Genomic DNA, 72,089 nt, shown 5'->3' with positions numbered 1-72,089 from the left:
TGCCCCTAGCCCTAGAGGTGCTCGCAGTCAAGACATGGAGACCAAGCTGATATGTAAATTTTAACTGACTTCTGTACCAAGAAACACAGCATTTTTCCATTACTAGAGGCTGCAGAAACAATGGCAGGCACAGACAAGTAGTTTATTGAGGAAATAGCATGGACCAGGTGTGAAAACCATGTGGTGTATGAATGGTGGAATGGGCCATTGTATAGCTCTTGCCCAGTCATTTTAGGTATCATATTAAAACAATTTTTGTACCCCTCTTTCACCTGAATGCATTAAAAATGAATATACTTGCTTACTGGAAGTACTAAAGTGGAAGATGGGATCAGATTTTTAATCACTCTACTTCTGAATCACATTCAACCTGGTATAATTTATAGTCACTAGTACTGAATTACTGGACCTGAATTTACCCTGACATTGAAATGACATTATGCGTTTTACTCTTTAAGCCTTCAGAGGAAATGTTTCCTGTGCACAACACCTTGTGCACACTAGACATCAATATGTTAATTGAATAAATTTTGTGAATGTATAAAAGTGTGATACTATGTGTGCATTTCATTTGTGTGTGTATGTTCATTCATTCAACATGTCTGCATTAATACACCTTAAGTATTTATTCCATGAAGATACAAAATTGAATACCATAGAGCCAGAAACTGTCCTCATTAGTCTAACTGAAAAGTTCAATTGTTGGCATTGGCCTTTGAAGGGCGATTCAGGATGCAATGAGAAAATAGAATGGGATGCCCTAATCTGGATATGGCAATAAGAAAAACCCTTCCATGGTAAGGAAATTAGAGAAGATACCTTGAGGAGGAGTAGGAATTGAGACTAGGCAGGGAAAGGGGACATAGATGTAGAAAATGATATTACAAGCATGGGGACAAGCTGAGCATAGACCCCAAGTTTGACAGGTGCATTGAAGAAGACAGAGGCTCTGGAATCCAATGAGGAGGGAGAAGTGAGAATAGATAGGCATGAGTCAGACTGTATGGTTTTTGTAGTTCATTTTACGGGGAGTATGAACAATTTTATGCTACTTTTATGCTAAAAAAACTAGACAATGTAGATAAAATAGAAAACTTCCTAAGAATGTACAAACAACCTACACTGATGCTCAAAGAAATAGAAGACTCAACAAACCAATCACAAGTAAAGAGATTGAAACAGTCATTTAACAGTTCCCCAAAATGAAAAGCCCTTGACCAGACAGTTTCACAGGTGAGTACTACCAAGCATTCAAAGAAGATTTAATACCAGTGTGACTCAAGTTCTTCCAAAAAATCGAACAAGAAGGAATGCTACAAAACTCATTCTATGAAACCAATATCACCCTAACACTAAAGCCAAATAAAGCTATTACAAAAAAATAAAGTTATAGGCCCATTTCTCTAATGAATATAGATGCAAAAATCCTCAATAAAATACTTGTTAATCAAATTGAACAACACATTAAAAGAATTATCCTTCTTTATCAAGTGGAGTATATACAAGGCACGTAAGGCTGGTTCAACACAAGAAAATCAATCAGCGTAATACACCACATTAATAAGTCAAAGAAGAAAAATCACATGATCTTATCAATTGACACAGAAAAGGCATCTGACAAAATACAGTATCCTTTCTTGAGAAAAATACGCAAAGAAATAGGAATTGAAGGAAACTTCTCACATGATAAAAGCCATATAAGAAAAACCCACAGCTAACATTGTATTCAATGGTGAAAGACTGAAAACTTTCTGATTGACATCAGGGAAAGGACAAGGATGCTCACTAACCACATTGTTCTTCAATGTAGTGGTAGAGTTTCTAGCTAAAGCAATTAGACAAGAAAAATAAATAAAAGGCATGCAAATTGGAAAAGAAGAATTAAAATTTTCACTATTCGCAGATGATGATTATATTTCTAGAAAGTCCTGAAAAATCTACAACAAAGCTGCAAGAGCTAATAAATTATTTCAGTAGAGTGTCAGTATTCAAGATCAATAAGCAAAATTCAGTAGTCTTACTTTACATGAAAAATGCACAATCTGAGGAGGAAGTCAAGAAAAACACTTCATGTACAATAGCAACAAAAGAATCAAATATTTAGGAATAAACTTAACCTAGGATGCAAAACACTTGTATTCAGAAAACTATAATGCATTGCAAAAAGGAATTTAAAACACCTAAATAATTGGAATAACATTTCTTGCTCATGGATTGGAAGACTAAATATCATTAAGAAGTCAATTCTACCCAAATTGATATACAGATTCAATGCAATACAAATAAAAATTCCACCAGTATTTTTTTTTAGCAAATGGAAAACACAGTTATCAAGTCTATATGGAAGTGTAAGAGTCCCCAAAAGGCCAAAAACATTTTCAAAAGGAAAAGTGAAGTTGGAGGACTCTCACTTACAGACTTTAAATCATATAATTAGCTACAGTGGTAAAAACAACATGGTATTGTCATAAACATAGACACATAGACCAATGGAACCAAATTGATGGTTCAGAAACAGACACTCACATCTATGGCCAAGTGATTTTTGACAATCCTGTCAAGCCCTCCCAGTTGGGGAAGAAAAGCTTATTCAAAAAATTTTGTTGGGAGAAATGGATATCCATAGCCAAAAGAAAGAAAGAAGACCCCTATCTCACATATTATACAAAAATAAACTCAAAGTCGACCAAAGACCTGAATATAAAAGGAAGTACAATAAAGCCTCTAGAGGAATATGTAGGAAAACATCTTCAAGACCTGGCGGTTGGTGAAGGATTCATAAACCTTACACCAAAAGCACGAGCAAAAAAGAAAACATGGATAAATGGGACCTCCTCAAACTTAAACATTTCTATGATTCAAAGGGCTTCATCAAGAAGGTGAAAAGGCATCAAGACAATGGGAGAAAATATTTGGAAACCAATTATCTGATAAGGGTTTGATTTCCATGCTATATAAAGAGATCATACAACACAACAATAAAAAAGCAAGCAATAAATTTAAAAATGGACCAAAGATTTAAATAGACATTTCTCCAAAGAGGAAATACAAATGGCCAAAAAGCACAGGAATAAATGTTTCATATCACTAGCTATTAGGGAAACGCAAATTAAAACAACAATAAGATATCATTTAACACCACATAGAACGGCCATTATTAAAAAAAAATAAACAGACAACAATATGTGCTGGAGAGGATGTGGAGAAACAGGAACACTCCTTCACTGTTGGTGGGAGTGTAAAATGGTGCAGCCTTCATGGAATACAGTTTGGAGGTTCCTGAGGAAGCTAAATATAGAACTGTCACATGATCCAGCAATTCCTCTACAAGGAATATATCCAGATGAACTAAAAACTAGGCCATAAACAGACATCTGCACACCAATGTTCATAACGAAGTTGTTCACAATTGCCAAAGATGGAAACAACTCAAGTGTCCCTTCATGATTGAATGTATAAACAAATTGGTCTATACAAAGGAATATTATGCTGCAGTAAGAAGAAATGAAATTGGGACATATGTGATAACATGGATGAGTCTTGAAGACATTATACTAAGTGAAGTAAGCCAGACACAAAAGGACAAATATTGCATGGTCTCATTAATATAAACTAAAAACAAATAATAAACACATGGAATTGTATATGTTATTAGGAGATAAGAGGATTTTTGAGAATAAAGATGCTTAATGTATGTAGAAGTTTTTTTCTTTATTTTCTTTTAAATGTTACATTAAAAAAATAACAGGCCCCTTTATACCTCCCACCACCCTCACCCCACTCCTCCCACAACAACAACCTCTTGCATCATCATGGCACATTCACTGCACCTGGTGAATACATTTTGGAGCACTGCAGTCCCGCATGTACAGTGGTCTACATAGTAATCTACACTCTTCTCCAGTCCACCCAGTGGGTCATGGCAGGAAACACAATGTCCGGCAGCTGTCCTGCATCATCACCCAGGACAACTCCAAATCCTGAAAATGCACCCACTTCATATCTTTTCTTCCTTCTCCCTAACATCAGCAGCTATCGTGACCACTTTCTTCACATCACTACTACAATTTCTTCCCTTACTAATCACAATAGTTCCCCAGCAGAACACCAGTAAGTCAACTCTAATCTATATCCTATTCCTCCATCCTGTAGACCCTGGGATGGTTCTGTCCAGTCCACCTCTACATCAAGAAGGGACTAACATTCCACATGGATGATGGATGCACTTCTCCTGCTTGCAGTTGTAGGCACTCTTGGCTCCCTGGTGTGGTGGTTGACCTTCTTCACCTCCCTGTTAGCTGGCCAGGATAAAAGCAATAAACCAGAGGGTAGGAGTTGCAAGCCTGCTGAGGCTCAGGGCCTGGCTATCACATGGACAGTCCAGAGATTCAGGCCTCCTGAGTATACCTGAAACCCAAAGCCAACTACAGGTCTGGTAAAAGTAACAGAAGAGGCATGTGTATAAAGATCACATCTGAGTCTAACTCCATCTCACTCAGGAATGCAAACTCAAAGCAGGGCCAACTGACATGGCACTGAACTGCAGAGCTATCTGCCATGAACATAGGGTCTCTGCAGCCCTCAGGAGAACCAGTACCTGGGTTTCTATCTACTTTGGCTGTCTCTGGGACCCTGCTGAGATGTGCATAAACGTTACTCCATTGATGGCCTCCCAACTGTTTTTGGAGACTCATAGCCATACAAACTCATTTGTCCTTTCCATTTCCCCCTTTTGTCCAAGACAAAAAGCAGTTTTAAACACTTGATATTACTTGTAGGCTGAGATATTCTGCTGGTCTGAGTTGGCCCTTTTATTCAAGGTCTTTTTCTAATTACATCATCAAATGGTGCTTGGTAGTAATGCCTTGGCACCAGGGAGGTTCATCCCCAGAAGTCATGTTCCATGCTGGGGGGAAGGTAATGCATTTACATGCTAAGTTTGGCTTAGTGACCACATTTGAGCAACATGGAGGTCCTCAGGAGGTAACTCTTCAGCACCTTGCAGCTCTACGCCTAGTTCATATTTCAGGCATACAAGCTCATAATCGTAGCCATCAGTATCAAGGGCTCATTGCTGGGCCGCCCATCTTTATTGGTTTTTGACATTGCACTTGGGGTATTGTTGCTGTTCATTTGGGAATGTGATAGAGCTCCCCTGGATTGGAACTCAGCACTCCCTCAGTTGTCATTTTTAACTGAAACCACTATGAAAATACCCAAACATTTTCATGTACCCTGTGTACACACCGTGGAGAACTCCCTCCCAATCACGTGCCCCCTTTCAATAACACACCACACCAGTATTCCTCCCCTGCCATAGTTGAACCCTTCTGTACTCCAAAACTTCTTTAGAAAGGAAACCTAATATATTGCCAGATTCCATAAATAGCAAAATGGTGTATAATGATGGGTTTAAAGGTTAGATACAGAATATATACTAATTTAGAAAAATTTAAAAAAGGAAAAATAAATTGGAGTATCAAAAACTGAAAAACTGAAAGTTTTGTTTTAATATTTTGCCTTTCATCACTGCTGTAGGTGTTGCCCTGCATATACCGTGGCAAGGCAATTTCTTCCATTTCTTCCTCAGTGTCTACATACTTTCTTTTTTTTTCTCTTCCAACTATTAACTTTATCTTCACATAAGTTTTAGATCACAATAATTCACATATACAATATATGGTACTCCCACATATCCAACATCAAACCCTTTGTCTGTTCACAAACATTGATCTTTCTACATGTTCATATTCTATTTGCTGCAGTTCATGTACAGATATTGAAACAATAGCTTTCAAACATGATTCCATTTGAGTTTCCATTATGGTTTATATTTTAGACTATACAATTTTCTAAATTTTTAGTTATCTTATGTTTTACATTATCATTTATATTTTAGCCTATAGACTTTAATACATTTTTGGTGTAATTTAACATGTCCTATATCCATCATTGCATGATCTTATGGAATACTTCCATTGACCCACAGTTACACTGATTCCATCTATTCAACACCTTTTTCCCCATCCTCTCAGGGCCCACTGTGACATTCAATCTTCATTACATGAAGGACCATATTCAGAGATACTTGCAACAATGTTGAGAGCTTGATGTACTCGACTGCCCTAACCCACTGGGAGCCACCAATTCTCTCAAGAGGTAAAATTCCCTCTATTTGAGAACATCAGTTCTCCCCAGGATGTGGGTATACTTTCACCCTCATTGTATGGGTATCCACCCAATACTATAACCCATTATGACAGTCTCCCTAGAAGCTTTCCATGTGTCAGACTCCCCCCCTTAAGCATCTTAAAACAGGTAACCTTCCATACTATATTTTCTAGAGTTTTCTCTAATTTATAATTTCAACCACATACCTGACAGTTTCCTATGTTCAAATGTTCTGCCCACCGTCCCCCCAAAAATTTGGCCATCTGATCCATCCTTTCATCTCCAGCCCCCCTCATGCTCACAAAGCCCTGCCTCGAGGTATCTTTATGCCCCCATTTTATCCCTCCTCTGTACAAATACTTATATTCAGCTTATCATAGCTTTCACCCATGCAGGTGTCAGCTTGCACCCTTTCTCTACTCCCCAACTTCCTTTAAGCATATCATCCAGTCACTCTGAAGCTGTTTCTATCTCTCTGAAACAGCTTGGTTTACTTATTTCTTATCAGAGAGGTCATGTAGTATTTGTCCTTCAATGCCTGGGTTACTTCACTCAATATAAAGTTCTCAAGATTCATCCATGTTATCAAATGTGTTTGTAGTGTATTTGTTCTTATAGCTGAGTAGTATTCCATTGTATGTATACACATTTTATTTATCCATTCATCTCTTGATGGCATTTGGATTGATTCCAACTTTTGCCAACAGTGTATAGTGCTGCTATGAACATTGGTGTGTGTATATCAGCTTGTGTCCTTGTTTTCAGATCTTCTGGGTATATACCCAGCAGTGGAATTCCTGGTTCATATGGTAAATCTGCACCTAGTTTTTTGAGAAACTACCAAACTGTCCTCCAGAATGACTGGGTCCTTCTGCATTCCAACCAGCAGTGGATGAGAGTTCTCATTCCTCCACATTCTCTCCAGCACCTGTAGATCTCTGATTTTTTGATAGCTGCCAGAATTATGGGAGTAATATGGTATCTCATTGTGTTTTGACTTACATTTCCCTAGTAGCTAGTGATTTTGAGCATTTTTTCATGTGCCTTTTAGCTATTTGTAAAACTTCTTTTGAGAAGCATCTGTTCAAATCTTTTTCCCATTTTTTAAATGGGTTGCTTGTCTTTTTATTTTCAAGATATAGGAATTCTTTATAAATGCAGGATATTTCTCCCATAAGATATATGGTTACCAAATATTTTCTCCCAATGTGTAGACTCTCTTTTCACTTTCTTGACAAAATCCTTTGAGGTGCAGAAGGCTTTAATTTTGAGGAAGCCCATTTATCTATTTGTTCTTTGGCTGCTCATGCTTTGGGTGTGAAGTTCATGAAGCCGTTTCCTATTACAAGGTCCTGTAGATGCTTCCCTACATTGCTTTCCAAAGTCTTTATGGTCTTGGCTCTTATATTTAGGTCTTTCATCCATCTTGAGTTGATTTTTGTAAAAGGTGTGAATTGGTAATCCTCTTTCATTCTTTTAAATATGGATATCCAGTTCTCCAGGCACCATTTGTTGAAGAGGCCATTCTCTCACAGTTGAGAGGTTTGGTGGCCTTGTTGAATACCATATGGCTGTTTATTTGAGGATCTATATCAGAACTCTCATTTCAAGTCCATTGGTCAGTATGTCTATCCTTCTGTCAATACGATGCCATTTTCACAACTGTAGCTTTGTAGTACGTTTTGGAGTCAGGTAGTGTGATTCCTCCAATTTCATTTTTCTTTTTCAATATGTCTTTGGCTATTTGGGACCACTTTCCTTTCCAAATAAATATCATAGTAAGTTTATCTAGTTCATTAAAGAATGCTGCGTGGATTTTTATTGGGATTGCATTGAATCCATAGATCAGTTTTGGTAGGATAGACATTTTAATGATATTTAGTCTTCCTATCCATGGGCAGGGAATATTCTTCCATTTATTTAGGTCTTCTTTGATTTCCTTGAGCAGTGTTTGTACTTTTCTGTGTATAAGTCCTTTACATCTTTATTTAAATTTATTCCTAGGTATTTTTTTTATTTACTATTTGAAATGGTATTTGATTTCTGATTTCATCCTCAGATTGATCATTATTGGTATACAGAAATGGTATTGATTATTGCATATTGATTTTGTAACCTGTGACTTTACAGAACTCATTTATGAGTTCTAGAAGATTTCTTGTAGACTTCCCAGGGTTTTCTATGAATAGGATCATATCATCTGCAAATAGTGAACTTTTCACTTCTTCCTTTCCAATTTGGATGGCTCTTATGTCTGGTTCTTCCCTCAGCGTTTGAGCAGGTAGTTCTAAGACAAATAGAAGGGCTGATAGTGGGCATCCTTCTTTTTTTCTTGATCTTAGGGAGAAAGATTTTAGATTTTCAACATTGTAAATGATGTTAGCTGTGGGTTTTTCATATATGCTCTTTATCATGTTGAGAAAATTTCCCTCTATTCTGATCTTTTGCATTGTTTTTATTAGGAAAGTGTGCTGTATTTTGTCAAATGCTTTTTCTGCATCTATAGATATGATCATGTCATTCTTTTTCCTTCAGTCTGTTTATATGGTGTATTACATTAATTGATTTTCCTATGTTGACCCATCCTTGCATACCTGGAATGAATCTCACTTGGGCATGGTGTATAATTTATTTAGTGTATTGTTGAATATGATTAGCAAGTATTTCTTTGAGGATTTTCATGTCTAAGTTCATTAGAGGGATTGGTCTGTAATTTTCCCTTCTTGTAGTGTCTTTGGCTTTGGTATTAGAGTAATGTTGGCATCATAGAATGAGTTAGGCAATAGTCCTTGTATTTTTATTTTTTGGAAGAGTTTAAGCATGATTGGTGTTAGTTTTTTCTGGAATGCTTGGCAGAATTCACCTGTGAAGCTGTCTGGCCCATGGCTCTACTTAGTTGAGAGGTTTTAATGACTGATTCTATCTCTTTACTTGTGATTGGTTTGTTGAGATCATCAGTTTCTTCTTTCATCAATGTAAGCTGCTTATGTGTTTCTAGGAATTTGTCCATTTCCTCTAAATTGTCCTTCTTCTTGGAATATAGTTTTTCAAAGTATCCTTTTATAATAGTCTTTATTTCTGTGGGGTCAATGTTGATATCTCCTTTCTCATTTCTTATTTTGCATATTTGCATCATATTCCTTCTTTTTTTCTTTGTTAGTCTAGGTAAGGGTTTGTCAATTTTATTGATCTCAAAAAACCAGCTCTTGGTTTTGCTCATTTTTTCAAGTGCTTTCTTTTTTTCTATTTCATTTAGTTCTGTGCTGATCTTTGTTATTTCTTTCTTTCTTCTTCCTTTGTATTTAGTTTGTTGTTTTTTTCACTAATTCCTCCAATTGTACAATTAGTTATTCAATTTTAGCTCTTTCTTCTTTTTTGATGTATGAATTTATGGCTATAAATTTCCCTATCGGTATTGCTTTTGCTGCATCCCATAAGTTTGGATATGTTGTGTTATAATTTTCATTAGTTTTAAGGTAGTTATTAATTTCTTTTGTCATTTCCTCCTTGACCCACTGTTTTTCTACGAGTGCTGTTTAACTTCCAAATCTTGGTGCCAAATCTTCGTCTCTGTCCCTTGAAGATTTCCAGCTTCATTCCACTGTGGTCAGAGAAATTATTTTGTATGATTTCAGTCTTTCTGAATTCATTGAGACTTTTTCTATGGCCTAGCATGTAATTGTACAAGTATATGTCTTGGGTAGACCTGTTGGAATTTATGCTGTTTGGAGTGCATTGTGCTTCCTGGACATGTACATCCATCTCCTTCAGTAGATTTGGGAAGTTTTCAGCCATTATTTCCTCCAACACCCCTTCTGTCCCTTTTCCCTTCTCTTCTCCTTCTGGGAAGCCTGTAATGTATATGTTTGTGTGTTTTCCATTGTCATTCAGATCCCTAAATCCATGCTGGAATTTTTCTTTCTTTTTTATCGATCACTTCTACTATCTGTTTGATTTCAGATATACTGTCTTCCACACCACTAATTCTTTTCTGTGCCTCTTTGAGTCTGCTGTTATTTGCTGAGAGTGTATTTTTGATTTCTAGAATTGTGCTGTTCATCACCATCACATCTTTTATCTTTTTGTGTATGATTGCAATTTCTTCTGTATTCTCTCTATGTGTTTTCTTCATATTCTTAATCTCTTCCTCCACCTCATCAAATTTGTCCCTAATATATGTTTTGAGAGCTTTAATTACTTGTTTGATGTTCTGTTACTCTTCCTGATTTTAGTTTGTTCATTGGATTGGAGCAGGTTTTCCTGATTATTATTTTGGTTTGTAATTTTTTGTTGCTGTCTTGTCATCATTTTATATTGATGGTTTTAATCAGTTGCTTATCTTCTTTGTCTAGTTTGGTGTTTAATTAGTTGTTTTTGCATGTGTGTTAATTCTTCTCTTTGTCACTTTGTTCTTCTTATTCTATTTCCTTGTTGTTGACTAAGTTCACTTGAAGGAAAATATTAAGGTCAGGGAAAGCCAAAAGAGTAAGAGAAGAAAAATGAACAATAGTAGCATTGATAATAAATATTAAGAGGAACCATGTGTGATCTAGGAGAATGGATATTTGGCTCATGTAAGGTATGTATACTTATAACAGTATGAAAAGTAGTGTATGTATAATGAGACAGTAAAATAAATATGGGGAGGAATATAGTGTGAATTAAAAGGCCAGTGTGTTCAGGAGAGAGGGAAAGAGTAAAAAAAGGACAGTAATATAAAAAGTAAATATAAGACAGAAAACAGAGCAAAGGTATTAGAAATAAATTCAGAAAAATAGGGGGGCAAACAAAGAGATGTGTAATGTAAGAGAAACAATAAATGATGGAGGATAGAAAGATGTAGAGGAAAGGGGATAGTGTTGGTGACCAAAATCAATATACACACAAAAGCGGAATGGAGAATGAGAAAATACAGCAAATGTGAAGCACTCCATGCAGCACCTAATATTTTAAAAAATTGTAAAAAGGAGATGAAAGAAAGAAAAGGAAAAAAGGGACAAAAAGGAGGGGGTAAGTAAGCAAGAAAAAGAAAAAAAGAAAAAAGAAAAAGAAAGAGAAAAAGGACCTTGGGGGATTAAGAGAAAGAAAACAAGAAGACAACCCAATAAAATGCCAGACAAAGTTTCAAGCAAGGTATCTCTTTGCAGTTAAATAAAATGCTTAGGGATTTGACATTCTCCCCTTTTCCCCTCCTTACTTCCCTGTCACCCAGGGCAGCAGGAAAGCTGCCTGAGAGGTCCAGTAGGAGATTCAAGTGGGTCCTTGTTGAACCAGCTCTGCACAGAAAACAGTGACTTTTGTTTTCCAGAGAGTGAGCACCCACAGCTCACCAGGAACCCCAAGTATGCTATTGGAAGCTTGGAAAGCACCTCCTACAGTCCCTCTCTTTTAGGTGTGCTATGAGAGGGCTAGTTGATTTTCCGACTCCACCTTCTCCCAGACCAAGTTTCATATCACAGGGTATTTAGGTGAATTGGGTTTTGTCAGCAGATTCACTACTCCTTTCTTCCCAGGCTCTCCCCAAGCCAGCTGGTATGCTCCTCGAAGCACAGATACACAGAAAAAGGAGGGAGGGAGAACCAGAAAATTGAACCTTCACTCGCTTGGCCCCTTTGCTGCACCTTCTACCGAATCCCTCCCACTCATGGAGTCAGTCCAAAACTGGAGGGCTTGGGCAATCCCGGACCTCCAGAAGTGCTGGACTTGGGAAACGGAAGCCCAGGACACTGCAGACTCAGAGTATGTAGGTGTGTGGAATGCGGGCTATGGAGCTTAGGGGACACAGACCTGGGGACCACGTATCTGGGGATCATGGTGCCCAGGAACACCACCACACATCTGACAGTTCTCAGGGAACATTGCGGCCACCAGCCATAAGTGGAAGGGTCCCGCCTCCCCAAAGCTTTCAACCTCTGTGCTTGTAACCTGCAATTCTACCTTTAGCAAGCACTACTTCTGTCACTGTCTCTAAAAAACAGACGTCCATACACCACCTGCCTTGCAAGGTCCTGAAACAGCCTGCTCCGGCAAGACTCCAACACCACTTTGCTGCTTCTTTGCAGTTGCACTCACTCAGACACCACCTTGCCCTGCCTCCTCCTGTAGAAGTTTTAATTAACTGGACTTAAAAGTGTAGTGATGGATAGAGTTGATAATAACACATTATAGTGAGTAGTAACTGGATTATAAATGGGATTGTGGCTGAAAAAGTTAGTCTGGGGAAGTAAATGTCAATAGAAAGAAAGCTAAAGAATAACTGAGAGGGAAGCAGACTTGGCCCAGTGGATAGGGCATCCATCTACCACATAGGAGGTCCGCAGTTCAAACCCCAGGCCTCCTTGACCCATGTGGAGCTGGCCCATGTGCAGTGCTGATGCACACAAGGAGTGCCCTGCCACACAGGGGTGTCCCCGCATAAGGGAGCTCCATGCGCAAGGAGTGAGCCCCATAAGGAGAGCCGTCCAGTGCAGAAGAAATTTCAGCCTGCCCAGGAATGGCAGGCAGCACACAGCAAGATGACGCAACAAAAAGAAACACAGATTCCCGTGCCACTAACAACAACAGAAGTGGACAAAGAAGAGCACACAGGAGATAGACACAGAGAACAGACACCTGGGGCAGGGTGGGGGGGAGAAATAAATAAATCTTTAAAAAAAATAAAATACCTGAAGGACTGAAATACACAGTAAACCCAGAGGCAGTTGAGAATTGTGGTTAAGGGTGCAAATACAAGCAAGTTCTTCTGTGAACTAGAGCAGATGTATATCACTATTGTATATACATGGAAAACTACAATTAGTGTGACCTGTAGACTGTGGTTAACAGCAATACTATAATATTCTTGCATAAATGTCAAGCTGTACTGTGTTGATAAAGGAGGTGTATGGAAAAAGTGTGCTAAATGTATGCTATGGGCAGAGGACGTGGCCCAGTGGTTAGGGCATCCATCTACCACATGGAAGGTCCGCAGTTCAAACCCTGGGCCTCGTTGACCCATGTGCAGCTGGCCCATGTGCAGTCCTGATGCACACAAGGAGTGCCCTGCCATGCAGGGGTGTCTCCTACATAGGGGAGCCCCATGCACAAGGAGAGCACCCCAGAAGGAGAGCTGCCCAGCGTGAAAGAAAGTGCAGCCTGCCCAGGAATAGTGCCACACACACAGAGAGCTGACACAATAAGATGACACAACAAAAAGAAACACAGATTCCTGTGCTGCTGACAATAACAGAAGCGGACAAAGAAGACACAGCAAATAGACACAGAGATCAGACAACTGGGGTCGGGCTGGGGAAGGGTAGAGAAATAAATAAATAAATAAATCTTAAAAAAAAAGAAAGATAAAGGTTTGCATGACTCAAAAAAAAAGGATGCTAATGGACCATGATTGGTAGTAATAGTCTGGTCATATTGTCTCATAATCTGTAACAAATGTTCAACAAGGGTGTGGAATTGTATTGGAAATTTACACATCTGTATGATTGTTTTGCAAGTTCACAATATTTGTAATAAAAATATATTTAAAAAATAATATGGGTTGCGGAAAAAATACACCAAATGTAAGATAGGAACTATAGTTGGTAGTAATATTGTGATGATGTTCATGCACAGTTTGTAACAAATGTTTCACAATGCAAAGAGTTGGTGAAAGGGTGATGTATGAGACACCTGTGTGATGTTATGTATGTATATTTTGTAAGATCACAATCTTTAGTGTGCATGTCAATGTATGAATGATATACTTCCATAAAATATAAAAAGTTTTTTAAGTATAGAGTGTTCAGAGATGATGAAGAAAGAGTTGGCCTTGCTGATTCTGAAACTTCAAGATTCAGAGAGCCACTTATGCACACATTGTTGTGACTGGCAATGGAAGAAATTGAGCATTGATGTGGAGTAAGTGGCCACAGTAGTTGCTGAGGGCAGGGAGAGGGAAGAAAAGAGGTGATGTGGGGACAATTTTGGGACTTGGAATTGTCCTAAATGATATTGCAAAGACAGATGCTGGACATTATATATCCTGCCATAACCTACTGAATGGACTGGGGGAGAGTATAAACTAAAATGTAAACTACAATCCCCGTGGTGCAGCAGTGCTCCAAAATGTATTCACCAAATGCAACAAATGAACCACAATGATGAATGAGGTTGTTGATGTGGGAAGAGTGGGGTAGGGGGTTTATGGGAACCTCTTATTTTTTTGATGTAATTTGTGATCTATGTATCAATACAATTAAAAATGATGCAATTGGGGGTGGGGAGTGGGGTGTAAAGGAACTTCTTATATTTTTTCAGTGTAACAATTTGGAAAAAAATCTACTCATTCCCTATAAATGTGTATTATTTTCATAATTAATTATCTTTAAAGACATTTTCAATGATATGTTTTAAACTTTAAAAAAAGAAGTAATATTGGATATGAATGGACTCTGTAAAATAAAGCCAAAAATCTATGAAAGTACAGTTCTATAATTAAGAATGTACCAACCCACCATGTATGGATTAACAATTCTAATACTTCTATGAATTTGCACTGGAATCAATTTTCATAGATAGTTGACAGATGAGGGAATATTTTTCACACTGTGAAATAGGTGATTATAGATAAGCAAGGGAGGAGACTAGAATGTTCTATATGTTAATAGTTTAGATTTATTAACTCATGTATCAGTAAATATAGAGTGTTGCATGTAGGCATATTTATAAACATGTATATACACACATATGTTTCCTCACACTCTCTTCAGAGAGGCCTTAGAAGGCACAGTACCATGGCACTCAGAACATGGAATTTATCACCATTATCCAATAAGTGTCTTCTTGGAGAAATTGTTGACTCTAGGAGAGAAACATGCAAGAAATGACTGGCACAATTTATAGTACCATAGAGTAAATATGTGCTAAAATAAAACTCTCAATGATGGGGTTATACTACAGATAAAGAGTACAGCTGACATTTTACCCCCATGGCCAAAAGTGGAACAAATTAAACAAGAAAAGTAATATTGTATCACTACTAAAAGTATCATATAAATTTTATGAGTTCATCCTGATATTAATAAATAATTGATTAAATAAATAAGAAGAGACAAATCTCCCTTGCGGGAAAAAAATCAATAATTTATGTAGATATTACTTTTTCAAGGCCATGGAGAAAAATCCCACTCTTGAAGTATGGGTTTCACTTAGTGACTTCTTCCCAAAGGTGATATAAGGAAGGTTAGAGAAATGAGGAACTTTATGCTGGGGAACCACAAAACACTGCTGAAAGAAGTCAATATCAACAACGATAAGTCATGTTGATAGGATGCACCCTGGTTATGATGGAATGAAAATGATACTTTATTTCTGGTGCATTCTTCCAAAAACCCATAAGCTCAGTCTAATCATGAGAAGAACATCAGAAAATTCAAACTGAGGGAAACTTTACAATATATCTTACCTACACTCCTCGAAAGTATCCAGGTTATCAAAACCAAGAAGAGTCTGAGAAGCTGCCACAATCACAAAGTGACTAAGAAGTTATGACAAATAAATAAAAGGTGTTATTTTGGATGGCAGATGGTACAAACAGGGGAAAGGGGGTAAGAGGTTCTTGGAAACTATCTATAACATCCTTACAGGATTTCTGCAACTCTAAAACTGTTCTAAATATTAAGTTTATTAAGAAGTAAAATTTTTAGTGAAATGCAAATTCCTGGGATCATAAAACTCCAAGATTCAATACCGACACAATTATATGCATTGGAAAATTACTCTGATTTCACAGAGTAATTGGAATAACTAAATAAAATGATAAACATGAAATAACTGACATTATGCCAAGCATTAATAGTGAAAACTTTATGATTCAACCCCACATATGCTAACTCATCACACCTCCTTCCATGCATCCACTCTTCTATTTTCATCCCTCATCATCTTTCCAAAGTTTTTACAACAGGTAGAGTCATATTAACCCAGAGAAATCTTTCTACTTGGCAAGGGTTTTCATGAACATCACTCTCTCTAAACCATACACAGACTCCAATAACCTCAAACATAAAGATCCAATTTGTGGACAGAATACAAGACTCTCTTTTACAAGACTCATTTTCAACTTTTCATGAATGCCCATCATTGTTCATCAGATATTCAGAATTATTTCTAAAACTGCACCACATCCTATGGTTATACTGAACTCACATTTGTGTCCCTCTTATCTCTTTTTGTTGTGCTTCTACCTCCACATCCTCATGGAATTATTCCAATTCCTCCTTCAAGGCTCAGTTCAATCATGAGGTCCCATATGATGCCTTCATTAACTCGCACAAAACAGGATGAGTCCAAAGTTCTAGACCCTCTTCACTAGGAATTCAGAGCCAGCTCAGGATATTGCATGTACTCATTTCTATGTCTCTTAAATTGTTTAGATATAATCTTTTATAAAAGAAACAATGTGTCGCTCAATTCTTCATTCCCAAATTCATATTTAGTTCTTCATATTGTTTGATGACTAAATGTCATGTGTTGAACCGGATTCTTCCCAAAATTTTAGAAAAAGAAAAAGCAGTGAAACAAAAATCTCTATCTATGAAATTATGTTCCACTGTGTGTCTTCTCCAGTGTATCTTCATGAGAGAGTGTTCATTTATATAGGACACCAAGGGGGCAGGGACTCAACCATGAGTACCACCAGTGATATGATCAAATCAAAGCTCTAATCTTGATTTAATTAAGTAAATGTAAAAAAATGAATTTAAATCCATCAAAGGGTATCATGTACAGAGGAACAGATCAGTTTACAAACATAATTGAAATCTCTTCTTGGAATTCATCAGTAGTATCAACCTGCCACAGAGACCTTTAGGGATTTCATTCCCATGAAACTCATGAATGAATTATTCTTTTGTCTCTCTTCTTGATAAGATACATACTTCTCTGGAGGTAAGAAAGAAAACCACAAAGCAAACTCATGCCAGTTTTGAACCTCAGAAGACAGATAAGGAGAATCATGTCCATCTCTTATCCCACTGAACACCTTCCTTTCCTGTAGTAAGTCACCTTTCTTTAGATGTGAACTCTAATATTACAAGGTTTCCCAAAATGGTTTCTCTATCACTGATAGTAAAAAAGATTCTGGGTACACTAAAATATCTTGTTTCCAATCTGTCTCCTTTGGAGTCACGGGACTTCCCTCTCTCAACAAGATTTCCTTTTCTCTCACTTCTTCTCCATTCTCCCCAAAACTTAGCAATATATGTGCAAATCACTCAATCATTTATTTCTTAATCATTTGACAAATATTTATTCAACAATACTGTATGGTAAATAGTAAGTTATATTCTGGGAATGAATAGAAGAGTGAGATATTTTGCTTCTGCTCAAACAGCTCACAGACTTTAGAAGGCATGAGATAAGCAAATAAGTAAATGCAACATAATAAGATGGTACTGGAATCCTCCTGGAGTATATTTCCATATATCAGGATCAGCTTTTCCATTTCTGCTAAAAAGGCTCTTAGGACTTAGATGGGAATTACATCGAAGCTGTAGATAACTTTGGGTAGTACTGACATCTTAACAATATTAATTCTCCCTATTCATGAACACAGAATACCTTGCCATTTACTTAGTTCTTTTATTATTTCATTCAACTTTTTTTTTTGAAGTTTTCATTGTGTATCCTTTTTAGTTAAAGTTATTCCTATGCATTTTCTTCTTTTAGATGGTATGGTGAGTGGATTTTTTTATTGTCCATTTAAGAATGTTCTTTCTGTTGTATAATATAAAACTTTTTTTTTCATGGAAACCTGATAGGTTTCATTTGGTTGAATTCATTTATGATCTCTAGGGTTTTCTTGGGGCAGCTTGTCATGATATAAATAAGGATCACCACATTTCTTAAAACAGATGATTTTACATTTTCTTTCTAAATTGGGTAGACTTTTTTTAGTTTTATGGCCTAACTTCTTAACTTCCAGTATAATACTGAATTGCAATATTGAAAGCAGTCATCCTTGTTTTGTTCCAGATCTCAAAGCGATAACTTCCACTCTTTCAGGATTGAGGATAAAATTACCTGTGTTTTCTTATATATTTTGTTTATTCTGTTTAGGGAGTTATTTATATTCTTATTTTTCTAAGTATTTTTATCATGAAAAGGTGTTGGAATTTATCATTCACATTTTCTGCATCAATTTAGATTTTCATGTGATTTCCTTTTCATTAGGTTAATGGGTATATTACATTGATTTTCTTAAGTTGAACATTCATTTTGAATCCCATTTTTTCTTAGTGGGTAATTTTTGTAATATTCTCTTGGATTTGACATGCTAGTATTTGTTAAGTGCTTTGCATCTATATTTATGAGAGAAATTGCTCCTTGCTTTACTTTCTTTGATATGCTTTATGTAGTTTTGGCATCAAAATAACTTTAGTCTCATAGAATGAGTTTGGAAGCTATATGTATCTTGACTTCAAGTTGGAAGGTTATGAAAAATATTGTCATTAATTCTTCTTTGAATATTTCATAGATTTCATTTTGGAAGATGTCTGATCCTAGACTTCTAGTTTTGAGAAGTTTTTGATAACTATTTGAATTTCTTTACTCATTATGTTTTTGTTGAGATCTATTTCTTTTCAGTCAATTTAGATAAATTGCATGTTTTTAGGAATTGGTCCATTTCTTCTATTTTCTAGATTTCGGTAGACAATTATTCATAGATTTAATTCATAATCCCTTTAATGTCAGCAATATTTAGCAACATCCCTGATTACATTTTTTATTTTGGTAATTTACATCCTCTTTCTTGTTTCCTTTTCAATCTAAATAAACCTTTTCTATTTTATTGATCTTTTCCAAGAAACAATTTCATTGGTTCACACAATTGTTTTTTCTATTTCTCTTCACTGAAATCTATATTGTTTTTCTCCTTCTTCTAGATTTAGGTACAGTTTGCCCTTCTTTTTCTATTTCCCACAAATCTGTAGTTAGGCTTTTTAAAAAAAATTTTCTCTCCCCTTCCTCCCTGCCCCCACCCCCCAGGTGTCTGTTCTCTGTGTCTATTTGCAGCATGTTCTTTGTCCGCTTCTGTTGTTGTCAGCAGCATGGGAATCTGTGTTTCTTTTTTGTTGTGTCATCTTGCTGCGTGAGCTCTCCGTGTGTGTGGTGCCATTCCTGGGCGGGCTGAACTTTCTTTCACACTGGGTGGCTCTCTTTATGGGGTGCACTCCTTGCGCATGGGGCTCCCTTATGCAGGGACACCCCTGCGTGGAATGGTACTCCTTGCATGCAATAGCACTGTGCGTGGCCAACTGGACACAGGTCAAGGAGGCCCTGATTTGAACCGCAGACCTCCCATGGGGACCTCCCATGTGGTAGACAGATGCCCTATCCACTGGGCCAAGTCTGCTTCCCTGTAGATAGGTTTTTTATGTGTTATTTTTTAAAATATGAGGATTCACACCTACAAATTTCCCTGAATATTTCAAATTCATCCCAAATGTGGCCTAACAGAATGAATTAGTTTAGCCACAAAATAAATAATAAAATGGACTGTGATGTGTAGTGGATTTCAAATGTCAGCTGCAGTTTTGAGAGACTGTCCACATTAAGGAATTTGAGATTCCATATTACTAAATAAGTTCTATATGAAAATGAATTAGAAAATTATCCTAAGTGGGAACTCTGGTAAGAGATTCCTGTATAAAAGATGGATCCTTAGAATTATAGTTGCATTGTAAAGGTTAACAAAGTATAAATACATTAATCAAGTATGTGTATGAAGAGACACACTTCTCCTGACCATGGTGCTACAAGTGCCAAAGCTCTCTGAATGAAGATCCAGCATGCAGTCTGAAATCACAGAAGCTTTGTGACCTTAAAGGCTCAAGGTGCACAACTTAACATTAAATTGTTTTAGCTTGCTAATTTCCAAATAATGTAAAACGTGAATCCTCTCTTTTCTACTGAGACTTCCAAGAATTCACACAAATATGTCCTCAAATTAAACAGCAGAATTTTAAAACTCAGTATATCAATGGATAAATTCTTACATTGCTAGAATCACAATAAGTCCATAGTAAGATACCAGTAAGTCTACTTTAGTCCAAATTTCATTCCCCAAACCAGAGGATTCTGGGATGGTGATGTCTACTCCACAGCTAATAGAGAGGGGCTGTGATCCTTTAGAGCTGATGGATGGGACTATGTTGCTTGTAGTTTTAGGCTTTCTCTGTTACTTGGTATGTAGTTGTCCATCATCACCCCCTTGCCTGTTGTCTTGGGTGAAAGCAATGAACTGGAGAGTAAGTGTTGCAAATCTATTGAGGTTCAGGGCCCAGCTGGTACATGGGAAGCCCCCAAACTTAAGTCACTTGTACATAAACCTACAAACTCTAGTACTAATTACAAGTACAAATGAAAGGACAGAAAAGCCACATGTAGGGAATCTGAAGGTAGTGGTCACTGGAGGTTCTGAGGGTAGGAAACAGTAAAAAGTGTTATAAGACAGGGGCATTTTTTGGAATTGGGAATTGTCCTAAAAGACATTGCAATAACAGATGCAAACTATTATATATCTTGCCATAACCTATGGAATTATGTCGAAGAGAGTGTAAACTACAATGTAAACATTTGTCCATGCTTAGTGGCAATGCTCCACAGTTTGTTCATCAATTGCAATGAATGTACCTCACTAATGAAAGATGTTGTTCATGTGGGAAAATGTGGGAAGTGTGGGGAGTGGGGCATATTAGAATCCCCTATCTTTTTCATATGATATTTGTGTAATCTAAGTATCTTTTCAAAAATTAAAAATATCTATACAGACCCTAAGAAAGCAAGTTATCATGACTAAAAGACAGAAAAAAAGACAGACAATAGGAATAAAAGCTTTTAAGTTTTTCAGATTTTGAAAATATTCAGAGAATATGAAACAACACTTTTTAATGAGTTTTAGAAGATTAAAAAAATATTGCAATTATATTAAATGTTATAATTCAATAATTAAATAAATAGAACCTCTGAAGCTAAAATGTACAATGATGAAAATGTAAAATTTCCAAGTAGGAATGGGAGAAATTTATCTACCATGGGAATCAAAGACCCACTAATCCTGAAACAGAAATGGAAAATAAACCAAATTTATATCTGTGGACCTACTACACTTGACATTTTATCCATGTCCCTCCATTTACTGCCAGTAAAACATTCCCTTTCATATTTTCTTTGCACAGTGAAACAGATCTACAGGTTGATTTCAGTGATTTATTGTTCCACTGATGTTTTCCTTCTTGGATAATAAATAAATAAAAAATATTTTCATTCAGGAAACGAAAAATATATATATATATAACCACACTTAGGATGATGTATCTCAGAGCTATTAATATGCAGGTGCTTCCAATTGTTCTGAGAGGGATGATCTGGAAATGAGGAGAAATGGGAAGTGTGACATTGGAGAAAGACATTAGAATGTGAAATCCAGGACCTTCTCATTCAATACTGTTACTCTAGAATTTGCTTCTCTTGCAAACTCAGTTCTTGGCAGTGGAGGGAGGAGTAATTGCTCCTATGTTTGAAATATACTCACTTAGGCATGGGCTACGTTATTACAATGCATTATAATAGGTAAGCGTTCTGTTACAATTTTCTACTTTCTCTTGGTTTAAATGATGTTCCTTGGACCTGGGTGTGTTTATTCTCACTTCCCCACTCTGGACAGTAAATCTTCAATTGGCAGTATTCATCTTTTCTAAATTTCTCATGTTAGGGTCCCAAAGTATTTATTCTACTCATAAAACATTCAATTAAACAGAACACAAATCACTCAAAATATATCTTGCCCTCCTTCTATGTAACATATATTTCATGGTTTTCAGACAGCAAATAAATCCCCCACTTATCCAGGAAAAAAAACAGTTTTTCCTTCTGTAACTTGGTGTTTATCTCTCACTGAAATTATGGAAGTGTCTTTCGATGAAATCTATATTTTAGGAACTCTCTGCAAGGTTTCCCTTTTTAAAAAAACCTAACTGTACTTAAGTTTCACTGATAAAGACAATATGATGCTTTTTTTCCTTTATAGCCATTTATAGACTCTTAAGGAATAAACTTTCTTTTACATGAGAACAAATTTTACCCTCAGTTTAGAGTGAATCATTGTTTTCACATATTTTAGGATCCTGGAGAAGAATAAAATTCTACTGACAAAACCAGGAATACTTTTTTTATTTTAAAGGAAAAGAGAAGATGCAGGAATGGGGAAATAAGAAAAGATCTTTGTAATAACATAATTTCGAGGAGAATATAATAGAGTTGAAAAGGTCTCCATCACTCACATATGATATTTGCTTAATAAAAATGTTACCTTATGAATCAGTGTACCAGCTAAATATTTTGAAAGGAAACAGGAAGTTTCTTAGGGGATTTTGAAAGATACCAATCACCCTCTCTTCATAAATACAATCAAAGTGTAAGTAAGTTTGGCATCCACAACTGAGTCTTCTTAGGGTGTGACTTCAGTAGGGTAGGTTATTCTTAGCAGTCTTTTCTCCCTCTTTCTGGTTTGTATTCCTGTCCTCCAGATGGGGAAACTGCAGGTGGTGGTGCCTATTTAATCAATACTGAAGACATGAGCCTCCTTCTCCCTGACTGCAGAAAGGGGGCATATTTGTGTGGTCAATAATTCCAGTGGAGTCTTCTTGATTATACAGTGTTCCTGATTATAACAGAAGTATCACCTTTCTTAGCTGGACTGTTTTTCACTCTTTTCCATACTTCCAAATATTGAAAGACATAACTCTAGTTTCTTCAGTAACATGAGTGTTCATGACTACCACGTTTTTTCTCAAGATTCTTTTTCAAAATTTTCTTAATGTTTTTATTTTTAAAGAAGCTTTAGATTACATAAATGTTACATTAAAAATACAGGAGATTCCCATATGCTCCAGCCCCTCAAGATCCCACACTTTACCACATTAACAACTTGTTTCATTAGAGTTGTACATTTGTTAACATTGAAGGACACATATTGAAGCATTGCTACTAACCATGAACTACACTGTAGATTATAGTTTACCCTCAGTCTCAGACAATTTTATAGGCTGTGACAAAATGTATAATGGCCTTGTTTCCATCATTGAAAGGTCATGTAGGAGAATTCTTATGTCTCCAAAATGTCTCCATATTACTCCTTATTCTTCCCTTTCCTCCCCTCAGAACCTCTGGTGGCCAATGCCTTTATTTCAATGATAAAATTCTTTAATTACTATAATAACACATCTATAATAGAATAATAATATCTAGTTATTATAATGTACAATGGACTAAAGTAAAAATTCTTAAAAGCTTTTATTTGGAAAGAGATTTCTGCTCAAAAATAAGCCTTTCATGTAAACTATTTTGTACCAGAACTGATTACAAAATAGCAGTCTTGCAGGGTAGCAATTGGGAACTGATACATCAAATTGTTGGGAGTGAGAAGACCACTGACACTATTTGCATGTGGTAAATGTACATAATTGCTCTTGTATAGCTTGGAAAAAAATGATTCACAATATTTTGTTTGCAGTAACATTTAAAGAAAGCACGTAGGAAAGGTATTGACAAACTGGTTTATGTGAAAAATGATTTTACTGAGAATCCTAATTCAAGTTAATGTGGAATAAGGTGGGGCTCTTACTTGCACTGGAGAGAATTCCAGAAAAAAGTGACAAGGTGAGGATTTTTAATTTTCAGATTAAGGTGTAATCAAAACATAGACATTTTATAAAACTGCATGAATGAAATATCTTTTCCTGAAAATTTCAGTTCTGATAAGTGTATGACTCACATGAGAGACTGAACCTGTGTGTCAATAAATTACAAGTGAAAATGAATTCACAGCTTTGCCGAAGAATTTGAAGTGAATACAAATATGTAAGCAATTATTAACATCTTCAAATATGACCATTAGCTCAGAGAAATCATTACCTCCAAAATGCCACTCTGGTTTGCCATTTGTAGTGATGGCAAGGAAATCAGTTGATGAATGAAGCATTCACCTTAGTCTACCCAGAAGAAAACAGTAAGCCTACATAAATGTCTGAAATTATGTCCTAATATCTGGGTTTAATATTAGAATAAGATATAGTAGGAAATGCAGAAAAACACATATTAGCTTTTTATGACCCATAAATGAGGACTATTGTCCTATGGAGTGCTGAAAGAAATTTCCAGATAATATCCTTCAATATAGAAATATTTTTTAAAGGGCAAATTTATGTCCCTGAAGAATGATAGAAATTATTGGAACCAGCATTGTTTGAAGAATCAGGGATTGTGTTGTTGATTACAACTCACTTGAATTATGATTTTGAAGGTGCAGGAGAAAGTCACATATTGGAGATGGAATGTGGATTACTATAAAGCAGTCAGATGACATCGCCAGTTCAGGATGTGACCTTTCAGGAACTAATGAACAAGCTTTGGTAGCTGGTACAGAGCCTTTGCTAGGAGAGCTTATTTTTCACTAACACCATAAAACACAAGCAGTTTCTTTCATCTGGGAGTGACTGCAATACACTTTCATCCCTCCAGCACCTGCTATAATTTTATATATACAGAATAAACTGAATGAAATATTTTACTGCTGAAAATCCAGGCAGCAGTTTCTATCTTCAATCCTGAATCCAGGAATACAATGAGGCAACACATGATGTAAAATAATACAAAAGAAATAGGAATCCGTGATATACCAAAATCAAACAAATGTAAGTTTTTATTAAGCAAATGCAAGATTATCTCTTTATACACTTACAAAGTACCTAGATTAAGGTCTCCTCTAATCCATATTTTATTCCTCCACCTTGTGTACCCTGGGATGGTGATGCCCACTCCACCTCTAAATTGAAAGTTGGCTTAGATCCCACATGGCTGATGGGTGGAATTCTCCTGCTTGCACTTGTAGACTTTCTCGGTTCCCTGGTATGGTGGTTGACCATCCTCACCTCCCTGTTAGCTGACACTGGCAAATACAATGAATTGGAGAGCAGGTGTTGCAATTCTGCTGAGGCTCATTCAAGTCTCCTGACCATACAACAACCCCAGCACCAACAACAGGTCAAGTAAAAGTGACAGAGAGGTATATGTAGAAAGATCACATCTGAGTCCAACTCCATCACACTTCAGAGTACAAATTCCAAATTAGGGCCTACTGGCAAGGCACAGAACTCCAGAGCCATCTGCCATGACCATAGGAATGAGGTGTCTCTGTAGTCCTCAGGAGAACCACTACCTGGGGTAGTATCTACTTAGGCTGTCTCTGAGATTCTGCTGAAAGATGCATAAGCCCAATTCATCTGATGACCTCCTGACTCATTTTGAAGTCTCTTAGCCATATAAACTCATTTGTCTTTCCCATTTCCCCTTTTTATTCAAGGTATTTTTCTAATTGTATCACCAGCTCGTGCTTGGTAGTAATTCCTCAGCATCAGGGATTCTCAACCCAGGGGATATGTCCCATGCTGGAGGGAAGGTAATGTTGAGTTGACCTAAGGAGTGGTCACATTTGAGCAACATGGAGGCTCTCAGGAGGTTACTCTTAGGCACCTTGCAGCTCTAGATCTAGTTGAAATTTCAAGCATACAGGCTCATAAGCATAGTCATCAGTATCAAGGGCCCATCATTGGACCATCCTTCTTCACTGGTCTTTGTTCTTGCACTTGGGGAATAGTTGCTCCTCAATTGGGGAGTGCAACAGTTTCCCAGAATAGGAACTCAGCACTTCCTCAGTTTTCATGTCATTCTCTACCTACTATGACAATTAATATACAAAATATATTTATATACGCTGTATGAATGTCCTGAGGAAATACCTCCTACTCATGCATCCCCCATCAATGACATCCCACACCAGTGCTCCTGCCCTGCAATTGTTGAACCACTCTCTGATCCAAAACTTCTTCAAAACTGTATGCTAATATATTTCTTTTTTTAAAAAGATTTATTTATTTATTTAATTCCACCCTTCTGCCCCCATTGTCTGTTCTCTGTGTCTATTTGCTGCATCTTGTTTCTTTGTCCACTTCCGTTGTCATCAGTGGCACGGGAAGTGTAGGCGGCGCCATTCTTGGGCAGGCTGCACTTTCTTTTGTGCTGGGCGGCTCTCCTTATGAGGCACACTCCTTGCGTGTGGGGTTCCCCTATGTGGGGGACACCCCTGCATGGCAGGGCACTCCTTGCATGCATCAGCACTGCATGTGGGCCAGCTCCACACGGGTATATTTCTAAACTCAATTAATAGGAAAATGAAATAGTAGTGATAGGTTTAAAGATTAAAAATAGAATATTTTTATTCTATATATATTTAAGAAAAACTAAAATAAAGTAAAAAATAAATCTGGGTATTAAAATGCAAAATATCATAAAATATATTTGACATTTTGCTTTCCTTTTATCACTGTAATAGGTGTTGCTATGTATGTACAATAGAAAAGCTATCTCTCCCATTCTTTTCTCAGGGTCTTCATCCTTTGTTTAAAAAAATTATTATGTCTTCAAAAAAGTTTTAGATCACAATAAAGTCACATATACAATATAGGGGAATCTGATATGCCAACATCAAACACTTTTCTCTCTTCCCATGCAATTATCTTTTTAATGTGCATATATTTGCTATAGCTGATGCACAGATATTGAAACATAGATACAAACCATGGTTTCACTATGGTTTACATTATGGTTTATAATTTAGATTGTACAATTTTATAAAAATTTGGTTGTATTATGGTTTACATTTAATTTTTTGGTGAAATTTAACAAGGCCTATATCCATCACTGCATGATCTTGTGGAACACTCCCACTGCCCCCAGTTGTCCCCTCTTCCATCTATTCTACTCCTCTCTCCCCCACCCCTTGGGACCCACAGTGACAACCAAGCTTCACTGCTTGGAGCATAAGATTCACAGATACTTGCAACAATGCTGAGGATTTGACACACTAGTCTGTCTGGAGACAGTGGCCATGGGAGTTGCTGAGTGCTGGGAGAGGGAAGATGTGTGATATGGAGGCATTTTCAGGACTTGAAGTTGCCCTGAATGATATAGTAGGGATAGATGAAGGACATTACATATCATGCCATAAGCCATTGAATGGACTGTGGGAAAGTGTAAACTACAATGCAAATGATAATCCACACAACCAGAAGTTGTTGGTGTAAGAGGAGTGGGGGTGGGGTGGGGAGTGGTATATATGGGAACCTCATATTTTTAATGTTACATTTTGCATTATCTATGTATCTTCAAAAAAAGACAACAAAATATTTCATTTTCAAAAAAAGAATCTTCTAGTGTTTGATCTCTGTTAATCATGAGCACTTTTGTAAACTTGAGACAAAGTATCCTTTTATAGACAGAATGTTTCCCAGCTTTTTAAAGGCCTGCTTTATGTCCTTGTTTCTAAGACTGTATATAAAGGGGTTCAACATGGGAGTGACTGCCGTGTACATCACTGAGGCTATTGCATTTGCCCTTGAGTTTTGGGTAGCAGCAGAGCTAAGATACACTCCAAGACCTATACCATAAAACAAGGTCACTACTGAAAGGTGAGACCCACAATTAGAAAATGCTTTATATTTACCACGAGCTGTTGAGATTCTCATAATTGAGGATATAATTTTATAGTAAGAGAAAAAGATCCCAGTGAGTGGTATAACCCCCAGAAGTCCACCTGCAAAATACATCACAAGGTCATTGAGGAAGGTTTCAGAACAAGCATGTCTGACTACCTGATTAAGTTCACAGAAAAAGTGGGGCATTTCCATCTCTGTACAAAAAGACAATTGCAAAACCATTAAGTTATGCAAAAGAGAGTCCAAAACACTCAATAACCAGAATGCCAGCAGTAGGAGGCCACAGTGCCAGGGGTTCATGATGACTGTGTAGTGCAGGGGGTGACAGATGGCCACGAAACGGTCATAGGCCATTGCAGTCAAGAAGGAGTTATCTAATTGTCCAAAAAGCATGAAAAAATACATCTGGGTGAGACAGTTTTCAAAAGTTATGATCTTGTTGCCTGTGTGGATGTTCAGCAGCATCTTTGGTACTGTTGTGGAGGTGAAACAGATATCAGTAAAAGACAGGTTGGAGAGGAAGAAGTACATGGGTGTGTGGAGATGGGAGTCCAAGATGACAGCCAGGATGATGAGCAGGTTGCCAGTGAAGGTGACCAGGTACATGGACAGGAACATCCCAAAGAGGAGGGACTGCACCTCTGTATCTTCTGAGAGTCCCAGGAGGATGAATTTTAAAACATATGTTTGGTTTTCTGTTTCCATGTGGATGATAAATTTCCTGGAGGAGATATTCAAAACAATGCAATTTAGCCTCAAGCCGTAATCAGAAAAATATAATAAATGGTACTGTTTGTATTGTAATTACATTAAGTTAATATTTTTATGGATTTTATAGAGATCTAGTACCCTTTTCTGAAAATGTCAGGGAAAACATATGTTCCTGCTTCTCTTTGATAGTTGTGATGCCTAGAAACTCTTGGCCATAATGGAATACAGTTTGCTAAGGCAATAATTTCTATGATAAATTCTCTCAGACTTTATTTTAAGCAGCAAACATTATGACCAGTTTTCTTTCTACCCTGTGACAAAACAGAAAAGAAGAACAAAGTTGTAGGAACCATGTTATTTGGTTGTAACAGTTATTATAAAAACACAATAATTTAAAAAAATCCTTTTGGTGAAATGGACAAATGATCCCACACAAATCGGTTCCACTGATGTTTCAGAGAGGACTAGGGTAATTCAGTGTAGAAAGTACGATATTTTCAAGAAGTGGTGTTGGAACAGTAGTGAAGCAGGCTAGTGAGATAGGGAATAGATGGATCTGGAACCTGACAGAGGCCACATGGACATCAAAACCCCCTAATGATGGCTGCTGGAGAAATCTCACCCCTAGGATTCTGCTACCCAGAACAAAGACTCCTTCCTGAGAATATGGAAAAGCTCGGATGTTACCTGGGAACTTTATCATTGTGTCCTCACTAAAGAATTGATGGGCAGGGTAATCAATCCAAAGAGCAAACAACTGAAACCCCCTCCCCTGCCATTAGCAAAGCGGTGGGATAATTAGCAGTTTAAAAGCAAACCGTGACACAACCAATCCAGTGTCCACATAGAAGAGGTGGCATTGGATTGGGAAAAGTGGACATAATGGACAAAGGGTATGGGGAAAGGCAGGAAGAGATGAGAGGTGGAGGCGTCTTCGGGACATGGAGCTGCCCTGGATGGTGCTTCAGAGGTAATCACCGGACATTGTAAATCCTCACAGGGCCTACATGATGGAATAGAGGAGAGTATGGGCCATGATGTGAACCAATGTATATGAGGTGCAGAGGTGCCCAAAGATGTACTTACCAAATCCAATGGATGTGTCATGATGATGGGAACGAGTGTTGTTGGGGGGGGGAGAGGGGGGGTGGGGGGGTGGGGTTGAATGGGACCTCACATATATATTTTTAATGTAATATTATTACAAAGTCAATAAAAAATAAAAAATTAAAAAAAAAAACAAAAAACAAAAACAGAAACCACACTCATGCAAGAAAAAAAAAAAAAAAAAAAAGAAACCACACTCATGCAAGAAAAAAAAAAAAAAAAAAAAAAAAGCAAACCGTGAGGCTTGAGCTTGCTCTTGCCTAGCTTTTTGCCTAAGGTGTGTCTTGCCCTCTGCATGTCGCTTTCATCATTTTTCCTCTGCCATGTGGCCATGCACGTTACCCTAGGGATTTATAATCTATAATGGGAAATTGTAGCTTGTAAATTAGCCCTCTTCATCCCTTTTCAGCCCCTTCCTCACTACCTGGGACCCTGCTCTGTTATTTTCTCCCAATTCTCTTCCCTCCTTACCTGAATAAATTACTGGCCTAACTCACCTGGCGTGCTCTAGAAATTCACCTCTGCAGCATAGCCAAGAACTTAGAATCTGGTAACAACAGGATGCACTCATGCCAAACAAAAAAGGTACTTAACACTGATTGAATTCATTTCACAAAAATTAAATCAAAATGAATCATACCACTTCAAAGTAAAATGCATTGCAAAAGTGCTAGAGTGAAATGTGAAGAAAATCAAAGGACCCATAGGATGGAAATGAGTTTTTAGATATAGCAATGGAAGCATGTTTCATGAGAGATTAAAATTTATAAGTCAGTTTTTATTCAAATGTAAAATATCTGCTCTGTGAAAGACATTGATAAGGGGTTGTAAGAAAACATACAGATTTGGAAAAACACAAAACATCTGATAAATGATTTGTATACAAATGTAGAAATTAATATTAACACTACAAAATAAGAAAGCAAATGCTGAATTTAAAAATCTGCAAAAGGTATGAACAGAATCCTAACCTAGGAAGAAATTCAAAATACAAGTACAAAACACAAAATATAAAAAGAAATTCAACTTCACTGGCACCTAGGTATTACTATGAATTGCCAACTAGCAATGCATCTGAAAAAGACCTTGACTAAAAAGGGGAAATATTCAGTGCAGATGAGATTTTATGACTAAGAGATTTCAAAGTGAGTTTGGAGGTCATTCCAGAGGTTATGCTTATGCTGGTCTCAGCAGAATCTCACTAACTGTTATAGTAAACAGTGCCTCATACAGCAGGGATCCTGATGGTTCTAGAGATATCTAGACACTACAAATAGTGCAGAGACTCTCAGGAATTTGGCACCCTGTCAGTAGGACTTACTTTTGAATTTATGTTCCCCAATATAAAAGAGTTAGACTCATTTGTAGATTCCCAACATGTGGTTCTTCTCTACATGTTATTTACATAAAGCCATGCATTGGTACTATCCTTGTTAAATACATGAGTCAGAGCCTTATATTTTTGGTCTGTTCATGTGCCAGTTGAACCTTTAATCTAAGCAGAGTTTCAACTCTTACTCTCCAGTTCATTGGACCTATGCAGCACAACAAATAAGGAGATGATAATGAACAACACCTATCCCAAGGAGCAAAGAATGTCTGCAACTCTAAACAACAGTTCCACCCAAATACCCCAAGGGATCTAAGCCTGCTCTCAATTAGAAACAGTGGGCATCACCGTCACAAAATCCTCAAGATTGGGGAATCAACAATGGACTAAAGTAGACATTATTTTTCTATTATAGATTTATTATTCTAGCAATTGAAGAATGTTTATCATTGATATAAAGGCCATGGCCACCAGAGATTCTGAGAGGAGGGAGCAGGCAGAATAGGTGTAATATCAGGGCATTTTCAGGACATTGGGATTGTTCTGCATGACCTTGCAATGATGGATACAGGCCGTATGTGTTTTGTCATTACCTAAAATTGTGCAGGAAAGGCTGTTAACTACAATATAAACTATAGTCCACGGTTAGTAGCATTGTTTCTTTATGTGTTCATCAATTGTAGCAAATGTACTATACTAATGAAAGATGTTGTTACTATGGGAAAGAGTGGGAGGGAGAAGAGGTGGGGCATATGTGGCCCCTCTATATGTTATGTAATCTACATGTTATGTAACATTTATGTAATCTAAATCTACTTTAAAATTTTAAAAATTTAAATAAATAAATGAATAAATAAATAAATTAAAATCTTTTAAAAATTAAACATCATTTGTCATTAGGGAATTGGAAGACTATGACCATAATGATATATGATCACATGCTTATTAGAAGAGATAAAAACTTAAAACTGCGAATACCAATTGCTGTTGAGTATGTGGAGCAATACATCTTTCATTCTCTGCTAGTGAGAATACAAAATGGTTCTGCCAGAAGACAGTTTAGCAGTTTCTTGTAAAACTAAACATTGTCTTACCATACAATCCAGCAGTTTTGTTTTTAGGTATACATATATGTGATATGAAAATTGGAGTCCACACAAAAGTCCACACATGAATGTTTACAGCAGCTATATTTGTAATCTCCAAATCTGAAAGCAAACAAAATGTTGGTCAACCACCACACCAGGGAACAGAGAGAGTCTACAACTGCAAGCAGAATTCCATTCATCAGATATGAGGGATCTAAGGCCCCTCTCAATTTAGAGGTGGAGTGGTCATCACCATCCCAAGATCCTCAGGATAGAGGAATAAAATAAGAATTAGAGTGGATTCAATGGTATTCTACTATAGACTTATTGTGACTCTAGCAATGGAAGAAATTGTGTCCCTGTTTAAGAGACAGTGACCATTGGAGTTGTTGAGTGCAGGGATAGGGAAGAAGAGGCTGTGATAGGGTTGCTTTTTTGGGACTTGGAGTTGTCCTGAATGATATCACAGGAACAGATGCAGGATATTATATATCCTACCATAACACACTGGACGGACTGGGAGAGAGTGTAAACTACCATGTAAACTATAATCTAAGCTTCGTAGCAATGCTCCAAAATGTATTCATCAAATAAAAGGAATGTGCCAACTGATGAAAGAGGTTGTTAAAGTGTGAGGATTGGGTATTTGGGGAGTGGGGTATATGGGAACCTCATATTTTTTAATGTAAAATTTAGTGTGATCTATGTATCTTTAAAAAAGAAGACCATAAAAAATTTTGCTTAAAAAATCTTATAGGCCATTTATAAAAACATACAAGGAAAACCTTTACCTCTCAGTGAACATACTCTAATAATGACTGAAGTAATGAATGCACAATTATGTCATTATGGCAAATACAACGAATTTTACGCATCAGAGGAATTGTATGCTTTATTAATATGTACCAATAAAGTTGATTTCTTTTTAAAAAAGAACTATTTTTAAAACCTCACCACAACTTATGATTATATTGACTCCATATTTGTGTTAATGTCATTTCTTCTTGGTGTACTTCTATCCTTTTTTCCTCCTGAAATTACTCTAAATCCTCCTTCAATTCTTATTACAATTAAAATCTCCCTTGTGATGCCTTCACTAACCTCCACAGGATGAGTCTTTAATTTTTGATCCACTTCACCAGAATTCCAGAGCCACATATATTGAATGACTAAAAGAAAAAAAAATAAATGAATGCAGTTAAACAGATGATTTCTAAAATTGTAGAGAAAGAAGAATGAGTGAAACAAGGAAACAATGCTTCTGAGAAAGGGAAGACCCAAGAGTGAGAGATCAGAGGAGACAGATTGGAAAAAAATCTATCTTAGTTTATCTGCTATTTCCACTCAGGCTTTTTAATAAGACAGACTTTGTGTTTTAAGCTTTCTCTATAATCGTAATCTGTTGATTTCCTTAAAGCTTCTACCAATAAAAGGTGTCCATGGAGCCAAAAATATATTCCCCCAGTACCTGTGACGATTCTGTAACTCACTCTGAAGTTATCAAGGCAGGGTCTAAGTTCATCAATGCAGGTTCTTCCTTGAATGATGAAAGAAGTTGGAGGCTCTGCTCCCAAGAAGAGAAGTGAGATGGAATGAGTCATGAGATCTGTAGAAGACTTATTGTATTTCTTTGATATAGTGAAGGAGAAGCACATAGAGTATCTGAACAATTAGGGATTCCATTCCCATGAAACACATTAATGAAGTATTCTTTTGTCTCAATACTCCCTGAGATAATTATTTCTCTGGAGATAAGAAAGGAAAGCACAATGCAAGTTTCTTCCAGTTTAGTCCCTTGTGACAGCTTTGGAGCTCCATGTTCATCTCTTATGCCTGTGGACACCTACCTTTCAGGAGGAGGTCACCCCTATCAAGCAGTGGGCTCGAGTATTGTCAGGTTTCCCATAGTGATTTTCCTCTTGCTATTTTTGGAGAAAGATTCTGAATACACTAAACTATCTTATTTCCAATTTTTCTCCTCTGGAGTTGGCTGTCATGAATGGAGACACCCACTCACAAGAGAATTTCCTCTTGTCTCACTGCTTCTCCTTTCTCCCCCATAATTAGCAATATCTGTTCAACACACACACAACCATTCGGTTTCTCAGTCATTCAACAATATTTATTCAGCAATACTATATGGCAAATCCTAAAATACATTCTGGGAATGAAGAGAAGACAAAGGTACTGTGTTTCCTCACAAACTGTTCACAGTTTTAAAAAGCTAAAAAATGAGCACTCACACACTCTTTAGAAGCCTGCCCCTGGTGCACCTTGTGCCAGATGTCCACCATCCAATATCCTAAACCAGTAACCCTTCCGTATTATATTGTCTAAAGTGTTTTCTCAATATTATTCTTTCAACCACGTACCCACCAATCCCCCGTGTTCACCTTTTCTACCCCCAACATACCCACAATTCCATGGACCGTCTGACCCAGGGTGTTATATTCATGGGTGTAGACCAATACAATGAGCAGGAATTGTACACCGATAATGGAGAGGACACATCAGTGTTCTCGAATAGAGGGGAGGGTGTCTCTCAAGAGCAAGGGTGCCTCCTAAAGGGAAAGGACAGACCAGTGTGTCAAACCCTCAGCATTGTTGCAAGTATCTATGAATCTTGTCCTTCAAACAGTGAAGCTTGGTTGCCAATGTGGGCCCCAAGGAGAGGGAGAGAGAAAGATAGAATAGATGGAAGAGGGGGTAATTGGTGGTCAATGGAAGTGTTCTGTATGATCTTGCAATGATGGATACAGGCCATGATAAATTTCAACAAAAATTTATAAAAGTGTACGGTCTAAAATGGTTGGTAGTTATGTTTTGATATTTTTACATCAGTTGTAGCAAATGTAACATTCACATGTAAAAACATCATTGGTGAGGAAAAGGGAGGATGTTGGGTACATGGGAGATACCTATATTCTGTGTACGACTTTACTGTGACCTTAAAATTTTGAAGACATAATGAAAAATAAAAAAGGTGAGACACTGAGGAAGAAATGGAAGAGATTGCCTTGCCACTATATATACAGGACAACACCTATTAGAGTGAAGAAAGGCAAAACCTTAAAAAAAATTTATAAAAATTATCATTTTTTTCTTTTTTCTATTTTGTCTTAATTTTTAAAATTATACATTAGGGAAATGAGGTCCCCATATACCCCCCACTCCCCTCACCCCACTCCTCCCCCCATAACAACAATATCCTCCATCATCATGAGACATTCATTGCATTTGGTGAATGCATCTCTGAGCACTGCTGCACCTCATGGGCAATGGTCCACATCATAGACCACACTCTCCCACATTCCACCTAGTGGGCCATGGGAGGACATACAATGTCTGGTAACTGTCCCTGCAGCACCATCCAGGACAATTCCAAGTCCCAAAAATGCCCCCACATCTCATCTCCTCCCACTCCCTACCACCAGCTGCCATCAATGGCCACTTTCTCCACACCAATGCCACATTTTCTTTGATTACTAATCACAATAGTTCATGAATAGAATATCAGTAAGTACACTCTAATCCATACTCTATTCCTCCATCCTTTGTACCTTAGAATGATTGTGTCCACTGCACATCTATATCGAGAGGGCTTAGATTCCACATGGATGCTGGATGCAGTTCTCCTGCTTTCAGTTGTAGGCACTCTTGGCTCCCTGGTGTGGTGGTTGACCTTCTTCACCTCCATGTTACCTGAGTGGGGTAAGTCCAATAAACCAGAGTGTAGGGGTTGCAAGTCTGTTGAGGCTCAGGGCCTGGCTATCAGATGGTCAGTCCAGAGAGTCAGGTCCCCAGGTTATACACTAAAACCTAGCACCAACTACAGATCCAGTAAAAGCAACAGGAGAGGCTTGTAGACAAAGACCACATCTGAGTCCAGCTCCATCAAACAGAAACACAAATTCCAAAGTAGGGCCAACTGACATGGCACTGAACTCCATCTGCCATTACCATAGAACCTACGGATCTCTGTAGCCCTCAGAAGAACCAATACCTGGGGTTGTATCTACTTTATCTGTCTCTGGGACTCTGCTGAGGAGTGCATAAGGGCAACCCCTCTGATAACCTCCTGGCTCTTTTTGGAGACTCACAGCCATATAAAGTCATTTGTCCTTTCCACTTCCCCCTTTTATTCATGTCAAAAGCATTTTTAACACCTGGTATTATATGTAGACTGAGATATTCTGTTGATCCGAGTTGACCCTTTTATTTAAGGTCATTTTCTTTTTACATCATTAGCTGGTTCTTGGTAGTAATCCTTCGGTGCCAGGGAGGCTCATCCCCAGGAGTCATGTCTCACCCTGGGGGGAAGGCAACACATTTACATTCTGAGTTTGGCTTTGAGACTGGCCACATTTGAGCAACACAGAGGCTCTCAGGAGGTAACTCCTAGGCACCGTGGAGTTCTAGACCTTGTTCTTATTTCAGGTGCACAGGCTCACAAGCATAGTCATTAGTATCAAGGGCTTATTGTTGGACCTTCCTTCTTTTTTGGTCTTTGCTGTTGTACTTGGGGGATTGTTGCTGTTCCTTTAGGGACTGTGATAGGGCTCCCCTGGCTAGGAACTCAGCACTCCCTCAGTTGTTTTTAATTGTAACCACTATGAAAATATTCAAACATTTTTATGTACCCTGGATATATGCCCTGTAGAACTCCCTTCCAACCGTGTGTCCCCTGTCCATAACATCCCACACCAGTATTCCTCCCCTGCCATTGTTGAGCCTCTCTGTGATCCAAAACTTCTTCAAAAATGAAGCCCAATATATTGCCAGGTTCCATTAATAGTAAAATGGAATATAGTGATGAGTTTAAAGGTTAGATATAGAATACATGTTAATTAAGAAAAATTAAGGTAAAAATAAATTGGGGAATAAAAAAATTTAAAAATGCAAAAGCTTTTTTTTTTAATTAAAATTATTTATTTTTACGAATTACATTAAAAAATACGAGGTCCCAATCAACCCCACCGCCCGCACCCCCACTCCCCCCACAGCAACACTCTCTCCCATCATCGTGAGACATCCATTGCACCCAGTAAGTACATCTCTGAACATCACTGCACCCCTAGTCAATCGTCCACATCATAGCCCACATTCTCCCCGGCTCCATCCAGTGGGCCCTGGGGGGATCTACAATGTCCCGTAATTGTCCGTGAAGCACTATTCAGGACAACTCCACGTCCCGAAAACGCCTCCACATCTCATCTCTTCCTCCCATTCCCCAAACAAAGCTAAAGCTTTGTTTTTGATGCTTTGTCTTCCATCACTGCAATAAGTGTTGCCTTGTATGCAAATTGTCAAGGCAACTTCTTCTGTCTTTTTCTCGTGTCTATGTTTTTTTCTTTTTTTCCCTAATTATTAAGCTTGTCTTCACAAAAGTTTGAGAGTACAGTAATTCATATATACAATATACAGTACTCCAACATATCCAACAGAGAACCCTTTTCCCTTCCACAGCAATAATTTTTTTTACATGTTCATATTATATTTACTGAAACTGATGTACAGATACTAAAACAATAGCTTTCAAACAAGGTAACATTTCGGTTCACATTGTGGTTTATATTTTAGACTATACAATTTTCTAAATTTTTAGTTATCTTATGTTTTACTTTACAATTTACATTTTAGCCTATCAGCCCCTATACATTTTTGGTGTAATTTAACAAGTCTTATACCCATCCTTGTGTAATCTAGTGGAACACTTCTATTGCCCACACAGTTACATTGATTCCATCTATTCAATATCTCTTTCCCCTCCCCTCAGGGTCCACAGTGACAGTCAACCTTCACAGCTTGAAGGACCATGTTCAGAAATACTTGCAATAGTGTGGAGGGCTTGACATGCTCAACTGCCCTAGTGCCCTGGGAACCACCATTTCTCTTGAGAGATACAATTCCCTCTATTTGAGGGCATCAGTCCCCCCAGGATGTGGGTATACCTTCTCTCTCATTATATGTGTCTCTATCCAATGATATAACCCACTATGGCAGAATGAGCACTCACACACTCCCTCAAAGCCTGTCCTGCATCAGATACTCCCCTTTAAGCATCTTAAAGAGGTAACCTTCCTTATTATATCTTGAAAAAGTTTTCTCAGCATTATACTCTCAACCAAAATAACTGACAATCTCCTATGTTCATGTGTTGTCCCACTCTCCCCCCAATTTCTTTCAAATACCTCCACCTTATCATAGATTTCACCCATGTAGGTGTCAGCTTACATCCTTCCTCTACCCCCCCAATTTCCTTTAGGCCTATCATCCAGTCTCTATCTCTCTGAGGCAGCTTTGTTTACTTATTTCATATCATTGAGGTCATGTAGTATTTGTCCTTCAATGCTTGGGTTGCTTCACTCAACATAAGATTCTCAAGATTCATCCATGTTATCACGTGTGTTTGTAGTGTATTTGTTCTGAAAGCTGTAGTATTCCATTGCATGTCTATACCACATTTTATTTATCCATTCATTTGTTGATGGGCATTTGAGTTGATTCCAACTTTTGGCAATAGTGAACAATGCTGCTATGAACATTGGTGTGCATATATCAGTTTGTGTCCTCATTTTCAGTTCTACTGGGTATATACCCAGCAGTGGAATTTCTGAGTCATATGGCAAAACTATAGCTAGTTTTTTGAGAAACCGCCAAACTGTCCTCCAGAATGGCTGGATCCTTCTGCATTTCCACCAGCAATGGCTGAGTGTTTCCATTTCTCCACATCCTCTCCCACACTTGTAGTCTTCTGTGTTTTTGATAGCTGCCAGTCTCATGGGAGTAAGATGGTATCTCACTGTAATTTTGATTTGCATTTCCCTAACATCTAGTGATTTTGAGTATTTTTCATGTGGTTTTTAGCCATTTGTATTTCTTATTTGGAGAAGTGTCTGTTTAAGTCTTGACACTTTTTAAGATGGGTGGGTTGTCTTTTTATTTTTGAGATATAGGAGTTCTTTATATTTGAAGGATATTAGTCTCCTATCAGATATATGGTTACCAAATATTTTTTCCCATTGGGTAGGCTCTCTTTTCATTTTCTTGACAAAGTCCTTTGAGGTACAAAAGGCTTAAATTTTGAAGAAGTCTCATTTATCTATTTGTTCTTTTGCTGCTCGTGTTTTGGGTGTGAAGTTCATGAATACATTTCCTATTACAAGATCCTGTAGATGTTTCTCTACATTGCTTTCTAAGGTCCTTATGGTCTTGGCTCTTATATTTAGGTCTTTGATCCATCTTGAGTTGATTTTTGTATAAGGCATGAGTTGGTAATCCTCTTTCAGTGGGTTTGGTGGCCTTGTGAATATCATATGACTGTATCTATAAGGCTCTATATGAGAACATTCAAATTGGTTCCATTGATCAGTGTGTCTCTCCTTGTGCCAATACCATGATGTTTTTACTAGTGTGTTATGTTTTGGAGTCAGGTAGTATGATTCCTCCAATTTCATTTTTCTTTTTCAATATGTCTTTGGATATTCGTGGCCTCTTTACTTTCCAAATAAATTTCATAGCTAGTTTTTCTAGTTCATTAAAGAATGCTGTGTTGATGTTTATTGGGATTGCATTGAATGTGTAGATCAGTTTTGGTAGGATAGACATCATAATAATTAGCCTTCCTATCCATGAACAGGGAGTATTCTTCCATTTATTTAAGTCTTCTTTGATTTCCTTAAACAGTGTTGTGTAGTTTTCTACATATAAATTTTTTTATATCTTTAGTTAAATTTATTCCTAGGTATTTGATTTTTTAATTTACGATTGTAAATGGTATTTTTTTTCTTGATTGCCTCCTCAGATTTTCCATTATTGGTGTACAGACATGCTACTGATTTTTGCGCATTGATCTTATAACCTGTAACATTATTGAACTCTTTTTTATGTTCTAGAAGCTTTGTTGTAGACTTCTTTGGATTTTCTATGTATAGGATCAGATCATCTGCAAATAGTGAAATTTTGACTTCTTTCTTTCCAATTTGAATGCCTTTTATGTCTGGTTCTTGCCTCAATGCTCAGGCAAGTACTTCTAACAAAATATTAAATAGAAGGGGTGATAATGGGCATCCTTGTCTTGTTCCTCATCATGGAGGAAAGATTTTCAGATTCCAAAATTGTAAATCATGTTAACTGGGGGTTTTTCATATATATCTTTTATCATGTTCTGAAAGCTTCCCTCTACTCCAATCTTTTGCAGTGTTTTTATTAAGAAATAGTGCAGTATTTTGTGAAATGCTTTTTCTGCATCTATAGATATGATCATGTGATTTTTTCCTTCAATCTGTTTATGTGGTTTTTACATTAATGTATTTTCTTATGTTGAACCATCCTTGCATACCAGGAATGAATTCCACCTGGTCATGGTGTATAATTAATTTAATGTGCTGTTGAATATGATTAGTATTTTGTTGAGGATTTCCACATCTATGTTCATTAGAGAGATTGGTCTGTAATTTTCCTTTCCTGTGGTGTCTTTGTTTGGCTTTGGTATTAGGGTAATGTTGGCATCATAGTATGAGTTATGCAATGTTCTTTGGTTTCAATTTTTTGGAAGTTTCAGCAAGATTGGTGTTAGTTCTTTATGGAAAGTTTGGTAGAATTCACCTGTGAAATCATCTGGCCAAGGGCTACTCTTAGTTGGGAGGTTTTAAATGACTGATTCTATAATTTACTTGTGATTGGTTTGTTGAGATTTTTTATTTCCTCTTTCATCAATGTAGGTTGCTTATGTGTTTCTTGGAATTTGTCTATTTTCTCTAAATTGTCCCTCTTGTTGGAATATAGTTTTTCAAAGTATCCTCTTACGATAGTCTTTTTTTCTGTGGGTCAGTGGTGATATCCCCTTTCTCATTTCTTACTTTCTGTATTTGCCTCTTTTCTCTTTTTTTCTTTGTTAGTCCAGCTAAGGGTTTGTCAATTTTATTGACAATTTTATTGTCAATCTTATTGAACTGGCTCTTGGTTTTGTTTATTTTTTTCAAGTGCTTTCTTATTTTTTTTCATTTAGTTGTGCTCTTTGTTATTTCTTTCTTCTTTCTTTGGGTTTAGTTTGTTGTTGTTTTTTAATAATTCCTCTGACTGTGCAGTTAGTTCTTCAATTTTAGTTTTCTTTTATCATGTGTTAATTTATGACTATAAATTGCCTTCTCAGTACTACTTTTGCTGCATCCCATAAGTGTTGATATGTGTGTTATCATTTTCATTTGTTTCAAGGCAGTTATTGATTTCTCTTTGAGATTTCCTCCTTGACCCACTGTTTTTCTAAAACTGTGTTATTTAACTTCCATATCTTGTTGCCACATCTGGGTCTCTGACTATTGCAGATTTCCTGCTTCATTCCTCTGCAGTCAGAGAAATTATTTTGTATGATTTCAAACTTTCTGAATTCATTGAGACTTTCTTTGCAACCTAGCCTGTGGTCTGTCCTGGAGAATGATCCATGTGTGCTTGGGAAGAATGTATATTTTGCTTTATTTGGGTATAATGTTCTGTATATGTTTATTAGGTTCAGTTCCTCTAATATGTTGTTCAAAGTCTTTGTTTCTTTATTGATTCTCTTTGAGATGTTCTGTCCAAAGGTGATAGTGGCATATTAGTCCCCCACTATAATTGTAGAGACATCTATTCCTTCCTTCCCTTAGTTTCTCCAGTGTTTGCCTCACATATTCGGAGGCACCCTTGTTAGAAGCATAAATGTTTATAACTGTTCTTTCTTTTTGAATGATTATCCCTTTCACTAATATGTAGTGTCCATATTTGTCTCTCATAATTGTTTTGCATTTAAAGTCTATTTTGTATGATATTAACATAGTTACTCCTGCCCTTTTCTTGGTTATTATTTGCCTGTAAGATTGTTTTCCAGCCATTCACTTTCAACCTCCTTGAATCCCTGGGTCTAAGATGTTTTTCATGTAGACAACATATATATGCATCATACTTTCTTATCCAATCTTCCAGTCTGAGTCTCTTGACAGGTGAGTTTAATCCATTGACATTCAGTGTTATCACTTTCAAGGAATTATTTATATTAGCCATATTTTCTTTGGATTTGTGTTTGTTATATTTTGTTTGGTTTTTACTTTTTTTGTCTTTTTAGCTGTTCTTACACTCTCCTCCAACTCTGTCTCTCCTGTGTTTTTCTTTCCTCCTATAGAACTCCCTTTAGTATTTCTTGAAGGGCAGGATTCTTGTTGGCATACTCTATTAATTTCTGTTTATCTGTGAATATTTGAACTTTCTACCATATTTTTTGTTAGTTTAGCTGTATAGAATATTCTTCTTAGGAATTTGTTTTTTTCTTTTAGTATCTTGACTTTGTCATACCACTTCCTTCTTGCCTCCTTGGTTTCAGATGAGAAATCAGCACTTAACCTTATGAAGTCTACTTTGTATGTGATGGTTCTCTTTTCTCTTGCTGCCTTTAAAATTTTCTCTTTCTCTTGAGCATTGGATAATTTGACAAGTTTATGTCTTTGGGTAGGCCTGTTGGGATTTATGCTATTTAGGGTGCATTGTGCTTCCTGGATGTGGATGTTCATCTCCCTCACTAGGTGTGGGAAGTTTTTATCCATTATTTCCTCCAACACCCCTTCTGTTCCCTTTTCCTTCTCTTCTTTTTCTGGGATGCCTATAATGCATATGTTTTTTGCATTTTGCATTGTCATTCAGGTCCCAAAGTCCCTGTTGAATTTTTTCTCTCTTTTTATCTATCAATTCTACTATCTGTTTGATTTCAGATGTACTGTCTTCCACATCACTAGTTCCTCTCCCTCTTCAAATCTGCTGTTATTTGCTGAGGGTGTATTTTTGATTTCTTGGATTGTGCTGTTCCTCTCCATCATATCCGTTGTCTTTTTTTGCATGATTGCAATTTCTTCTGTATGCTCTCCAAGTGTTTTCTTCATATTCTCTTCCCTCACCTCATTAAATTGGCCCCTATTAAATGTTTTGAGAGCTTTATTTACTTGTTTGATGTTCTGCTCTTTTTCCTAGTTTTTAGTTTGTTCTTTGGATTGGGTCATGTTTTCCTGATTATTGGTTTGGTTTGTAGGTTTTTGTTGCTGTCTGGTCATCATTTTATCTGGTTGGGTTGATTAACTTCTTTGTCTAGTCTCACGGTTTAATTAGTTGTTGTTTTTGCATGTGTGTTAAGTTTTCTCTTTGCCACTTTGTTCTTCTTATTCTATTTCCTTGTTGTTGGCTAAGTTCACTTGAAAGAAAATATTAGGGCAGGGGAAAGCAAAACAAGTAAGAAAAGAAAAAAGTATAATAGTAGTATTGACAGTAAATGTTAGCAGAAGAACCATGTGAGATCTAGGAGAATGGCTATTAGACTCATGTAAGCTGTGTAGAGTTATAACAGTAAGAAAAATGGAATATCTATAATCAGACAGTAAACTGAATATGGTGAGGAATATAGTATGAATTAAAAGACCAGTGTGGTCAGTAAAGTGGGAAAGAGAAAGGAAAGGACAATAATATAGAGAGTGAATAAAAGACAGAAAACAGTACAAAGGTATTAGAAATAAAAATTGGGGGCTAAATTAAGTGCAGTGGAATGTAAGAGAAACACGAAATGATGGAGGATAGAAAGATGTAGAGGAAAAGGGTTAGCATTGGTAGCCAAAATCAGTACACACAGGAAAGAGGAAATCGAGGATGTGGAAATACAGCAAATATGAATCACTCCCTGCCACACTTAATATAAAAAATATAAAAAAGAAGAGAAAGAAAAAAGGGAAAAAGGGGGTGGAAATGCAAGCAAAAGGGGGAAGAAGAAGAAGAAGAAGAAGAAGAAGAAGAAGAAGAAGAAGAGGTGGAGGAGGAGAAGGAGGAGGTGGAGGAGGAGGAGGAGGAGGTGGAGGAGGAGGAGGAGGAGGTGGAGGAGGAGGAGGAGGAGGTGGAGGAGGAGGAGGAGGAAGAAAGGGCTATGGGGGGATAAAGAGGAAGGGTAAACCAGAAAATAAAACAACAAAGAAGACCAAAGTTTCAAGCAAGGAATCCTCTTTACATTTAAATAAAATGCTTAGGAGTCTGACCTTTCCCCTTTCTCCCTTTCTCACTTCCCTCTCTCCCAGGGCAGCAGGGAAGCTGTGTGAGGTGTCCAGTAGGAGATTCAACTTGGTCCTTGGTGAACCAAATCACCAGAGAAAACAATGTCTCTTAATTTCCAAAGAGAGTGCCCACACCTCACCAGGAACCCCAAATATCCTAATGGAAGTTTTCAAAACACATCTTAGAGTCTATCTCCCTTAGGTGTGCTACAGCAGGGCTAGTTGATTTTCTGACTCCACCTTCTCCCAGACCAAGTTTTCTATCTCAGCAGTTTTAGGTAAATTGGGCTTTCTAAGCAGATTCACCTCTTCTTTCTTCCCCAGCTTTCCCCAAGCCAGCTGGTATGCTCCTCCAAGCTCAAAAAAAAAAAAAAAAAATGGGGGCACGGGACCTGAAAATTGAACCCGCACTCACTTGGCCCCTCTGCACCTTCCAACAAACCCTCCAAGTCACAGAGTCAGTCCAAAACTGAAGGGCTAGTGTATTCCCTTACCACAAGGAGTGCTGGATTTGGGAGTGGGAAGTCTGGGAGATTGCAGACTTGGGGTATGTGGGTCTGTGGAACGTCAGCTGTGGTGGCTTAGGGGTCATGGATCTGGGGACCATGCTTCTGGGGAACACAGGGCTTGGGAATGCCACCACACTACTGACAGTTCAGGGAACGCCTTAGGGGGAAGAGTCCCACCTCTCCACTTCTGACCTCAGTGCTAGAAACCTACAATTCTACCTTTAGCAAGCATGATTTCTGTTGCAGTCTCTCCAAATCGATGTCCAAACACCTCCTGCCTTGCAAGTCCCCAAAACAACCCACTGCAGCAAGATTCCAACCCTACTCAGCCGGTCTTTTGCAGGAGCAATTATGAAGTACATTCACTCAGATGCCATCTTGCCCCACCCATCACCTATCATCTTTTAATATCTCCGTTTGTTCCTCCCAGCTTGTTCTTAAAGGGAGAGTACATCTGCCTCATTATCTAATAAAAGATGAAGAAATGCACATGCTAGTTGTTCTTTAATCCTCCCCTGGTTAGCCATGTATATCAATCTGACTGCTTAGATCCTCCCAACAGTGAACTCAGACACTTGGTCTTACTGGATTTGGGGAGTATCAGGTCTAGAACCTAATGCCAGGTTGCCTAAGTTTGTTTTTGCATTACTTTTTTCCTCTGGGTGGTAACACTAGGAAGCATTTCTACCAACAGCAAGGCACAAGACAGAAAGTACAGTGAAGAGAATGCAGCACATATACAGAGTATGATGGAAATCCCAGGAACCCCCAAGCTCACTGACTCCAGGAACTCAGACTGGATGAAAGCAGCTTCAATTGAGCCTCTACAAACGCTTCACACACCTTCCATCCTGTGCAAGACACCTGGTTATTCTGGGAGAGGTTTGAGGATAAGTCAGCCTGGTTGTTGTCCACAGCCACATTGCTAAGTCCAACAAGGCAATCCTTAATATTGTCTTAAAGTTCTTGAGAATTCCAGGGGTGCCATACTAAACGAACTTGTCAAACAGCTGCTGGAAATCCTGGTGTGCCTGTGCTCCAAGTCACTTTACAGGATGGGAAGGACAGAAAACCCACAGCATGGGCTCAGGGCTCCTGCTCCCACACCATACTGGCCAGAACAAGCTCACCACACCTGAGCTTCCTCCCACTGTGGCCCTCAAGCTTGTCCACTTCTGGTGTGGGCACAGGGTGCCCTGGTCCACTGTGGCCTTCACTTCTGTGGAAAGTATCACCTCCAGTATGGCTCCTACACTCCTAGGTTAACAAGAAGCCCAAACCATGGCCAGTGATAAAGTTTTCAGGGTTTGGTACTGTGAAAATTGGATAGCTCTTTGGGTTAAAAATAAACTTGTATCTTCCCACTTCATTGTAGACAAAAGAAAATTCTGGATGGGTTTTAAAAGGTAAGTGAAAAAACAGCTCTAAGGGCTTTCTAATCATCAAAGCAATGGGGAGAAATCACAAAGAAAATAACAACCACTTTGACTATATGCATTAGTCAACAAAAGGGGTACTGACGCAAAGTAGCAGAAATATGTTGGCATTGACAAAGGGGGCTTATTTTGGGTAGAAGCTTACAGTCACAAGGCCATAAAGTGTAAGTTACTTTCCTCACCAAAGTCTGTTGCCACATGTTGGAGCAAGAAGACTGCTGGTCTCTGTGAGGATTCAGCCTTCTTCAGACTCCATGGTCCCAGCTTCTTCTGGTCTCAGCTGTAGGCTGGCATAAAGCTTGTCTCTCTGTCTGGGGCTTGTTTCTTTATGGGCTTGGCTGCTCTGGTGTCTCCACAAGGTCAGCTGTAGACCATCAGGTTCTCTCCCCAGGCCTCTGCCAGGTCTATGGAGCCATCTCTATTCCTCTGTGTTCTTCTCCTGTGTGTTTACTTCCCCAGGTTCCAGCATCAAAACTCTAACTACTTCTTTGCCATGTCTTTTTCTCAGTGAGTACCTGCCCACCAAGGGAGTGAAGACTCAATGTCCTACTGATATGGGCCATTTGAACCCCTGATCATAATTTAATAAAGTAAAAGTGAAACCTCTGAAGTTAATATAATCTATTATGCCCACAGGAAGAGACCAGTTTACAAACATAATCCAATATCTATGTTTGGAATTCATAAACAATATCAATGGCTACACTATATAAAAATTAAAGATATTTGAATTAAATCAAATAAAATCCAACACTTTAAAATATATAATACACCATGGAGAGATCACATTATCTTTAACATACATAACATAGGATGTTGATTGGCCGAGAGTCACCTCTTGCTGGCAGTGTTATGTCCTCTTGAAGGAAACTTTGTAGGTAAGCCCCTAGACCAGAAGGCCCTTCAGGAACCCAAGGAAGCCCAAGCACCCCACCCACTCTCCTGGGATGATAGAAGGTCAATTCTCCAAAGGAGGAACTTGGTCTCCTGTCAGGGCAAGTTCTGGAATCCAGACCCTCCCCTCTGAGGTTCAGAGTTACTGCCCAGCCCACTTGAGGCCAGCTGGCAAGAAAGAAAGATAACATGCTCCCCATCACTCACACCACCTCCATATGCCCAGTAAATTAAGGACTTTGAAGGAAGCTGGGCTCCTGGTCATTCTGTGGCTTAAGTTCCTCCTGACCAGCCCACCAGTGAAACACATGTGTGGCTGGAGAAGAGCCACAGGGTCCAACACATAGACCAGGCCTCCAGACACCTGGTGGAGAGGTGGGAGGCACCTTCCTCTCTCACACCTGAAAGCCTGGTGCCAAAGTGGATAGGGCAGCAGGTCAGCCAGCAGAGGGCAGCGCTAACAGCAGGGGAACAGGGAAAGGGAAGAGCCTCATGGAAAAGGCCCACTTATGCTTTCCTCTGACCCTTGTGAACTGAGTAAGTCCCTAAGGATCTCATTCTGAGAGGAAGATCCTAAAGGGGAGGAATGAACTCAAGAACAGAACATGCAATCACACTACACTGAATGTGAGAGCAAATGGCACTTTATTTTGTTCCCTAAGTTGGAGAAAACCAGCATAATAGAGTTTGATATGCAACATGACAGAAAAATGCCCATTTCTTCTCCTTCTAATCAGTCCTAAAACTCTCTTTAAAGTAAGGATGAGTAAGCAGCAATGCCTGCCTCCCAAGCCTATCATAGCTCAGAATAATCTTCCTTAGCAATGTTGGTGGATGTTATCAGAATCTTAGACAGCTTTTCTTTGTGGGGATTTCATATACTCAGAACTTTTGCAGAACAAAATGAATTTTTCAATCACCGAAAAATAAAGAAAATAATTATTCATCACCAGCCAACCTAGGTTAGTAACATGGCTATCCATTTCCAACAACTAATCAAACTGAATAATCTGCTTTTCCTTGATTTGTTTCATCAATTTTTCTTCTTTCTTCTTTTTTTTTCTTTCACTATTTTATGGATTGAAGCAGAATGTCATTAATAAAACTGATCCAGATTTAGATGCTACCACACAATGGAGCTTCTGGGTTTATTGGTATTTCATTATTACCATTCTCAAGAGATTTCTTGTTTCACACAGGGTGTTGCTTTTAAAACACAAAGCAAAACAAACCCCATTTACCTTTCTCTCTGGATGTTCATTTGGCCCTTTTGTGTTTTGAGTATTGTTGAAATTCAGTGTTTCCTGATACTGGTTTGGCCCTTGCTGTCTACCATCAGTTTTCCCTCAGGAAACAGCTGAGGTGTGAACAAAGTGGAGGGCGACACAGAAGGAGGGTTGCTGAGGTCGGTGGGGCTGGGGGTAGGAAGGAGAGGTGACAGCAGAGGAGATCTTCCTCCTGCAGGTAGAGCTGCTGGCTGAGAAAGGGCACTTGGTAGGAGAAGCAAGGGTTTCCCAGCAGTGGAAAGTGGAGCCAGAGACCCAACCCCAGAGGGCTCTTCAGGATCAGCTGAGTAGTAGAGGGCACCAATAGTCAATTCTCCTCCACTCCTGGCTACCCAAAGAAGTAACAATCCCTGCTCCTCTGTTAAGTGCTTGCATGTGACCAAGGAGCCATGTGCGACTCTTCAGGCAGAAGCATGTAAGCACCCATGGCCAGCAGCTCCAGAGACTTCACACTGAAAAGAAAACAGCCTGAGTGGTGGCCCTTCCTCCAGCTGGGCTCCTGAGACTGGACTGAGAAGAGCCTACCTGCCACATAAACATACAGACAGACAGACAGACACACACACACACACACCCCTTGGCATGGGAAGTCTATCTTTACTTTTAGCCACTGTCTCAGTTTGTCAGGGCTGGTCTAACAATGCCCCAGAACCACTCATTTAAGCCCCCAGGTTGAAGTTTCTAGCATGTGCATCTCTGACAATGACCAGATCAGGAAGGAAAGGCTTGGCCGTGTGGACGCAATCCTTAGCAAAGGGCACTGACCATCACTAGCCAAAACTAATTAGTCTATGGGGTGCAGCAGTGCTCCAAACTGTATTCACCAGATAGAAAGAATGTGCCACACTAATGAAAGAGGTCGTTGATGTGGGAGGTGTGGAGTGAGGGGGGTGGGGATATATGGGAACCTCGTATATTTTTTGAATGTAACATTTTTTGTGATCTATGTATCTTCAAAAAATATAACTAAAAAATGATTGGGGTGGGTGGTGGGGAGTGGGGTATATGGGAACCTCTTATGTTTTTTAATGTAATGTTTTGTGTGATCTATTAACTTTAAAAAAAGATAATTAAAAATAAAAAAATAAAAACAAAACAATAATTAGAGCTCCACCGCCCCAGGGCTTACTCTGAGCCACTGTATGCATGCTAATTACATTCATTCTCATAAGTGGTCCATGAGGTCAGTTCTGTTTGATCTGTCCTAGAATGGCAAAGTGAGACAGAGAGGCTGTGACTTGTGAAGGCTCCACCACTAGTCACCATAGAGCTGATACTTCCACTTGGGGCTCCTCACCCAGGGCTGCTAACCAACACACTGACTACTGTTAACTGTGCTCCAAGGAAATTGACTTAGGAAGTAATCTGATCAGCTTTGGTAGGGCCTGAAATAACTTGCAGTGAATTTTGGGGCAGTTTGGTCCTTCAGCAAACCTGTAGTACAGAATTCACCCTCTTTATGACCAATGATCCCAAGGTCAGAGGAACTGCTCCTGGAGCCCTGGAGCTGATCAGATACCATAATCCCAATATTATGGTGTGAACATTGGTTCAAATAGACTTTGAAATGCCTTTTGCTGTTCTTGTTGCTTTTAAGGCTCTTTTCTTTAGATTTTAATTCATATTTATTTCGGTTGCATCATTTCCTTTTGGCATGTACAAAGCTCCAGGATTTGAATTTGCCTGTAACCTCAGCTAATCAAAACTGCCCTGAAATGCTTTAAATACAAAATCCCATTTGAATGAAAGTATTCTAAAGACAATTCCCATATTCTAGGGGGCAGTAAAGCATTCCAGCAGGAGTCAGCGACTTTGTCTGTGGAGGGCCAGGTGGGAACTCTCCTGGCCCTGAGGGCTCTGTCGCTATCACTCAACCCCAACATCCTAGACAGAGATGATAGAGAAATGAATGGGTGTGGCTGTGTTCTAATAAAACTTTGTCAAAACAGACAGGGGCCAGGTCTTAGTTTGCCAACCCTGTCATATAGAAAGGCATGCTTATGTCTCATTCCTGATTTCCCTCCAAGGGGCAGAGCCCAGGTCACTTCCTACCTCAGGTCCCCTCTCCGGCCCTTGTTCAGTCAGCGGAAGGTGGGGCCACTTATCAGACTGCCAAATTCAGGAAGGAGACACGGAGTCTTCAGGCTCACTCTGCCCTTCTCCCTCTTGGGCATGGCCCACAGGGTGCAGGGGTTCTGCTCTGCTTTTCCACCCCATTTGGGCTTCAGAAGCCACAAGCCCCACTGTGCAGTCCTCAGTGGTACCTTCCATCAGTGGCACCCCATCGAGATGCAGTCTACAGTCCACCTTAGGGTGCTGTGGAAAGGGACTCCTCAAAGGTACAAACAAAACAGTGTAGCATGAACTCTCTTTGTTATTCTGAAAATCCAGATGAATTTTATATTCTCTCAATAAAGAAGCATTGAACAACTTCACACACAAAGAGTCCTGGCTTTTTTACTATTATCTCACGATGGCCATCAAGTCACTGGCAGTATCATAGGTACCATAGACTCAAAATGTAAACTCCACTTAATAAGTGAAACTATTTATATTTGTTCAAAAGCTATTGCTCACAGGAAGAAAACAGATGAGGTGTGTGTTGGGAGAAGGTCGGGATCCCTTCTGTTCCACCCCCCTCCTGTTTTAATGGCCAGCAGAGACAGGTACCTTGTCAGATGGCCCCGGAAGTCCCCTTCCTCCATCCAGTCCTTCCACACACTAGAAGCCAGGCAGAGGGGTACCTCAGATTCAAGAGACATCCCGGGGGGCAGGCTGAGGGCCATGGTTGCTTCAACTGGAAACTACGCTTCTGTGTGTGAAGTGAAACTCATGAGACTCAAGAGGCCTCCCACTAGTACTCCAGCGAGAGTTGACCAGAACTGGGGACTTACCTGGGCACCACTAATTGTGGGTGGCTAGGAAAAGAGGAAGGAGGCATTTTGTGGGATTATTTTATACATCATTAACTTCCTTTCCAAGGGAATCTGTGTTCCACGTTATGGGTTGAGCTGTGTACCCCAAAAAGATACCTTGAAGTCCTAATCCTGGGTACCTGGGAACACGAACTTTTTGCAAAAGCGTTATTGCAAGCAGAATCATTTAAATTGAATGAGGCTGACTGCAGTGGGTGGACCCTTAGTCCAGGATGGCTGGTGTCTTTAGAAGGGGGGGTGTGGGCACAGACAGAAGAGGGGGTGCCATGGGAAGAGAGACAGAGCAGGCCATAAGGTGCCTGAGGAGACAATGAAAACCCAAGGCTTGCTGGCTAAGGGAGAGGCGCCCCAGAGGCCAGGACTGACACACCAGCACGGCCCACGCACTTGCGGCTTCAGCCTGCAGGGCTGATAGAGCGGTTCCTGGTGTTTTTAGCCACCCAGTTCATGGCACTTGTGACAGCAGCCTGAAAAAAGTGAGGTGTCCCTCTTCTGGCACTATCATCCCTCCAAGAGGGCTGAGGGATAGCCCAGGTGCCCAGCTGTCCTCCAGGCTGAGGGTCCCCAACCAAGGCTTTTATCTAATCAGATGCCCTAAGGAACGCCCTGGGGACGGACAGAAACCATGTTGAAAAGAAAGGAATGTGTGACCTGGACAACTCTGAACACCCTTCTCTTCCTTCCTTCCGCCCTCTCTTGGGGGCTTCGGCTGCTCAGACCCTCGCGCTCTTCCCACCAAGCACATCTTCCCAGAGGGGCCGGCCCAGACGGTGCAGACCTATTCCTGGTTCTCCCTGGTGAGAAGGAAGGCGGCCTGAAGGTTCCCTGGGCCCAGGAACGTCCACCTGTCTACTTATTCACGGCCCTGGGAACCACCTCACATACTGCTCAGGGGGCTGCACCCTGCACACTGGATAGTCTCGGGGCGCCCTTTTTAGATTGTCCGCGGCCGCGAGGCCCCTCCAGCTCCAGCGGGGACTGGTGCATCTGTGTCTCTCAGTACTAGAAGCTCTGCTCTTTCGGGGTCCAGGTGACCGTCCCACAGAACCCGGAGAGCAGCCTCTGCCCTCTGCCCCCTCCAGCCCCGTGCGCTGTGCGCTCCCTGGAGTCTTCCTCCCTGGTGAGCACTCCCTCTCCCCCCGCCCCCCCTCCCCCCCCCCTGGAGTCTTCCTCCCTGGTGAGCACTCCCTCTCCCCCCGCTCCCCCCCTCTCCCCCCCACTCGACCTTCCCCGGTAGCCCTTTCCCACTATGATGTCCTGCTCCCACCCCCACAGAAGCATCCCCCACCCGGGCCCGCCCCCACGCCCTGCTTGGCTGCCAGACCCCTTTCACGCGGTGCCGCTGGGTCTCCAGTCCCCGCTCCGGGTGGCACAGCCCCGCCCCAGCCCCTCCCTGGCAGGGGACCCCTGTCCCCAGCCCCGCCTCACCCCCTCCGCGCGGTGCCGCCCATCCCGCCTCACCCGGGCCTGGCGGGAGAAGTAGCTGCGCTCCTTGGGGTCCAGGCGCCGCGGCGGGACGTAGCTGAAGGCGGACAGCGCCGAGATGGGCGGCGGCCGGGGCTTGCCCCGCAGCGTGGCGGAGGCCATCTCCTCGTCCCCCAGGCCGCCCGCGTCCACCTTCTCCGCCGAAGCCATGTCGGTCCCACCCGGCCGGGAACCCGCCCGAGTCCGCCTGCCTGGCTGCCCGGCGCCCGCGTTAGGCAGTTGCCGGGAAACCGCAGCCTCGCGTCACAAAGCTGGGCGGGGGGCACAGGGCTGGGGCGCAGGGCCAGGGGCGCAGGGCGGAGGGCGCAGCCGGGCTGGGGATGGGACCGTGCCCTCCCGTCTCCTTGCGGGTCCCTGGAGCGCCCACTTGGGACGCGAGGAGCCGCGTCCGCTGGACTGGGGGCCTGCGCCTGCTTGCCCTTGCGCTTGCCCTTGTGCTCGCGGAGGGATCCAAGCCGGCTGTCTGAGAGAAGTGCAGGCCACCCCAGCGCAGCATCTGAAACCCTCCAGGAGCCGCGGAACAGTAGTGGAAGACTCGGGTGGAATACGTTGCCATCGTAAATTAACTCAGTGTGTCCTCAGCAGCATCGGGTCATCGTGCAACGAGTCGATTTTCAGCGCCTCGGTCACCACGAGGGGCCACCGCTCACGGTACTGGCAGGTGCTGTTGTGCAGCGGCCGAATCGAATCCAGCCAAGTGGTATCTGGGAAAACTGAGCTGTTCCGCAGCGCTCTGCTGTTTCTTGAGTCAAATGCTGGTTCAAGAGGTGCGTTCCTTTTGTCGAAAATCCACTTAATTCTAAAGCCTGGGATGTGTGTGTGTATCAGTAAAAAGGAGAAGGGGAACTAAACAGGCCTTGGGAATACTTTAACCAGGGCGGTTCTAGGAAGGCTGGCTTGAAACATAAATGATAATGAGGAGCCAGACTGGTGAAATCTGGGGAACAGTTGGTCACTCCAGGCAGAGGGAAGAGCATCTGTGGTGACCCTGAGGCCGAGCCCATTGATGTGCAGGCAGCAGAAAGGGAGGACAAGGGTGGTGCAACTTTCAGAAGGGGAAGGCAGTAGGGAGTGCAGGTGGACAGGCAGGCAGGGGAGGGGGCGTTCTCAGGCCCGGACCAATGAGCACCCCTCTCAGGGGGCTTCTTGCCTGCAGGTCCTTGATTCAGGCAGAGGTTTTAGAGATTTTTCAGTACCATGTCCTTGATGTTAATTAACAAAAACAATAACCACACGTTTACAGTGGCACACCTAGAAGTAGAGCACCCTAGAAGTATGACACCCCTAGAAGTACAGCACACACCTAGCAGTAGGGAACCCTAGAATTATGGCATTCCTAGAAGTATGACCCCGCAAGCCAGTCTGTGCTCCTCCTACACCTCCTTACACAGGGACACAACCATTCTAAGGCCCACAGGACGGAGGAATAGAGTATGGATTGGACTGGACTTACTGATACTCTATTCATGAACTATTGTGATTAGTAATCAAAGAAAATGTGGCATTGGTGTGGAGAAAGTGGACATGGTGGCTGCTGGGGGTGGGAGTGGGAGGAACAGATGTAAATGTGGGGGCATTTTTGAGACTTGGAGTTGTCCTGCGTGTTGCTGCAGGGACAGTTACTGGATATTGTATGTCCTCCCATGACCCACTGGGTGGACTGTAGAAGAGTGTGGGCTATGGTGTGGACCATTGGCCATGAGGTGCAGTGGTGCACAGAGATGTATTCACCAAATGCAGTGAATGTCTCATAATGATGGAGGAGGTTGTTGTTATGGGGAGAGGAGTGGGGTGAGGGGGTTGGGGGGTATAGGGTGGGGTAGGGAGGGGCAAGAGAGCTCACAGAATGCAGAAGTGACACTGGGCTTGGTCTCAGTAGCGAAGAGGGACTGTGGAAGGGTTTCTGTGACATAGTATGATCCAGAATGGGGCTCAGGCCCAAAGTCATGAACCGCTCTAAGAATTGTGAGACCACTTCACAGGTTTCCAAGAGATGTGAGAATCCTTTTGGCCTGGCCCCCAGGTGAGCGGGAATTCACTTGGGTATATGAACACATCCGAGTCAATTGCAGCTCTCTCCTGGTCAATCTTTCATTTGCTTCTATTTATCTCATTCCTTCTCTGCAAAGAAGCATAAAATTTAAAAGTGAACTTGGAGCTCTAGAACTCATAGAGTTTCAATAACCTATGCTAAAGATTAAAAAACCTTAAAAAGTAAAGATAAAGAGATCTAAAAAGTTACAGCATGATAGGGTCATGTGATGGTTAATTACCGTCCAGTTGGTGCTGAGTCATTGAATGATGCAAGCCCTGGCCTGCCAGTGTGAGGGCATTCTGTAGGTAGCTTTAGACCATTAGGCAGTTGGTTGCAGCTATGGCTGATTACATCCACAAACAAGGGTGACTGCCTTCAGCAAGGAGGGGAGTCCCATCACCCCAGCAGCTGAAGGTCTTAAAGCAACACCGAGGCTCTCAGCAGTCGCACACACATAAGAATCGAAGCTCCTTGAGGGCAAAGTCACAGCTATCTTACTCAGGTGCTCCCAGAGCCCAGAACAATGCCAAGCACATAATAAGAGGTCAATAAATATTTGTTGGTTAAATAAGAGGGATATTTAAAGAATTATCAAACATGATTCCTGTCCTCAAACACACAATCAATACTAGAAGTACACAACAAGCCAGAGCAGAGTGTGTGAAGAAAATCAGTGTTCCAGCCCTCAGAGGGGGTCAGGGTTTTAGGTGATGGAGAAAGAAGAGACCTGGGTGGGGTGCTGCTGAATAGACAGAATTTAGTCACAGGGAGATGCTGTCTGGAGGGAGAAGAGACACCTGGGCAAAGGGAGCAAGGCAAGAGATAATGGAGTGGGTTAGGTGGGAGGGAAGAGACCACCAGCTTGGAGCCAGGTAACAAGGTGCAGCCTGCAGGGGTCCCAAATGTCAGAGCAGAGGAGGTTCTACAGTATCCTGTGAGTAGGAAAGAAATAAGGTTTCTGATCACAGGCTGGCATGCTGAGGGTTTTCAGAAGATTAGTCTGGGGTGTGCAATATGAACTGAACAAGAGTAAGCCAGAGAGGAAACCAGGGAGCAGACTAGCACCAAAGCTTAGAGAACTTGGGAAACTCATCTACATTCTAGTCACTCATCATCATAATGCCTTATTAAGTAACTTACAAAGGAAACAATAAGGTCTTAGGTATTAGGGAGTGATGAAGATAATGGTTTTAGGGAGTCATCTTGTCTATTCTTACACTTACATCAGGAGGAAATTAAAACAGATATTCCAATAATTTAATAACTATAAATCAGAGTTGAGCATAAATTATGAAGAATATAAGCATATTCTGCTTTTGGAAAACTGAAGGTCAGAAATTTCTGTATTTCAAGGGAAGCGGACTTGGTCCAGTGGTTAGGGTGTCCGTCTACCACATGGGAGGTGTGCAATTTGAACCCTCCGGCCTCCTTGACCCATGTGGATCTGGCCCATTTGCAGTGCTGATGCACAGAAGGAGTGCCCTGTCACGCAGGGCTGTTCCCCACGTAGGAGAGCCCCACATGAAAGGAGTGTGCTCCATAAGGAGAGCCGCCCAGTGCAAAAGAAAGTGCAGCCTGCCCAGGAATGGCGCTGCACACACAGAGAGCTGACACACAAGATGAAGCAACAAAAAGAAACACAGATTCCTGTGCTGCTGACAACAGAAGTGGACAAAGAAGATGCAGCAAATAGACACAGAGAACAGACAACTGGGGTTGGGGGTGGGAAGGGAAGAGAAATAAATAAAATAGATAAATCTTAAAAAAAAGAAAATTCTGTATTTCAAAATATAAGCCAAAGATTTATAAAAAATATCAAGTACACTGAAAAGCCTAATGAACAAAGTGGGTACTTCAATTAGAGATATAAGATTCTAAGTCCACTGGGCTAGCAGACTACTTAGGACCCTGGAAAAAGCAAGTATGAATTAGGGATTACTTTGGGGGGTGGAGGGAATGGAACCATACCTGGACAACTTGATAACCAAGTAAATGGAGTTGCCGTTGTTTAATAGCCTCTTTTCCTAGTAAATTTTTGCTGTTAAAACAAACTCTTTTGGGGCCATTAATGCATAGTGCTACTCTGAAAAAAAAATCAAAGAGAAATAAACTTACTTTTTATAACAATCCAAAATATTCTTATTATTCTTTTGGCCAAAGTATACTCAAGATTTGGCTTTTCCTAATGGCCAATACTCTCACATCAATCATGAATGTGTTACTTTTTAGTCTACTGAAAAAGTACTTGGCTTAATTAATGATGCTGTTAATAAAATCTTACAAGGAATTTCCAAAAAACATATCCGGAAATGTACTGTTAATTTCTGGAATCACCTATTTTTCTCACCTTTTTATGAAAATGATCCTTTCCTATTCACCTCAACAGGCCTTTTAACGTAAAAACTACAACAATTTCTTTATCATTTGTGTACATCTTCATCAACTGTAAAAGGTAATACAAATCCTTCTTTATCTAATTTAATTTCAATATTTGATGAGATAAGAAAAAAATCTTCATGTGATACCCTCACAAACACTATCTTCCTTTACTTCTTTGTAATATTTTTATTTCTTCCAAACTGTATTTGTCAATAGGACAGAGGGCTGCAAAGTAGTGAACACAACCAAATGAGGGTGAGGATGTTCACTCACTCAGCTTCAGGAACAAGCCTGTCAGCCTGAAATTAGGGAGGCTTCCTGGGCTAAAGCAAGGAGTAGGACCTCAAATTAACAGGGGAGCAGTAGGAACCACACACTCTCTCCTTCTCCTTACAAATGGCAGCACACTTTCAATTCAGACAGTGAAGAAAATGTTCTAAGTTCAGAAAAATTAGGCAACTAAGCAGCTCAACACATCCATCTCTTCCAGTGCCTCCTAAGAGCTAATGCACCCCATATCCATGGCACCCCATGACTACAACATGTGGCCAAGGGGCATGGCTAGAATTCCCTTCCCAGCCCTCTGGTGTATGCCATTCATTCTGTATAAAGGGCCATGAGAGCAGGAGAGGTGGTACATGTGACCATTTGAAGCCTATCAAAGATGGTTCTCTTTGAGATGACTTTTTAATTGATGAAAGGAAGGACGTGGACTCTAAGTCAGCATAGTCCAGCAGCTATTTCTGGAAGGATTTGTGTGCTTATATCTGTGCTAATGTGGTAGCCACCAGCTATGAGAGGCTTTGGAGCACTTGAAATGTGATATATGATTAGGGAAATGAATTATAAACTTTACTTATGTTTAATTTAAATTTAAGTAGCCATCTGCACTAGTGGCTACTATACTGGACAATGCAGGCCTAGACTATAAGAGCAGCTAAACAGACATGAGCACTTAATGTGTTATTCCCTCATTTATTCCTTCTTACCATAGGTGTTTGAGGTCAGTATTCTTCTTACTTACATTTTACAGATGAGGAAGCAAACAGAAAAAGGTTAAAAAGGGTAAATACACTGTGCAAAGACACTCTGCTAATCTGTGACAAGCTGGATTCAAATACGGCTGTATATTCTATTCTACCATCTACACTCTAGAGCCTCATGCAGGGCAGGGAAGATTCCATTTTGCATTCTGTGGCTACTAAGCTCCACCTGTCTCCCAAAGAGATAACAACCACTAAGGTTCTGTAAATAAATCCCCTGGTACTTACCTATTATATACCAATAGGGTATTAACATTTTGGAAGCAAAGTAGCATCTTGCTCCTCAAAGGTCGATCAATTACATTACCACAGATTTATGAAAGTGAAAATCCACAGGGGTCTCCAGGGAATGGTATGGAGTAAAAAATGATTTCATTTGATATTTAGGAAGGAGTTTGGGCTCCTAAAAATCATATATTCAAACATGAGAGAGAAAAATAAGCTACAAAACCAGAGAATAAAATGAAGGTAGTGAGTTACCTATGTATAAAAGTTTGATACAAAATTCCTTTAAAAAATGATATTTTTCTAGGACTTAGGACTGATATCATTCTTAACACAGCAATGAAAAATATTCTTGTTATAGTTAAAGTCTAATAGCTCAAAATATCTTTAAAATGTGTTTTAAAAGTAGTCACTGTAAAAAAGAACAATAAACATCATGACAATGCTGTCAAATTCAAGAATCATCTCTGAAACACTCAGAATTGCTTTAAGGACCTGAAGGACACTCAGCTAAAAATTTTAATCCAAGAAGAAATGATAAAACTGACATCTCAATTCAATAAATAAAGGATTGCAATGGAACAAATAGTGATGGAAAATTGCTTATCTATCTAGTAAAGAAGAGTTAAACTCCTACCAAACATCAGACTATGGGCATATCTCCTTTTACTGAGTTTTGCTTTATTGCATTTTGCAGATATTGTGGTGTGTTTTTTTTAAAATAAACTGAGGGTTTGTGGCAATCCTGTGTCAAGCAAGTCTATCAGTTCCAGTTTTCCAACAATGTGTGCTCGCTTCTTCTGTGTCACATTTTAATTGACGTATATACATTCACAAATAAAAATAATGCTTTTGCATGCTTAAAAGACTATAGTATATGTGCACTGGGAAACCAAAACATGCATGTAACTCACTTTATTATGGTGGTCTGGAACTGAACCTGCCAAATCTCTGAGGTATACCTACATAATAAATCCCAGGTGGATTAAAGATCCAATGGGGAAAAATTAGTAAATATTTGCACTAACACATATTTGGTGAAATAATCTTATGCATGATGGGTGAGTCAGGAACCATTAAAAGACAGGTAGATTCAGTCACACAAAACTTAAAAACACAAAGCAGTAGAAAGATGAATTAGGGAGCAGGAAGGCAATTCCTAGGAAATACAAATGGCCAATAAACATTTGACAAAATGCTCAACTTCATTATTGCTCACTCAAATTCAATTTAAATACATGACAAGACATCCTTTTCCACTGAACTGAGTGGCAGAAGCTAACAGGCCTAAAAAACTGTGCATTGGAGGTGGGGGTGACACAGCCACCTTCACTCACTGCTGGGGAGGTGTGACATCTACCATTCAGAGTCACTATCTACTGACATTACACCAGTGATCCCACTCTTAACATTCTAGTCTGCAGCTTAAAGGAGCATGGGCCCCAGTAGAATGACATGCAAGGGTGTTTATTACAGCACTGCGGATAGAGGCCAAAGGTGGAAAGAACCTGAAAGACCATAAGCTGGGGAACTAGTAAGTCCCATAAAATACTGCACCACTTTGAGAAAGAACGTATTTGATCCACACACATTGGCCTTAAGGAAGTTCTATATATACTGGACATAATGATAAATTGTATGATATAGTGAACATAAAGAGAAAGGAAATTGGTTTATATATTTGTGTATGTTAGGCTTAGAAAGCACAGAGTCAAATTTGCTATTTCAGGGAAGGGAGGTGGTTGGGGTTAACTAATTTTAGTGTTTATATGCCTTGGCATTGTTAAAAATTTTTTAAAAGAAAAGAGTAATGACTTTCCATTTCTTTACCTTATACCAAGAATATGATCCTGAGTCAAGTTTGAAGGACAAAGCAGAAGGTGATGAAGTCTGGTGAGACTATTTCCAATCACACAAAAAGGTGTGCTGTGAAGTTTATGAGAGTGAATCTTTATAGCACAGACACCACCTAAACCAAAGTCTACGAGAGAAGAGTGAAAATTCTGGCTTGGTTTAAAAATGCACTCAGAAATAATTAGGATTTGTAGAGTTCAGAGATTCAGATTTTTTAATCAAATGGCTATTGTGCATGGTAAACCCTTTAAAACCCTTGAAGTGAATCGAAGAATAATAAGACTCATACACTTCAACACTTAAAACCATTTAGAAATCTCATACAGCAGGAACTGGTCCTATAGGACAAGACAGAAATGGGGTCAATTTACCAAAGAAAAGGCTAGCTGTTGCACCTAGATCCAAGTAAATGAAAGTTTTCCCTTTTAATAAAGTTATTCAGACAGGTCAAAAGAGAAGTGACTTAGTGTTCAGAAGGGGCACAAGAAAACTGTTTGCCCTCAGTGAAATAATGCCATACACTTTTTGTTTTTACCATATAGAAAGGATATTCTAGGACTGAGGATAAGTACAGTTGTGTTAGTTGTGATAGACTAAATATGTCCAGATATGATTCTTCACCTGAAATGAAAAGCATCCCAATCAGTTACATTTGAATTTTAATACATGTAATGAAAAAAATCATAAACATACAGAACTAATTCATTCATTCCAAAAGTGTGATGGATTTTTAAGTGACATTAGGAAATGAACTTGGTAGAATTATGCTCTCATGCTTGCTTAACCAATGACATCTCATTTTGACTTCTATGAACCCAAGCTCCTAACTTCTGCCCCTTGGTGGGATTCAGGCAGCTACAGTGGCAGACCCCTGCTAATGGGAGCATCTTGATGATCCCCCACAGGAGCATGAATGGCCCGTTGATGTGCTGATGTCTTCCACCTCTGGGAAGCACATCCACCAGCCCATCAAGCCACTGAACCCTGACCACAGCTGTGGCAACCACGTGAGGGCTGACTTCTACAGGAAGAACGACATCCCCAGCATCAAGGCTCCTGGCTCTGGACACTTTTCTCCAGTCTGAGGTTCGCCCCAGGCCCCAAAGTCCCAGGGGCTCCTTTCACAGGGAGTGGGGAACCTGCGGACTTATATCCTGGTTGTATTGACTTCTAGAAACTGCAGGGATGCCCCCATCTGGCCTTATGGTGGGGACAATGAAAGACAAGCAGCTTTCCTAAGGGGCCTTCGTCAAGAGTCTGGCACACACCTTTAGGATGTAGGCACATCCAGCAGGTGGATTTTTACATGAGACTTTCAGATTACGTGATGCTGGTGACTCATTGACTGCAAGCACCTTCACAACATTAAAAATATCCCCCCACTTTAAGTGACTGGGATTTTTGTTCATGGATTCTCTGCATTTGTATTTGGGGAGGGGTGTGCAGTTATTTTCCTAACAGTCACAGAAGCCACTACTACCTGATATTATCTCTAGTGTACCTAAAACAATGCTTGCATATTACTTTCTTCAAGAGGAAATATCAGGAAAGTTACATTTTTAGCACAATTGAACTCTAGATATACTGCAATGCACTTTCTCCCCAATGATCTGAACTGCTAATAATAGAATTTTGTTCACTCGAGGACAAAAATGCCTAGGCAGGATGGATGGCCCTGGTGTCCAGCGTTTTCTGTTGTCACCCTGAAAGTGAGAAGCAGCTGAGGTCATGAAGAAAGCATGGGGCTTGGCATTCACCAGGGTTGGGTAAAATTCTGTCTCCTCCTTTTTCTAGCTCTGAGGTCTCTCTGAGCCTACATTCCCCCATCTTTACAGTGGGGGATGCTAACCTCGTCTGTCTGAGTCTGGCTGGTCAACTGTAACATATACCATAGGCAGCAGGAATTCAGTGTCTCAGGGTTTGGAGTCTAGACACCAAATCAAGGGATTAGCAGCCACACAGTCCTGCAGGGGGGCATCCTGCTGGTGTCTCAGCCTCTGCTCATCACATGGCCATCTGAATCCTGTGGTCTCCACTTCTGCACAGGAGTTCATCTGTCTAGATCCTCTCCTTTTGGGGTCTCCAGTCTTGTAGGATGAAGGCCCTCCTGGCTCAATTTGGTTTTATCTTAATAGGATCTTTGAGATTCTTCCAAATAGCTCCCACCCACAGCACCAGGGACCAGGATTTGAATGTGTCTTGGGGAATATGAGTCAGCCCCCATCACCAAGTCTGTGGGGGGCTTGGTGAGCTCCCAGATTTGGTCATAAAACAGGTGGCCCTGTGGTACACCAGCCTGATAATCAATCGTGGTGATGATCATCAAATTTGGGTGTTTTTTAAGCAGTCGCTTTTAACCTCACGTGGAAATGTTTACTTTGGATAGAATTTGAAAAATTGTTTGAGTGTTAAGATACCATCTATATTTTTAATGAAGTGATCCCTTGGAAGAGATAATCCCTCATCTTTTGTGATTAAATTCTCCAGTTTAGTAGTGCATGGGTAGGTGATTTAGTTGATTTCAACCCTGATTCCTCAATCATTGGTTTTATTGTTTTGAAGACCAAGTCATTCTCAAAGGACCCATGACATTGAATTACTGGTAATTTCAAGGCTGAGTGACTTCTAAATATATCTTTATTAATTAGAAACCAGCTTTTTTTCACAATATGTGCCTTTTATTTTTTTCAAACAATTAACAATATTTTATTCAGAATGCCTTTGGGTCCATTATATCATATTGGTAATACCATAAAAAATATGTAAATTTTGGGTTATAGACATTTTTATAAATAACTCTTTCTTCAGTCTAGATTACCAAGAAAAACAATGCATCTGTAGGAGATGCCTTCATCTGAAAGTGAAAGCAATAAATTAATTTCAAAGTTAAGTTATTTTCACTTAGTTTAAAATAGACCTTTAACCTTTTAGTGCTTACTTTTAATAAGCAGGGTTTGAAATGGGCAAGATTTCAAAAGCTCTCATATTTGTTAGACGGCTAGGGAAATTAAATGTATTTCTGTAGATGAGACATTTTCAACTTAAATATGTTAAGTATGCCCATTAAAGCCATATCAACAGAAACATATTCTAAGATTAAAATAATGTGCTTTACTTAATCAGATTTCCACCACTACTCAAAAATGATTTTTCTATTGTTGTACATATCTAGAGCAAGGGGAAGTGGAGTGGTTGCTGCCTTTAAGAATTGCACATTGAGTTTGGAAAAAGAATAATATAGAGGATTCAAGACAAAGCCTAGTAATTTCTAAACAGATGTTTTGAAATACTGGAATTTAAAGGGTGTGGGCTTAAAGTGTTTGTGTGTTTTCTAAAGATTTTATTATTTATTTATTTATTCATTCATTTATTTTATTTATTTATATATTTCTCACCCTCTCATTATTTGTACTCACTGCCTGCTCTCTATGTCTAGTTCTTTTTTTTTTAGGAGGCATCTGGAACAGAACCCAGGATCTCTCATATGGGTGGGAGGTGTTCAGCCACTTGAGCTACATCTGCTCCCTGCTTGCAGCATCTTTTGTAGTGTTTCCTCATTGTGTTGTCTCATTGTGTCATTTTGTTGTGTCAGCTTGCTGCACCAACCCTTTGCATCAGCTCTCTGTCTTGTTAGTTTTCTTAAAGAGACACTGGGAACCGAAGCTAGGACTTCCCAAGTGGTGCCCAACTGCTTGAGCCACATCTGCTTCCCCTAAAGCACTTTTAATGAAAGAATACTTCCTACAAAGCTTAAGGGTTTAGGAGAACTTTGAGTATGGGCATTTTTACTCACCTATGGATGTCAGTGTTCATTGGCTTGACAGAAGTGAACTCCAAGATTTCTGATTTGCATTTTTAGCTCACAGAGTTGTTTTCAGTTGCCTGAAGCTTTGGGTAGGTTTTACTCAGTCTTAGAATTCAGGGAAGAGGCAATTTTTCATTCCATTCTTGCCTCAGGCACTGGCCAACTGTGAAAATTTGGAGAAGTCCCTTATCCTCTCTGCAACTCAGTTTTGTTTTTGTAAAATACAGGGTCTGGTCTAGTGCCTGGACTCTCAGCCACAGGTTCTCAAGAGTGACCTTGAATCAGAGTCTCCTGGACAACTGTTAAATAAAACAGCCTGCCCCATCCCTGGAGTTTCTGATTCAGCAGGTCTGGATCTGGGTCTGAGAATTTACATTTCTAACAAATTCCCAGGTGATGCTGTGGCTGCTGGCAGGTGGGTTGGGGGAACCCCACTCAGCCAGACCCTTGTATGCACAGATTTTCATCAGGTAGACTCTGATCATAATGCTGATTGCTTTTAAGGCCTATTGGTTAGAAAGACAGCTGATAAAGCCTCAGGAAAGAAAAATCTTCCTTTTGTGCTCTTTTTGCCATAAACCCCAAATTGAGATAATCTCATGGTGGGACATGGGAGGGACCATATTTAAGAGAATTTAGCAATCACTGGCTGTGGATAACTGAAATTAAAGCTGGGTGAATTCAGTCTGAAAGTATTATTTAAGTGTAAATTCTAAACTAACCTTTCCTTTGTTTATGGTTACTTCAAGCCTAACCTCACCCCTTGCCTTTGCCTATGGTTATTTCATAATAGCTTCTGCCCCTACAGGCCAGAGAAGAGCTGGGACATCACTGTCTCCTGTCCTGGTATTAGTAACCCTTTCTCTCATGAATTCAAGTGTAAATTGAATAAATTACTGCCTAATGGCATAAGGTTAAATGACCACTGGAGTTTTATTATCTCCAAAATTAAAAAAAAGGTGGGGGGGAGGTGGCGAAGTCTCCTGTCCTGACTGTCAGTTTTCCTAGGAGTGGCAATTCATGAGAGAAACCAGTCTGTCTCCCTGAGGCTTCAAATAGCCTCAGTAAATATATATAAAATTAATCTTGTTGCTTATCCAAATTTCTGCTAAATTCAAAGTAAAATATAAAGTTCTGAATCAAAAAATGGTGCTAAAGCATTGAGAACATTTTGATTACAATCCATTAAATAAGAAGAAAATTCTTGTGTAAAACTGCAGTCATAGTGCAAAGTAAGAAAAGTTTCAGGAGTCTTTGAAATGTTTTGCAATCACACTTGTTTTGTAAAGATTAGAAGTTTAAAGTAACTAAAGTTATGTTTTTGTGTCAAATTATTTATGTCTGCCTATTTGCTCAAATTGTTGAGGTTAAATATGCAGTTATATAAGTAATATATATTTCTGGACCCCAAATTAAACTAAACAGTATATAAAATAATGCAAATTATAACATCAATGAGTTGTGTTTCTGTGTCTACCTCTGTGTCTGCCCATTTGCTCAGTGTATATCTTCATACATCAGGATAATAATATCAAATTAACAAATGAAAATTCTTAAAAGAGCTCTATTCAAATTGTTAAAATTAAATATGCAGTTATATATGTAAATAAATATTCTTAAAGCCCAAATTAAACTAAGCAGGATGAAAAAGTCGTATAGAAATCTGATTATAGAAACAATTGGGAAAAGGCCTCCTTTTGCAAGAGCTTTAAAGGCAGATTAAACCTATCTACTAGGCTAGGCAATTAAGAATCAGTTTGCCCTGTCATTTCCCAGTTTAAACCTTTTATCAGCCATAAAATGTAAAAAAAAAAAAAAAAAAAAAAAAAAACAACAAAGATTAGGTTAGCTTTCACACAAGGGGAAAAAATGTTGATTGGTGTAACCTGGTGGCCTGCTGCCTCAGTCTCCCACTCCCGGGTTGGACAGCAGTGGAGGAGACCAGTTTAGGCCAGTCCTATGGGCAGTGGAAGGATGCCCAAAAAGGAGCTAGGTCGGTGCCATTTCAGCACTAAATTCTATTCCTTATCTGACAAAGGGGAGCAGGTAAAAACTAAAATGGTTAGAATGTGATAGAGGAAGCAGTTAAATCACAAACTTTTGTGCGGGAAGGTTAGATCTTCTCAAATAAACTGTAACTTTAGAAGTATCCAATCTATAGAGAAACAGGAAAAGCTTGTGTGCTAGGCTTAAGGATATAAATCATGTCATTTTTCTTTGTTCGGGGCAGCAGCCATATCTGGTTCTGCATCCCTTCTTGCAAAATTGAGAATAAATTCTTTTCTTCTCCACAATCTGGTAAGCCTTATTTTCTTCCAGAAGATTTCTTTCCAACAAAAAAAAGGCAATTAGTGGCTCTATTAACAAATTTCAGTCAGTAATAATGAAAAGTCCATAAAAACTATGGAAAGATCTTTCCTGGATTATGATTAAACAAATTAAGTAATTGTGTAATGTGTTTTAAAACCTGGTAGTCAGTATGCTTTTAAATTATTTATTTTCATAACTTAAACAAGAAAAGAAGTTTTTAGCTTCCTGTAAGGGAAAAAGAGAACATTCCTTGCATAAACTATAATGGTTTCAATTTTATTTAACTTGAGTATAATCTCCCATAGTCAATTTATAAACTAAATTAACATTATATGTACGAAATCTTTAGAGTAATGAAAATTGTAAGTTCACATTGGTGAGGCTAAAGGAAAAAGATTGTAGATAAGCTCTCTTAAATAAATTGAGTCAATTTCTTTAGTTGGTAATTATAATTTTAAAAGTTTATTTAAACATGAGGTGGCTAGTCAATGTGGTTATAGTCAATTATAAAGAGTTTGTAAAACATCTTCCAAACTGAAAATGTTTAAATTGTTCTAGTTCTAAAAGTCATTGTTAACTAAAAACTTAGATTGGTATTGGTTGCAAAAATAACTCCGTGATAATAAAACCTGTCTGAGGACCACCGCAAGGTACATATTTAAGTAAATGATAATAAAAAGTTATCTTGATTCTATTGGAAATCTTCTGTTTTCATTTTAACAATGAAAAATATTTTTTTTCCTTTATCACTGAAGTAAAGTACCTATTGTTATCTTCATAGTAAAATTGTGTAAGTAAACAGTCATTTGATATGTGTTGCATTAAATTGTTTAAAATATATATAAAAACAAGGAATAAACATTAACATTGTCAAACTCTTTTGTGCATTCAAACCAGGCCTTGAATACATGACAGGTTGCCTCTCCATGTGAGTTATTGGCTAGGGTGGTCACTGACCCCTCAATTAAAAATATTTGCTATATCAGCCTCTGGTTCTGCTCCTGAAGTCGATGGAAACTACGTTGCAGTTTCAAGCTCCTGCAGCAATCAATGATGACTCGGTACAGCCAAGTGTACAATGGATATTGCCTCCAGACTAGCACTGTTCCATAGTGTCAGAGAGCACTATGCACCAGGCTAGTAGAATACTAGAAAATCTCTCTAAGATCAAGGATGCTGCAACTTGCTCACTGTATGAAGAACATGCTAAGTGGAGCCATGATACCAGGATACTGTAAGTAAAACTTAAACACAATTGGAATTATGGCCTGCTCTCATGGAGAGATAACATGTAAAGTATTACAAACCTGAAACTTAAAACTATTAATTGCAACTCTAAATCCTTTGCATTAGGTAATAATACATTAATTAATATCAAGTGCTGTACTCTTATCCTGTACTAAATATATGCCTAATAATTATAACAATATCTTTTCTATTTTGGATCAAGTGCGAGAGTATATTGGACATGTTAAACTCCTAGTGAATTCATTTTCTAAACAGTTAATAAACATGTCTGTAGAATGGGGTGTCAGTCTCAGCCAGTCTCAGTCAACTTACTATATTCTACTGTACTCTACTGTGTAGCAAGAGTGAGGCTTGCTTGCTGATGGTGAGTCACCTATTTCACAAGTCAAAATTACTAGAAATTGTACAATTAAAACCAAGGTGTAGAAAACCTTTATTCTGTAGTTCTGATCACTCCCACAGCTGAAAACTAAGGGAATTTCCAACTTGGTGCTGTAATCCTGAATGAAGCCAGTTGCCCAGGGAGTGCCAGTTCACCAGGAGCATCTGACAGAGTGAATGAGTGCCAATCATTGAACAGGTTAGAATGTGTCTTCAGACAAAGCTAAGTGTCTGTTGCAATTTCTCTCTAAAGATAAATAACTTTAAAATGTATATATATATATATATATAGTTCCAACCAGTTTTTTAAAAAGGAGTGCCATCTTTATAAACACCTAACCTTGTCTACCTCTGTAATCCAATGACCTTTTTAAAAATGGGTATTCCAAATTTTTAATTAAGTTTGTTTCTTTCAGAATGAACATCTTATTAACCATATGAAAACTTCATCCAACTTCATACAGAATGCAGATCCATCTTTCTCCAGTTAAAATAAAATAAGAGTTTTGCACCTTGTTAGGCAATGACTACAGCCCATGGCCAACAGGAAGCAGTTACAGAAAAGAGATCATCTCCCTTCAGCACCCATTTTAGATTAAAGGTGTAAACTCTTTAAGGGTAAAATAAAATTAATAGATGGACCTGGAACCTGACTGGAAATCTGCATGAGCGCCGGTGGCCCCAGGATGACTACAGGGGCCCACGCCCCAGGATTCTGCTCTCCAGAATAAAAACTTCTAACTCCTAAAAACAGTCCTGGATGCTACACTGAAGATTGATAAATAATCAATTAAAACAACAAACAGCCATCCACCTCATAGCTCCAACAATATAATGCCAAAGCTTAGCAAGTTAAACTTTAGCAAAAGGGGGAAATGATGTGGGCTATGGGTGGGAGGCTCTTTGTCTCTTTAGAGATAACCTAAGCTGTCTGACTTGTGGGTGTGAAATGGTAAGAGCCTGCAGTCCTGCCCTTGGTAACAATGGCAATGACTCCAGTCCCAGGAAACAGTTTAACAATGCAAGGTCTGTAAACTTTAAGCATTTAGGGGAAATGCAAACCAAATATGCTAAAAGCTTATCTAGAATATATGAATCCATGATAAAAACTTACCTAGGATGTGGAAGATATATGCTAATTCAAGCCTATTGAGAACTGAAACAAAGGGACCATTTAACGTTTCCTCTCTGTATAAAAGGGATTCAAAAATCTTGTTTGGGGCTCAGGATTGAAACAGAAAGCTCCTGAGTAGTCCGTCAATAAACCATTTTTCCTTCTCAAAATCATTCCTGAGTCCTGGCCTGTCTATACACAAATAATTGAACCTCTCTCAAATTCTACAACAGTATCATACTATTTTCTGTATTTTTACCACTTATTTTACCATTTGTAATAATCTTCATTTCGACACTATTCTCCAAGTCTCTCTTTTCTTCCCTTTCAGGATGCAGTAGTTCCTTTTGTATCTCTTGTAAGTCTTTTGGTAACATATTCTATTAGGGTTTGTTTTTTTTTCCTATGAAAACTTTGGACTCACCCTCATTTTTGAAGTTCAGCTTTGCCAGATACAGAATTCTTGGCTGATGGTTTTTCTTTTTAAGTACATTAAGTACTTCATACCACTTTCTTCTCTCCCCATGGTTTCAGATGTGAGGTCAGCACTTAATCTTACTGAGGTTCTATTGTATGTGATGCTTTTCTTTTGCTGCTTTCAGAATTCTTTTTATCTCTTATGTTTGTCATTCTGAATAGTAGGTGTCTCAGAGTAGGTCTATTTTGGATTTACTCTACTTCTGTTGCATTGTCCTTCTTGGATTTTGATATTTATATCCTTCATTGGATATTAGGATCCTATCAGATAAATGGTTACTAAATATTTTCTTCCATTGGGTAAGCTGTCTTTTTACTTTCTTGATAATCTCCTTTGAGGTGCAAAATGTTTTAATTTTGAGGAGGTCCCTATTTTTTCTTTTGCTTTTGTGTTTTGGGTGTGAAGTTCATGTAGCGATTTCCTATTACAAGTTCCTGTAGATGCTTCCCTACATTGTCTTCCAAGGTCTTTATGGTCTTGGCTCTTATATTTAGATCTCTGATCTATTTGAGTTGATGTTTGTATAAGGCATGAGTTGGTAATCCTCTCGTTCTTTTGCATATGGATATCCAGTTCTCCAAGGACCATTTGTTTAAGAGGCCATTCTTCCCAGTTTAGTGGGCTTTGTACTTTCTTGACTATCAGATGACTGTATATGAGAGGATATATGTCTGAACTCTCAATTCAGTTTCATTGGTCAGTGTGTCTATCCTGCCAATACAAAGCTGTTTTGACCACTGTAGCTTTATTGTATGATTTAACATCAGGTAATATGGTTCCTCACATTTCATTTTTCTTTTTCAAAAGTCTTTGACTGTTTGGGGCCTCTTTCCCCTCCAAATAAATTTCATAGTTAGACTTTCCAATTCATTAAAAAATGCTGTGTTGATTTTTATTGTGTTTGCATTAACTGTGTAGATGAGTTTGGATAGGATAGTCATCTTAATGATGTTTATTCTTCCTATTCATGAACGTGGAGTATTCTTCCATTTATTTAAGTGTTCTTTGATTTCTTTTAAGAATATTGTGTAGTTTTCTGAAATATAAGTCCTTTACATGTTTAGTTAAATTTATTCCTGGGTATTTGATTTTTTAATTGGTATTGCAAATGGTATTTTTTTCTTGATTTCCTCCTCAGATTGTTTAATATTGCTGTAAAGAAATCCTACTGATTTTTACGCATTGATATTATACCCTGTGACTTTACTGAACACATTTATAAGTTCTAGAAGCTTTGTTTTAGATTTCTCATGGCTTTCTATGTAGAGAATCATGTCATCTGCAAACAGTGACATTTTACCTCTTCCTTTCCCAATTTGGATGCCTTTTGTATCTTTTTCTTGCCTCATGCCCGACAAGGTACTTCTAACACAATTTTAAATGGGAGAGGTGATAGCGGGTATTCTTGTCTTGTTCCTAATCTTAGAGGGAAAGATTTTACAATTTCAGCATGTATATGATGTTAGTTGTGTGTTTTTCATATATATCCTTTATCCTGTTCAGAAAGTTTCCTTCTATTCTTATCTTTTGCAGTATTTTTATTAGGAAAGGGTGGGTATTTTGTGAAATGCTTTTTCTACATCTATAGATATGATCATGTGATTTTTATTTGACCTGATTATATGGTGTATTACTCTGATTGATTTTCTTATTTTTAGGTTTCCTTGCATACCAGGAAAGAAACCCACTTGGTCATGGTGTATAATTCATTTGATGTGTTGCTGAATATAATTAGCAAGTATTTTGTTAAGGATTTTAGTATCTAGGTTCATTTGAGAGTTTGGTCTGTTAATTTCCTTTCTTGTGGTGTCTTTGTTTGCCTTTGGTATTATGGTAATGTTGACATCATAGAATGAGTTACACAATGTTTCTTTTATTTCAATTTTTTGTAAGAGTTTAAGCAGAATTGGAGTTAGTTCCTTCCAGATGTTTGGTAGAAGTCACCTGTAAGGCTGTCTGACCCCGGGCTCTCCATAGTTGGGAGGATTTAATGACAGATTCTTTCTCTTTACTTGTGATTGGTTTGTTGAGATCATCAATTTCTTCTTTTGTGAATGTCAACTGCTTATGTGTTCTTGTTGGTATATAGTTTTTCAAAATATCCTCCTATGATTCTTTTTATTTCTGTGGGTTTAGTGGTGATAGCCCCTTTCTCATTTCTTATTTTGTCTATTCACATCTTTGCTCTTTTTTCTGTGTTTAAAAAAACACGGGATAAAGCTAAGGGTTTGTCAATTTTATTGGTTTTCTCAAAGAACTAGCTCTGTTTTGTTCATTTTTTCTAGTGCTTTCTTATTTTCTTTTTCATTTAGTTCTACTCTGATCTTTGTTATTTCTTTCTTTCTTTTTCCTTTGGGGTTATTTGTTCCTTCAATAATTCCCCTAAATGTGCAGCTATTTGTTTGATTTTAGCTATTTTTTTCTTTTGATATATGAATTTATGGCTATGAATTTCCCTCTCAGTACAGCTTTTGCTGCATCCCATGTTTTAATATGTTGTGTTATCATTTTCACTTATTTCAAAGTAGTTGCTTATTTCTTTTGAGATTTCTTCCTGGGCCCACTGTTTGTCTAAGGGTGTGTTGCTTAACTTCCATATCCTTGTGCCTAATCTGGTT

At 39.1% G+C, this 72,089-nt stretch overlaps 1 protein-coding gene and 1 long non-coding RNA gene across 3 annotated transcripts; one reads left to right on the top strand and one right to left on the bottom strand.

Annotated features, from left to right (window-relative positions):
* Positions 1-27,545: 27,545 nt before the first annotated feature.
* On the bottom strand, positions 27,546-51,187 carry LOC131275226 (olfactory receptor 7C1-like; the record flags this gene model as incomplete). The annotated part of the gene is made up of 6 exons (XM_071211088.1): positions 50,849-51,187; positions 35,558-35,699; positions 33,466-33,603; positions 33,099-33,166; positions 32,004-32,117; positions 27,546-28,482 (listed from the first exon to the last, which is right to left on the bottom strand). A coding segment is annotated over exon 6 (921 nt), but the record flags the coding sequence as incomplete, so codon positions are not given.
* Positions 51,188-52,909: 1,722 nt separating this feature from the next.
* On the top strand, positions 52,910-61,523 carry LOC131275225 (uncharacterized). Of its 2 annotated transcripts, none has more exons than XR_009182634.2 (2): positions 52,910-53,366; positions 61,041-61,523. It is a non-coding gene; the product is annotated as an uncharacterized lncRNA (long non-coding RNA). The 2 variants fall into 2 exon arrangements; XR_011647135.1 differs by lacking the exon at positions 52,910-53,366 and adding an exon at positions 60,054-60,202.
* The last annotated feature ends 10,566 nt before the right edge of the window (positions 61,524-72,089 follow it).

The sequence above is a fragment of the Dasypus novemcinctus genome, chromosome 22 (genome assembly GCF_030445035.2).
Source record: "Dasypus novemcinctus isolate mDasNov1 chromosome 22, mDasNov1.1.hap2, whole genome shotgun sequence".
NCBI lineage: Eukaryota > Metazoa > Chordata > Mammalia > Cingulata > Dasypodidae > Dasypus > Dasypus novemcinctus.
Note: the sequence above shows the minus strand (reverse complement) of the source record. Positions and strands in the feature narration are given on the sequence as shown.